At 38.8% G+C, this 72,089-nt stretch overlaps 2 protein-coding genes across 2 annotated transcripts; both read right to left on the reverse strand.

Annotated features, from left to right (window-relative positions):
* Positions 1-21,370: 21,370 nt before the first annotated feature.
* Positions 21,371-25,450, reverse strand: NUDT7 (nudix hydrolase 7). Its single transcript, XM_065641068.1, has 4 exons — positions 25,356-25,450; positions 24,901-25,054; positions 24,088-24,246; positions 21,371-22,202 (listed from the first exon to the last, which is right to left on the reverse strand). The coding sequence occupies exons 1-4, from the start codon at positions 25,388-25,390 to the stop codon at positions 21,819-21,821; spliced, it is 732 nt and encodes a 243-aa protein (XP_065497140.1). The 5' UTR covers positions 25,391-25,450; the 3' UTR covers positions 21,371-21,818.
* A 1,352-nt stretch (positions 25,451-26,802) lies between these two features.
* On the reverse strand, positions 26,803-34,990 carry LOC135992041 (hypoxanthine-guanine phosphoribosyltransferase-like). The gene is made up of 9 exons (XM_065640971.1): positions 34,973-34,990; positions 31,999-32,105; positions 31,338-31,521; positions 30,380-30,442; positions 29,836-29,853; positions 29,548-29,630; positions 28,484-28,530; positions 27,772-27,848; positions 26,803-26,850 (listed from the first exon to the last, which is right to left on the reverse strand). Exons 1-9 carry the CDS (start codon positions 34,988-34,990, stop codon positions 26,803-26,805), a joined length of 645 nt encoding a protein of 214 aa, XP_065497043.1.
* Positions 34,991-72,089: the final 37,099 nt, after the last annotated feature.

The following is a 72,089-nucleotide window of genomic DNA, read 5'->3' on the forward strand; positions in this document are numbered from 1 at the left end:
CAACTGAGCTCATCTTGAGAAGTTTCAGGACCTTTCTGACTCATGGTAGGGATTAGCACCACCATCTCTTTGGGCTGTGGATTTGTTGCAGTCAGAATTAATCAATATTCCTTAATTTCACAATATTCATTTATTTCATCTTGGGTTATGTATTCAGCTTATTGTATTTAGAGGAAGCAAAAAAACCCACCCCAAACAAACAAAAACAAACTTGGAAAAGTCTTAACTATAATGAGTAATGGAGTAAAACATTTTCATTCACATTAATGAGCAAAGTGAGATAGTGTAGGAATGGATAGTTTGCATGTATCTTTATACTTAGTATGAAACACTTCAAGGGTTTTTCTGTCTAGTCTTTGAAAAGTTTGCAGACAAGATGTTTTTTAAAGCCCATTTCTGAGAATTTGTCACCTAAGCCTGTCATAAATGAAGCAGTAAACAAATACGTTAGGAACTATGAAGGAGTACTAGCCACAGGGAAGCTTCACTAGCTTCATTATCTCAAGAAGTTCAAACAGATTTTATCAGAAGTGAGGTTTGATGCCTCAAAGACCTCTTAGACCGTCCTTAAGATATGTTTTGGACAAAGATTCAAAACCAGCTCATTAACACCATTGAGAATTTTCTATATGACGTATTAAAGTGATTCTATTCACTTTGTTCTAAATAACAGCTTGTGGAGGGATCCAACCATTTTAAAGGTCAGGAGGCTCTTTTTTCTTCCTTACTCCCCTGGCAATACCATGAATATTCCCTCCCCTGTTCCCTACACTTGGCTAATTCAGTGCTGTAATAGAGAATACAAAGTTCTGTCACTTTAGATCCAGACATTTGAATGCATGACCAGGCGGGCAGCAGTTGAATAAAGAATAACATGGATTTGACTCCAAATGATTCACTCAGCTGGCATCTTATTACAGTTCTAATTCAAATGGCAAAATGCAGAATGACTGGGGAAAGTAAAGCAGATAGCATATGTCAACTGAGTGATATCCAGTATAGTGAAGAAGCCGTGGGCTCACTCGCATCACTCCACTGGTCTGAAACATCCAAAGAAGTGAATCTGGACCTTCAGCCTGCATTGGTTTTGCATTGGTTTGTCTGCTACTGTAGTCCTGTTTTATGTTGATGACTTGGTAGTTTTCTAATTGACCCTACCCATAAAGATTTAAAGCTAGCTCTATTCTTCCTTGGTTCTGAACTAAGAGTAATTTATCCAAAGAGATTTAACCATGTACTTTTTGCATGTCACAATGATTGAAGGATGGCCATTTCATGGGAATAATGTCTTGCTTACAGCAGAACCACTGCTTGCACATGTCAGTTGTGGCAACAGGTAACACATGGGAGATATTTTGGCATGACCATGATTCCATTATTTTGATTTAATTCGCACCCCCTTCTTTAAGAATAGATGATGCAGTCCAGAAGCTTATGCTAGGATGTAAACCCAGGATTTATTCTGCGAGCTGACTGAAGTTTTACCACTCTGGGAATAAGCTGTGGGATGGTGACTCGTTTCTCTTAAGACTTAAATAAAAGCACAGTGAATTCTAATGGTGGCTTTCCACTGACTTCAGTGGCTGGTGGATGAGACCTGTAAAAGTGAAAAAATAGGACTTGATTTGATGAGTGGGGTCAAGTGGTGACGATATTAATGAACGTGATGTGAGAACCTGAACAAAAGGGAATTAAGTGTTCTTTGATCACCATCTTTGTCTGCTGGTGAAGTTAGTGCAATCTATTCAGCTGTTGTTCTTTGCAACAGTGATTTTTAAAAATACAATCTAGAAAATAAGGGAAAATGGAACGGTGTACTTGAGGATAGCTGCTGGCAGTTACAGTCAACATCCCTTCCAGATTTCGATCCTTTATTTTCAGAACATAGACATTTATTCAGCAAAATAACCTACGTCAGGGACAAAACAGTCATCTTCACAGGTATTGTTCTGAGGGTTTGAGCCTGAATTTCATGGAAGGGAGCAGCGATTCAGGATAAACCTAATCAGAGCATTACCATACTTTTGGACTAAGCTGAAGAAATAGAAGTTGTTACTGGAAACACAGACCATGTGGGACGTCAATCAAAAACTAAAGCAGATGAGTTAAATGCAAGATTTGGTTCTGTGTAGAGACAAAAAAACTAAACCAAACCAAGCAACCCTTGGACTTCCGTGGAAAATAACTATCCTATATTAGATACCTGTTATATACTTTGTATCAGGTTTTTTTGGAAGAAGAACAATGAGGTTTGTGTTCAAGAAGAACTTTGTGTCATTTTATCAGTTTCCCTTCTTATCAGGAGCATTTAAGACCCTGAATAATGGCTAATCACTTTGCTCAAAGGAACTAACACATAGAAGGCAAACCCAAACCCCCAGTTAGAATGGATAATACTGCATTCTTTATCTCAGTAGTTTCTTCTGGGACATAAATCACATTTTGTCTTAGAGAAACAAGTATTTAAACATTTTTAGGCTAAATGATGCATTCTTCTGATAGTTACAAATAACATTAGTAAAATCATATTGATATATATTCCAGCTGTTTTAATGCATAAACAGGGAAGGTTTTAATATGTTGTGTTCCAAAACATTGTTTTCTTTACAGTCTACTGCTATAAAATTCTGTTTAGTGCAGGGACTGAAAACAAATCCACAGGCATCTCTTAACTTTTCAGTCTTACTCAACATCTTCTCCCTATGGTTTTGTGTGCTATAAAGCATCTATATTGCTTGACAGAAGATGCATCTTACGTTTTATGTTTTGAGAGCATGTTTGGAGTACTTGTTTCAGCTGTTGTTATAACCTACAATCCATAATATCTCTTATCAATAGGAAAATGGTTTTAGTGACTGTTGCCTCCTGTATCCATGCATAGAATGTATTAACAAAGACAGACATTTTCAAAGGAATCTCTTAAGACCACAGGATGGTAGATTTATTTGTATTTTTTTAAAACAAAGGAAATATTTCCTTAGGTTAATTCACATTGAGATAATTGTTTTATGTTAGCCAGGGGCTTTCTCTTACCGGTGGAGCTGTGTATGAATCATAGAGGCGATGAAGCAATTCTCTGTTTATAGTCACTGAAAAGAACTGTACATTTCCCTTCAGTAGAGAGAAGGAGTTTAAAGCTCCTCAGAATCATCAGGAGTAATGAAAACGTGTTGCATTTTAAGTTAAAGAGGAAGGGAAATCAAAGTGTTCACACAGGATTTTGCAAGGCCAATATGACTTATACTGTTGACTGCTCAGTTATTGTATTCCTTCATTTGTCTTGTACAGAAATTGTGCTCAGATAATTCAGTGATGGGTACGATAGAAATTAGATAAATGGATCACCTTATTGTTGATCAAGAAATAATACAACTTAAGAAAATGTAAATAGTTTGTGAAATCTTTATATCACAGTGATGATAGTCATCAATAAAGATGGACAGACCAAAATAACTCCTTTTAACAAAGCTTCATTTATGTATTTGTTGTTAGAGCCATACTATCCATTTGTTTGGCTAACTGAATATGTGGTATACTGAAAAAAATTGCTGTTCACTTTCTTCGCCCACTGTCTTCGCCTGCTGTCTGTATGGTCCAACACTTCTGTTGTGTTTTCTGAAAGCTCCAAGTATTTTTTACACTTAAATAAATACTATTATATTATTTTTGATAGTAAAATTGAAGCTGTACAGTTCCTTTTTGGACTCAACTCTGAGAAATTAAGAAAGACTTATTTCCCTCTTTTTAAAGCTGAGGTGAATCATGTTTACCCCATATAAATAATAACTAATAGTGCACACTTACAGATCACTTGTAGTACTGTGCAAGCGCTAAGTACCCTTTGGCTTTTTTTTTTTGGATATTACAATGCCACCCCTGAATTCCAGCAGGTTCAAGACATTATTCACACCTTTTTCTTTAAAATAATTCACTGCAAAAGTTAAAAATTATTGCACATGTTAAATCTCCTGTTGAAAGTACTGTGGTCAGTAGCTGGACTGTTACATATCTGAGGATGCACACAGTGCTTTATGTGCTTATTCATTCTGTGTGACTCCAACACACTGAGAAAGAGTAATCCCACTTGGCATTTTGACTCAATTTGGTCTCAGTAATTATGGATCCAGAGTAACTTGCTAGAAGCTTGTGAAAAAATGTCTCTGAACTTCACAACAGAGCTGAAGTGTACAGAAGAATGAGAATCTAACCAATGCTGAGAATAAGTTTGAAAAGCATATCCAGTTTTTATACTGGATATATCCAGTTATTATTCTGGTTATATCCAGTTGTTATCCACTGTTACAATACAGTGCACAACATCACTGGGAGCATCTGCCTGGGAATGTTATCTTCCAGACTGATTACATCTGACAGTGCACTTAGCTTCTACAAATTACCAAGCTATTTTACCTTTTTGTGGCTCTTGTTTGTGGTGGGGTTTTTTGTTTGTTTGTTGGTTTGGTTTTTGTTTGTTTGGGGTTTTTTGTGCCTGTGGGGTTTTTTGTTTGTTTTTTGTTTTAATTTGTAAGTATAATACAGGTAGTTCCTGAATCGGCTCAAGGAAACGAAACTGAGTGTTTAGGTTTACTAAGCTGAGCTAAGTAAGGGCTAAGTGGGCTAAGTTGCAGCTCAAGAGCATGTGACACAGAGGCTGCTGCTCTGGAAGCAGCGATGCTTCTAGCTTGGATTTAAACTTGCAGGCATTATACTAATTTACAGCTTTTGTGAGGCTCTGTCACAAGAATTTCCATAGGGTTTACTATACAAAGAACTCTACTTTCCCCCTCAAACTCTTGATGAAGCTTTCGGTACCACCATGGTTGTGCCCTCTGCGATCAGCCTTTTGAAGGAAAGAACAGGATGCTCTTTAGCATAATTGTTTTCTGTGGAGTGTTTTAGCATACTCTATTAATGCTCTCTTTTCCTCAGTTCCATAGCTAGTTACTGCCTTCTAACTCATTGATTTTAATAAAGCGAGTGTGTCACTGTATTCTCTTCTACTCTCCCTCCAGAGAAAAAAAAATACCCATAACAAAAAACATAAACACCAGCTTATTAGGGGATCGATTTACTCTGAGCACCCTTAAGATGCTAATGGAACTGTTCATTACAAAGCTCCTAGGTCTGTTCGCTTGGGCTCGTAGAAACAGGGATTTTCACTGAATAAAAGCATGAGTTTGCTGGCAGGGTTTAGAACCTGTAGTGGTTTTTGCTGGGATGGAGATAATTTTCTTCACAGCAGCTTGTATGAGGCTCTGTTTTGAATCCATGGGCACAGCAGTGCTGATAACACAGCAGTGTTTTAGCTGTTGCTGAGCGGTGCTTACACAGCGTCACGGCCTCCTCTGCTTCTCATGCTGCCCCCGCAGCCACTGGGCTGGGGGTGCACAAGAATTTGGAGGGGACACGGCTGGGACAGCTGAGCCCAACTGGTGGAAAGGGAATCCTGTACCATATTATGACATCGTGCTGAGCAATAAAAGCTGGGGGAAAGCAGGAGGGAGGGGGGACATTCGGGGTTACAGCTGGGGCCCTGCTTTCCTGGAAATGGCTAAACATCTGCCTGCCTGGGAAGTAGTGAATAAATTCCTTATTTTGCTTTGCTTGCACACAAAGGTTTGCTTCACTTATTAATCTGTCTTTATCTCAACCCACGAGTTTTCTCAGTTTTGTCCTTCTGATTCTCCCGCCCATCCCACTGCAGGGGAGACAGCGAGCAGCTGTGTGTGGCTTATCTGCCTGTTGGAGTTAACCCACAACACAACCAAAAAGGCAGCTGGCTTCTTTTTACAGTAATTTTAACGGGGAAACAGAAAAATTAGGAAACAGGCCTGAAAAATCTTAATGCTTTTTCAACCTAGAGAAGTAGTTCCTTAGACTAAGTTAAGCACACCAGCAAAGTACTTCAGGTCAGCTTTTTCTGTTGGTAACGGCACTGGACCTGATATTTATAATAGCACTAGGATAAGTGTTCTAGTTTTATGACTTATTTATTGCTTCTGTAGCTGTATTTCACAGTACTGGAAGGCAACTGAAAAAAAAGTATTGTAGTCTGAAATGAGGCCCATTTGCTGACCCCATTGTTACTACAGAAGAGGACCAACTGTGCCATTCCGTTTCTTAGGGGCTTTGAAGAAGTATTGATTTAATTTCCAATGTGCTTTTCAATAATAACCAGCGAAATGTTAGATAAACCAAGACAAATGATTCTTCAGTGCTCCAGTCTTTTGAGAAATCAGATTTAGTCCACTAGATTCTACTTTTTATAAGTGTGTTTGGAAGTTCTGGGGGAAAAAAGTCAGGAGCCCAGAGAACATCTAGCTTTCTCATGGTTCTGGCACTGACACCAGGTCTGTGTGGTCAGAGAATCTTAGTGGCAGGGAAGGACGTGGTTGTAGACTCAAGGCAGACATCTCTTGTTGCATAAAGGAAGCATTCATGTTTTTCTCCTTCTAGAAACTGTGCAGATGGATTCCAGTTTTGGTAACTTGCAAATTATCAGGAACGAGTATTCAGAAAAAGTGTTTAAACGTGAATTGTAGAACTTGGCCACAGTTGACATTAGACTCTGAAGTCCCAACTAGAGGGTCAAAGTGGGGACTGCCGTGATGTAATCACATTGTGTGATGGTGGTCACTGTGCATCTCAAAATTTTCCGTCTTTCTGAGACGTTGTTAAAAGGCTTGGAAGTCTTGAAATGATCTTTTACATAGAAGTTTTAGATCATACCAGCTATCTCCTTGTGTGACCTAAGAAAATTAGATATCCATGTAAACAATCATTTGCTTGATCTTTTGTCCAGCGTAAGAAAACCTGCATAAATCTTTTTTCTTTCAGGGCAAAATAAAAGGGCCACAACTACTTCCTGAGCAGGCAGTTTGATTCCCCCTCACTTTGAGATGATTTTATCTCTAAAGTCTAGCTGATGGATATATCAGTTTATTTAAATTAAAATGGGAAAACATTTTACGCAAGAGTTTGGAATGCACCCAAGACTCACTTTGTGAAATCACAGTACAAGGTGAACTGCACAAGCGCTGGCATTTGCCTTGCTCTTTAAAGCAATAATTCAAACCAGTCTACATCTACAGTTAAAAAATAAGTCAGGAAGGGCTAACATGGAGAATGAAGTCAGGACAAAAGAAATTGAGATTTCTAGGGAAATTCGTATTTCGCACCCTGCAAATAGAAAAGCTTTTTTTTTTTTAATTGCATAAGAAAAATAAACAGAAACTTTTCTGCTTGATATTTTAACCATGAGGTAAGCAATGTCCTTTCACAGTAGGTAACCAGCCAGCATCCATCTTTAAATGTGGAGATGCTGACTAGATCTGCAATCTCAGGTAGAGAAGAGGGATTGTGTTACTAAATCAGATCCAAATACCAGTAGTATCTTGGTTAAGCTGCAACATCAGAATTATTTCTGCTGAATGTCGCCCAAGTTTCCTTGTGACCTTGAAATCAGAGGGATTGCTGGGCACGTGTATTCCCAAAAGACTATGAAAAAAGGAATTTTTCCAATAAGACACCAGACCTCTAGTCACCTTGGAGTCACCTCCTTAGTAGGAAGATGAAGAGGCCTAAACTGCTTTCAAGTCTTTAACTGAAGAGTTTAATTTCTTGAGTTTAGAAAAGATAAAGCTAATGTTAGATTAATAAAGTTAAAAGAAGAACAAGAACCTATCGACAATTATTAGCTAGGTTCAGAAAAAATGAGCAGTGCTCCAGAAAGTCAATACTGCAGGATTTTCCTCTTACTGCAGTAAATTTTAACAAGGTGGGGGGCAGAGGGGAGAGGTGTTGAACTTGCTGTATTTTGAGAGAGATGTGTGGGTGGAAACATGAAGGAATGAAGAGAGAAGGCAGTGCCCTACAGACACACCTGAGCAAAAAATCTGGTATCATTTCATGGGAAGCAAGTGCATCACAAGAGAAATCAGTGTGAAGCTGTTCAAAGAAGGTTCGTGAGTTACTTTTGAAAATGTGTGCCCTATCCAAATAAGATGTTTCTTTAAGACAGGCGAGAAATCTTTTCAATAGCAGGTTGGGTGTTCAGTGGTCTGAGACACTGCGGGCAAGAGCTATGAGGGACACAGGACAATTCTTCCTTTAGTGATGCTCCAACTTCACGGGTACGGATGCTGACCTCTGCAGGAGACTGCAGGAGTTATACAGAAACAGCTGAGCAGAACACCTACCAGCAGCTTCCTGGTTCACCGGGCAGCCGGGAAGTTTGTGACCAGAGCCCTCCTCAAATAACAATACAGAGCCAAGTCTTGTCAAATTTTGGAGGAAACTGCCAAGAATTTCAGCAAAGATTCTGATGGACAGTTACAGTGATCACAGCCTGTGCTTCTGGTGAGCAACATCAGAAATGTAGCAACTTGAGTTAAAAGGGAAGGGAGCATTTTATTAATTAGAATAAGAGGAAATTAAGAGGCCTTTAATTCAGAAACTGTGACATAGAGATGTCAGTGTCAAAACCAGTGACAGTACACTAGTCCTATCGTACAGAATTGCTGTGTGAGAGGCAGAATGGCCCCAGAAGGAAGAGTTTCCTGCCAGGCTCTGATTTTTCTGCTTGAGCACCTCAGCCAGGAACTGGGTTTCTTTGCCAGAATGGAGAACAGGAGATTCCATCATCAGGAAAAAGCCGTTTTGAGAGGGCTAGTCCTGCCCAGTAGCAGCATATCCTTATCCTGGACATATGTGCTCCTTGACAGAATTACAGGGTGTGCTTAATGATATCTCCTGATAGTAACTCCCCTTCATCATTCGAGTTGTGCCATCTAAAAAGGAAGTGCTTGTGCAGTAGATCTTGTAATACACCATCCAGTGTGTTCTTACCCCTGTGCCACTACCTGCTGCTAATCAGTGACAGAGCTTAAAACAGCCCGGAAGTCACAACTTCCAGCCCTCTCCTCATGGATTTATTCCTGTGATCGATATCACGCCTTGCTGAGTTACTTCCTGTCATCTGAGCTGCTGTAATGGATTTTGCACATCCACAGATCAACCCATCTGTGAGGTAACCCACTTTTTCAGCCAGTCCAACACATTGTATCTCTCAGATAGGTAGGAAGAAAGCACATTATTAGTCCACAAAAAGTTACGGAAGACTAGCTGTCAGGAACTAACTATAAGTCAAGCTACAACTCATGAAGTTTCCAGCAGTTTTGGGTATTCTCACCTGCCCCTTGCTCAGCTGCTCATTCCCACAACCTGCCGCAGGGTGTTGCCTCCTCAGCTGGGCTGGCCCAGCCGCTTGTGTGGTCACACTGTGGGACACACCAGGGAGCTGCTGCGGCTTCAAATGCCCCAGAGTGTCAAACACAGGAAAATAAATGTCCATGCAACAAGAACTTAGAGGAGGAGTTTCCATACTTTCTCACCCAATGATCTCTTTCCCAGTCCTTTCCATTTCCCATGCAGTAACACAGACCCTCTTCCCTAACATACCTGTCATCTTCTGTGCCAAGCTGAGGCCAGGCAAAGGCACAGGGTTCCTGCTGTTAACTGTGTCTCCGCTCTCTGCGGTTACAAAGGTTCCCTTTGCCCAGGACTGGGCCTGGTGCTGCAGCTTTTCCTCTGCCCTCCAGACACTTTTCCATCGTTCAGTACTGAGGTTTCAGACTCCAGGGGAGGAGCCTCAGCAAGGTGCACTCCCAAAGGCAAGGATACTCAGAAGTCAAATCACTGCCACAACTGGGGCCACTTTGTCTCTGAGCTTCGCAAGAGGAGGATCCGCACGAGCACCCATTTTTGTGTGCTTTCTAGCTCCTGACTAACTGCAGATGTGCCAGTTGTGCCAAGGAACGTGGATTTCTAGCTGTGAATACTTTCCAGATTGTGCTAGGACAGGGATATTCCAGTTGCACTGCGTTCAGTGGTAAGCTTTATCACAACAAATGCTAGCTTCCTATAGATGAAACAATATTCACTTCATATAGAAAATGATAGTATTTTATTTCTTGACTCAAATTTAAACTGCTCTATCATTTCTTTGGGTTGCAGTGTATTTACCATTGAGCAGTCAGTCATCTACATTATATACTCAGAGGCTTTTCTGAGCATCACCAGTCTCTTACGATTCTTTATTGGCTTATTTTGTAGGTTCTGAACAACTCTCTGTTGTTTCAAATTTGGGGGTTACAAGATGAAATGCCAGCTCTTCTGGATGAGCCACAAGAATGCTTCCAGCCTGAAGCTGAACTCACTAGAATTGAGCTGTGGTGACCTACTATTAACAAGTACGTTTTGTGGTTTGTTTTATTTTGCTTTTTCTGTTAAGGCTACATTCTTTAACACTCATTTTAAGTAGACCAAACAGAGTTTGCTGATTTCGTTGGGAAGTATAATGGCTTGTGTAGTCATCAGGTGTCAATGACAACCTATACACTGTGGCAGTTTAGATGAACTAGTTGCCATGACAACTCAATTAACTAAATAAACATGTCTATGTGCAGCTGCAGCTCATGTCCTCTTCATCATCTTTAGCTCAGCACAAAGCATTTTGAGTGTATGTGCAAATGAATCTGTTCCCCATCCCTTTGCAATTCTCCTCACCCCTCCCATGAAACGAGGTACATGCAGCACCACTCACTTCTCCTGAGCACCTTTGCTGGAATCGTTACAGGAGTGTAGCTGCTTCTGACAGTGCAGAAATCCAGGACAAGCCATTGGCATCTTCCTCTCCCTCTCACTCCTCTCCATTCTCCCCTTGAGGCGGGCTGATTAGGTCCTCTTTGCAGAATTGGCTTCTAGTCCTACTATATTAAAAGAAAAAAAGGACAGTTTGTGGGCAAATACTCTGTAAACTACCTGCCTGCCAATAAAATCTGTTTTTACATGAAGAACTAGCACAATCAAATAGGACTGCCAACCTGAGGTTGTCTTTAGACCAGCAGGTTTTGGTAATGCATACTCTTTTAGAAATACATAGCATAGCAACTTAAGTTACTTAGATGGCTCCACTCACCAAAGTTCTATGGGCTCTGGAATAATTGACATATCTAAGTGAATCCTTAGGTCATAACTTAAGTTTTAATTGCCTTCACTACAACAGGAATGTGATGTTGCTTCATAAAGGAATAACTGTTCCAATACCTCCCTCAAACCACAAAGCCCCAAGGAAAAGAATAGATAAAAAAGAAAGGTTCCTTATCAGAAAGTTGTTGAGGTTACTGCAGGCTGAGCCCTTAAATGCAATGTAAAGAACGGATAACATCCACCTGCAATCATCTAGCACCAATGGATTTTTTAATGTTTAGAACCATCTGTTTTCGTGTTCCATCTTTTACCTACTGTATATTTATCTGTCAGAAAATGTTATTGTGTAGGACTTAACGATAGCAATAAATAGAGCCCAGGTAATTAAGGCATAAACCAGAAGGAAGATGGACAAGAAATAACAAAACAAAGCACAAAGGTACATGCCATGGTCTTAACAGAGCATCCGATCTTAACTGTTAGCACCATCAGCATTATTTTCATCCCTGTCACATCCCGGCAGTGCCCAGACTGACTTTTGATCCTGAAAGAAACATCGGATCTATGACAAAGTCCTATTTAGCCCAGGGAAGTGTTCAGTGAAACCACATTTGAATTTTAAGAAGAGACCTAAGTGGCCCGTGTCTGGTTTGGATTATTCTGTGCAGAACAGTTTACACTGAGGTGAATTTTATCCAGTATCGAGCCTGATAGGATAGTGGAAATTTTAAAGAATATCATATAGGATCTCATTCAGGAAAGCATTTAACCCACTTACTTTTGTCCTTTTTGGCCTTGGTGTTTTTCTGATGGGATATAAGTTCATGCCTAGAATTAAACACCAAAATTTTTTAAGAGAGATGTTTTTTTCCCCCAAGTCCCTAGTGATTCAACTAGTTAAGTTTTAAACAGGCTTACTCTGTGAGTTTACATGGCATTGTTTTAATTATTATTTATAAAAAGTTAGAAAAAGGAAATAAATGTATCTTTAATATTTTTCCTGCTTTAAAAATACATGGATAGAGAATAAGTGCCAACTCCTTCCTCAAAATCCCAGCAACAATCATCACTAAAACCTCACATTAACCTTAAATGGTGTATTCTCAGAAGATAACTTTTTAGTATCACATTTCTGGGCTGTCAGATTCAAGCAGAGAATGATGGATGAACTAAGTCAGCATTTACTTAAGACACAACCCTCACTGTAGGAGAACAGCTATGCTTTATGACAAGTATTGAGGTGCATCATCCCTTGGTACTACTGGGAAAGCCTGAAGCCCAAGGATTCAGAGTCTGTTGTTCTCAGGCACATGTACCTGAAAATCAATAGAAAGTGTCACATTGAAGGAATTCAGTCCAGAGGAGGTTTAATTATATAGAGTGCAAAGAAAAGATCGATATATTCTGAAGAATTTCAGAAATGTTATGAGAAACTGTGAAAAGGATTCAGTTTGCTTCCTAGGCCGGTGTGACAGAACTGGGTGTTCCTCTGCTTTGCCTTGGCAAGGCAGCCCAGGACCCCGAGTCCCTGATGGCTGAAACACCCTGACTTGTGTGCCAGCGTAGGAGGACTCACGCCGACTGGACTGGGAGAAAACCTGGATTCCCAATTCAGTACGAGCTCTGGTCCTGTTATCTGGTCAGTCTCATTGAGAACGGGGAAAACTTCTTCAAGCTTTTGAACAAAGCGCATTTTTTGTACTGAATAAAGCTAGAGTTTACCATGCCTGCTTTTCTAATGAACAACTCCAGACAGCCGACAAATCATCAGTATCTCTGGAACTGTACTCGTTTCCACCAGCTGCAGATCTGACTCACAGCGCCTAAATGTGACTGAAATGTCTTTATATTCTGAGATCCACAATACATCTCCAGGAGCCATATGACTGCCCACCACAAAAAACTGTGAGCCATCTGTCTGTCCTGCTTAATAAGCCTTAATGTTTAATAAGTAAATGAAATATTTAATATTTACAGAAATCAAGCTGCAGGCTGCACAGTTGCCAAGTGCAAAATGGCCAACAGAACATACACAGCTGCATTTCTGCCTCTGTGGCTGTAGCTCGGGAACTCCTCTGATGCCAGACACTTTCTGAAATTAATGTTTCTTAAGAGCAAGTGTCGAGAGCAGGAAGTTCTTCTCTGTTTCTGTTCAGCAGGGCATCTGGACAGAATGTATGTATCAATTAATAGGATCAATAGTTCAAGCAACTAAGAAACTTTTTTCCCCACTTTTTGTTCCTATTCCCCATCTTCCATCCTCCCCTGCTTCCTTCTTTGAATTCTTAATTCACTTTTTCTTCATGTTACACTCAGAGCATGAACTGGTAAAAATGCTCACCTAAAACTTTTCAGCTTGGACATCCATGAATAGCCAGTTCAGACATAAAAGGCACAACTTGGAGGATGTCAAGAGCTTCCTTGCTGACAGTTAAGACTCGAGGATATATCTAAATGTGGCATATTAGCAATATTAGATACCAGCCCCCGTCTGGGCTTTCGGGGAAGAGTCTCACTAACAACACTATTCAATAGAGTTTCACAGGGGCATTTATTTTGACTGATGCTCTTAAATTCAGAGCAATGTTTTATGTCGCATGTAAATTAGTGTGGTAATTGGTTATCTTTACTCAAAGCTCGAGTAAACACCACAGCAAATTCTAATAATTAAAATCAGTATTATAGATTTAAATAATAGGAGTATATTTGGAAGACATTTCTCAAAGCAAAGTGATTTTTTCCTTCTGCTTGAGAGAAATTTTTGTCCTAGCAGAGTGCTCTTTCTTACTCATTTCTAGGGCTTAAGAAAACAAATTATCAATTTGCATGGCTTTGCTAAAGAGCCATATAATGGATTAGTGAGACAGAGTGAACAAGGCAGGCTATGGATATTTGAGATCTGCTATTCATTCAGTCTTGAAGAAAAGCGTGAATCCAGGCTTAGAGTGTGTCTTCATGTTGCCCTGCCATTGATGTGCAGTCAGAAGAACATCATTATTTCTAGCACATTAGAACAACTTCCGGAATTATTTAGTAAAGCCATCATTCCAGGTGTCATAATGTGAGCAAACCAGAAAGTTTTATGTGGTCAGTGATGTGATGCTGAAGAGATAAACAAATATAGTCCAGTTCTAAATAGCTATAAATCCTCTTGCTTGGGTAAGGCTGTAACTGGCTGTTCCATGGAACACAACAGCCACTGGAAGGTGCTTCTGAGTGGTGGCACCCGGGGGTGGCCAGAGCTCCAGGAGCTGAGCTGGGCTTGTGAGCCGCGCTTGTGAGCCGGGCTTGCTCTGCAGCACCAGCGGTGGCCGCCTGTCCCGGCGGCAGGCTGGGATGCCGGCTGCGCGTTCCTTTCTCCAGGCACACATCACTTCCCTGGCGTTAGGCACCTTTCCAATTCTTTGGTCTTTTCCCCTTCTTGGAAGGGAGATCTAACCACAGCGCCTGCTAGAGCAGCCCCTCACCAGACAGATGCTATTTCTTAATCACAGAACTCTTGGGCTTTTGCATCCAAATAATCTCATGTTTTCTCAGTTGTTTTTGTTTGTTTGTTTGTTTTCTTTCCTCCGGGCTTCTAGAATTCTGTCCAGGTTAAAAGGCTCTCACAGATACAAAGATCTCAATCAGATCTGCTGCCTTTTAGCTCTTTTCAGCCTGATGATTGTAGAGAATGTGCTCCATGCACTGCACACACCTTTTTTCTTTTCCTCAAGTAGGGAACAATTTGATGCCAGGTGTATAACCTCATCTTCTTTCTGTTAACAGTATTCCCAGTTTTCCAAGCATTGTTGAACCTTCATTTACGTCCGGTATTAATTCATCAGCTACTGGATTTCTAATTTAACAGTTAATAGCTGAACTCCACAAATAATGCATTCTGGATGACTTACATTTTTGTCAAGGAAACCTGGCAGTGAACTATAGCACTCCCATCTTATTCAGTTTGTTTCCCATAAATATCTGCAAATCAGTACTGCAGATGATCTAAAAAGATGCTGCCCTTAGATTTAGAGTTACACCCTACTATTTTAAAAGTAACTAACAATATATTCCAAACAATCTTAGGCTTCTGTAAAAGTACTGATTTATTAAGTAGAACCATTGATAGCACTTGTTGTATAAATGTTAAAAAAATAAATAATTAATTGAAAGAGTCAAGATAAAATATAATTAGAGATAATATACATTATCAGTTAAAGTAGGTATGCGGGATAAACTAAAGCCTCAGAGCATGTACTTTGTCACAATTGTGCTAAGGTCAATGAAATTACTGTGATTTATGGCAACTGCAGATCTGCAGCCATTAAATTGTTAGGAAAATAAAATAATTTCATTCATTTTCTTTAAAATTGAGAATTAAATAAACACTATTTAAATGTCCTGTTTGTCAAGCCCTTTTCTACAGGTGCTTGTTTGTATATACAAATCATCTGAATACAGATTTGCCTAACTATGTCCTTAATCCTTCAAACATAGAGCTTTTTGCCTGGAATTATTCATATTAATTTCAACAACTGGATATCTGACTCTTACTGGGGCTCTGGAGGAGCCTTGTCATCTACCACAGGGCTCAAAGACAAATTTAGCTTTCCTCTGAAGAACAATTCCCGTTTGTGGCCAGTAGTTCTGGATTTTACTACAGGCATAAAAGGGGATGCCAGCACCTCGTTAAGAACAGCTGTGCAAATATTTTAAAGCAGCTGTGCTGGTCAAGTACTGCAGAGCTGCAGGATGAATTGTAGGGGTATATCTTATATGTCCAATATATGTCCAAATGGAGTTTATCAAAGGGTGAAGAGCAAGACAGACATAGGTAAATAAATGGTCTTGACTGGACAGTCTGAAAGATTACAGAATTCAGGATGAGAAGAGGTAAGTGTGGCCAAAATTCTGAGTCTGTTGCTAGCCAGTGAACATCTTTCGTCTGCAGGAGGTTCTGACAAACAGGATGCTTATTCTTCATTAACGTTTCATTATTATTTGGATGTTTTCCTTCCTAGCACACATACTTTTCGTTTTGAAAAACAAACAAAACCTACCCTAAATCTGAAGTACTAAGTAACAGGCAACCATACAGTACAGTAAATTTAATTAATATCATAAAGCATAAATAAATTTATGTTGAAACTCAGAATCCCATACACGAAGTGAGCGTTCTGGCTACAGAATTATAGCTTCTGCAAGGAACCAGAAACAAGTGTGATTCCTTTTTCTGTCTTCCTTATTTCTTAGATTACAGTTTAGTTTAGGAAGAGATAAGGTTAGAGGGACAGAGGGATTATCTAATGACCCTTTTTACGATAACTTTTTTTTTTTTTAACAGGAGATGGTTTAACATGTACTGTTATGAAACCTGCATTGCTATGGAAACGTACTAAAAAAATGAATCACTGTAAGTACATCACATACATATTGACATGTAAGCACTCACATGAGGTTTTTCTTGAAAGCCAAACCACCCTCAGATTTTCTATTTTATATATATGATTTAGGCATAGTCTGAATATAAATAATCTTTCTTGAATATTTACATTCTCATCTAACTATAACTGTCTTAACCCTGCATGAACTTTAGCTGTGCAAGTGACATGCATTTCAATTGAGTGGCATACACTGAACTTGAAATGAACATTTAATGTTATTTCCCCACACACAAGTGCTGTGAACTAGTACATATACTATATCCTTTTAAAATAAATTTTTGGTTTTTTTTTCAATATGGTTATAATTCTTAAATACTAATTTACATGTCAAATACATACAAATGTCAAATGTTCATATAAATGTTAAATACCAAAAGCCTGATTATTCGAGCACTCAAAGAATATAGAGATGTTAAATGCTGAATCACTGCACGTTAACTAAAAGAATGACTAACAACTCACATTAAACTGAATGCCACTTATTTTTAGTTAATTTTATATCATTTTAGTAATTTTCTTGGTCTGATACAAGTCTTTGCACTCATTTTACTGTCATGCTAGCATTACTTGCCCCATAGCTAGAGAATGTAATCTGGAATATATTTTTAATGCCTTTTTTCAACTGAGCAATGGCCTTGGTGATTTTTTTGTAACAAAAAGTGCAGAGAGTGAATATATATGTATAAAACACCTTTTCAGATTGGAACCTGTACTAACATAGCATACTTAAAACAAGCAAGGCATAAATGCATTTGCAATAATTCATGGGAAAGGAGTCCTTTAAAATCAGTACCTTCAAACCAAAAGTAGATACAAATCTATTTTAATAATATTCAGGTACTACACGGGACCAGTAAGAGAGAACCCTGGGACACCCAGGCCTTGGTACGTGCTTTGTTACATGACTTTAAAGACAGATCTGAAATGGAACTGAGGACCCGTAACATTGCAGTGTCAAACTGCAAAGCACTTGCCCCACGGAACAAAAACCAGGCCTTTTTTAGATGCTGAAACTTTTGTATACAATGAAAGGGAGAGCTCATTTTCCTAGGCCATGAACCACTTTAAGGGCAGAATCCAACATTTTCCAACAGGAAACTCTCAGAACAGCACATTTGCTGGATCTTTTCCCTTTTGAGTTCACACAGCTTCCCTGCAGCCCGAGGCCCAGGGGGAGATTCATGTCCCTGGAGGATCCGCCTTTTTGTGAGTTTGATCTCAAACACAGCACAGTCACACTCTGCATTAAAAAATCAGTTTGCAGAGCAGCTGCAACTCCCTTTCAGTGCACTGTTTAACTACACAGGGCGCTTACCGGAGGAGTAACACGCTTCCAAGTCTCTCATACTTCACAGATAATACTCTGAAATACTCTGAATACTCTGCCTGTACCACTGGATTCACAATATTCTGGATTCACAATTCACAATATTCTGCTTGGGGCGCTCAGCACTCCCTACCTTGCGGCTATGAACACGCCATGGATCGGTTGGGAGCGCTGCCGAGGCTGGAGGGAGTCACATTCTAGTTTCTGTCTCAAGAAGAAGAATTTTATCTGAAGGTTGCCCAAGGAAACAATTTCTCATTGGTAAATGTGGGACTTGCAGAATTGCAGTTCTAGTAACAAGCGCTTAAATTTCTTTCTATTCTTTTTGTGCTCAAAGGGGTTTTTTTGGGCACTCAAATCCCAGATGGATACCTAAATAGAGAATGAGTTTTTTGAGTTAAGAAGGCATTTCCCAGATTTCAAAACTAATGTCAGTAAAATTATGTAGGATGCATTGTGTGAAGCATGAAGCCCCAGTGGTTTTACTACAAATCACTCAGGAGTTTTGGTTGGACCTCTATAAGTTTTGTTTTTCAACTAGTTCAAATGATTGATTTGATGCAAAAATCAACAAGATTTGCATTTGCTAAAAGGAGCAACAGCTGTTGTTGTCCTTACAGTTCCACACAATAATGTTTAAAAAAAGAGAAATGAAAACAAACTGAGGTTTGAATTTGTACAATTTGTACAATTTCTGTGCCAGATCTGGTTGGGAGACGAGGAAGAAAAAAACTCTGCTGGGAACAGAGGAAGATGACAAATTAGTAATTATGTCTCTTGGTACCTGTTTTGTTTACTAATCAAAGGCCTAATTGCTTTGCTCTATTTTAATTAACAATGTTCTTATTTTAATTAGTTACTTTTCCTGCATACATTAGCATTGGGAGAAACCACTGAGTATATTAATAATATGGTGAAGAGTTTAAAGTTAAGCTTCTAAAATGTTTTAACAATTCCATGAGTGTTTAATAATGAAAAATAAAGCCGTTCTTCATAAATGTGGCTACTACTTCTCCAAGGATTTCATCGTATTAAAAAAAAAAAGTCTTTTTTTCTTTTAACTGATATCAAATATAATTAACATAGGCACCAAAAGAGCTAATGCAGAAATATGAAAGGTTTGATAGTATTTAGATATGCTAAAATGTTCAAGCTGGTCAAATCTTTTGAAACATCCCAATGCAATAGCCATTCTCTTAAGAACCAGTGTCAATATTATTAGCAATTATCTTTGAAACTTGGGGAACTTTATCTTCTTCCCTAACAGAGGCTGGGAAAAGGCAAACCATGAAAGAACCAGAGAACTCATACAAATTATGCCACTTCCTGGGAATATACCAGAAAAAATAACCTTCACATAAGTACTTCAATTAACAAGGACATATGTAGCAACCGCTATATTTTTGCTATGAACTGTTTTTGACAAATGTGTTTGCTTTGTCTGTGGGGCAGGGAACAGGCTTGGTGTACAGGGAGAACTATAAATCCTGAGGTTTTGGATCTGGTGCTGCCTAATGCTCCTGTGTGCAGCCTAAGAAGGGTTGGTCTATATGAAATTAATAGTAGTAAGTTACACAGCTGCTTAGAACACTGCACAGAGTCGTTAGTAGTTCATTGTCAAAGTGGCAATTACCAACTGGGATTCCACAGAGGCCTATTCTGAGTGTGCTTACTCAAAGTCATAAATGGAACAGAAAACATATTCGTTAAACTTGAGGTTAACAGTAAAATGGAAATGTCTGAAAAACACTGTAGTAGATCATTACTTTTTTTTAAAGTATCAGGATGTAATTTAATAAGGACAAATACAAAGTGCTACATTTGGTAGGAATAATCACCTGTTCAGATACAGAATGCAATAAATATAAAAATAGGAACAACTGGCAGCTTTTTCAGAAAAGGATGAGGCAACTTTAGTGGAAGAAGTGGCATATGAGTCAATATTACCATGCAGCTTCACAAACAGCAGTCACAATGGGATATATAAAAAGGAGCTGTGAAATAATCCTGTCCTATCTGACCCAAATAAATGGTTAACTAGAATACTATGACCAGGTCTGATTATCACCTGTTTGATGGGAGGTGTGAAATGGGGAAGAAAGGTTCACTGAAGATTCTGGAAAGCAACAAAAATGACAAGAGATGTACAGAAAATGTGACTCAGAAAAAAAACCTGAGGGAATCTGATCATTAAGTCTCAAGATGCCTTAGGAAGACACAGTGATGTAGTTTTCAGGAGTGCAGAAGGTAACTAAGGAAACGAGCTATTCACCATTCTGCTACCTACAGGACAAGAAGTGTTCCTTGTTACAACTAATATCTGTCAAGTGAGACAAACTTTGTAAAGCATGGCTAAAGGACAGCAATGGATTGTTCACAGAAGCTAAACAAGAAATTAGATATTTATCAGAATATCATGTATCTGATTCTATCTTTAGGTGGAAAGAGATTAGGCTAATTCTTGACTTTTCCATCCCAGTGTTCTGATTGCCAATCCTGTACTTCTTTAATACCACAGCATAAAGAATATTTCAGGCAGAATACTGTAGTAGAACACCTACCACGAAATTATCTCTGGGATGAGACAAATAGTAAGTATTGCATAGTTGTAGCAGGAAGAGGAAGCCAAGGGAAGCTCTGTCCTAGGAAGATTTGCATTGACTTTAGCCTTGATTTGTTTTGGTACACTTCTGTCAGCTGAGCACAACTCCAGCATCTTTATTTTCTTCAGTAAAAGGTCATGCTGCAGTTACCAAGTTAACACAAGCTGGTATTCCGGTGCCTAAATGCTACTGTCCTAGCACCGCAGCCCAAGAACGCTATGGATGTAATTATGAGAAGCTAAAATATTATCTCAGAATTGGGTTTCCTAGAAAATCACAATTAGCTATTCAAGCCATACTTTGGAAACATTTAATTGTAAAGATAATGCATTTTGCTAACATCACAGCCAACTTCAAGTGTACTGCAGAAACTGCTTAATGCACAAATCTGACTTGTGCTCAATTACAGCACAGTTCATAGGAATTGCCAGCAACTTTATCACACTTGCATCCGTTAGTGAGCGGGGAGGACACAAAGTGCAAACATCCAGAGGAACAACTGAGTGTTTTTCTTACCTTATTCAACATTAGTACTAGGACACGTGATTTTGGGAAACACTGAATGCTTTCAACTCCCACTTGTTACTCAGAGAAGATCAGCTGCTTAAGGACTGGTGCCTCGTTTACTTGCAAACTACATCTCAAATCCAGCCTAAGTCAATTGTGCTTTTAAAGACGTAACCATTCGGCAATAAGATCATGACCACTATGAATAAGCTTCTAGTTCCCCAGGACTGAGGAAACAAGGAGTCACAGCACAAAACCCACCAGGTTGGATGGTAACAGTTCAACTACAGATTTTAATACTCATGAATACTCAACTCCACTTTTCTTTCCTTAAAATGACGCCCTCTAGGAGCTGAGTGAAGCAAACAAGATGCTGAGGAGCAAAGTTTACTAAGTTTTCCATATCCTACAGAATTTCTGTGTGAGAAATGTTAAACTGAACAGGAGTAAAAAAATTCATGAAACCTCCCTTTTCCCTCCACAAGCCCAACCAAAACAAGATTGTGAAAACACTTGCAACCTTTTATATTTTTATTGTGCAAGACTGTTATGTATTATGTTGTCCATAAGTAGTATAGCACACAGTAAGAGACAGACCCCCAAAAGTTTTCATATTCTAATCCAAACAGACAAGAAGTAGATAAAATAGTATTATCTTATTGCTTAGGTGGCAAACCACAGCAAGTGTCTTAGATCACACAAAACAAAGGCAGAAACCGAAAAATATTTTCCAAATCTGTATATTAAGTCCATCAAAAATACCATATGCTTTTGGCAGCTCTAAAAGAAATAAAAAACTATATTAGTTTGGGCTGTCAACTTAAAAATATTATTTTAAAATAAATTTTGATAAGTTTCCAATTCAGAAGAAATACAAGTGTGAAATTCAATCAAATAACACGTACAAAGGGAATAAACAAAAACCTTTTTCCTCCTTCAATATAAATTAATTGCCAGACCAGTTTGTCATAGATTACTCTTCTTTCTTTCATATAAGGATGCATATAAATTCATGAAGTTATTCTCAGCGGATGAAATTAAGTTGTCAAGATCATAATCAACTTCAAAGGTAGGTCTCTTTCCAAAAATTACAAGAGCAAGAAATACAGCAAAGTGTGCAGTAAGTCCCCATATCCTAAATGACATTTTATGTTCCTGGTCCTCGTATGTAAAGCAGTGCATCCTGCTTACGTAGCCAGATGAGGTCTTATATGGCAAGGTATTGTAATATAAGGGCTTGATAAAGTACTCCAGTGGCACGACAAAAACATCGCTCACTTCATCTGGATTAGGAGTGGCCTGGAATGTATCCTCTATAAATCCCACAACTGGTGTTACCAAGTGATTCATCTAAAAGGAAAAAGAAACAAAGAAAACCCAAACACTAAGTTTGTACCAAGTAAAGAATGTTATTTTAAAAAATATCAGATGTTACAAAATTAGTATAAGAAACTTCTGAAATACTCGTAACTGTAATACAATTCAGTCCCTCTAATGGCAAGATGCTTATATTTGATTTTAAATATGCTTTAATCAATTTTAAATTTTCTTTTTATATTTGTTAAACATGATTTTACTAATATTCTGTTCATCCTGTGCAATCATACAGCAGTTAAAAAGGTTTGTTAATGTGCTACAGAAATAAAAATCACACATGCTTTCTCACAAGTCTTCCTTATTTATTTTGGTGAGTTCTGATTTTAGTTCAAATTTTCCAAATCCCCTATGCTTTATATCTCTGTATTTATTTTCCTAGGATATAGAAATATTTTCCTATAGATACAGAAATATGATAAAAGTATATTTAGCTATAAAATACATACACTTTTTGGAACCACTCATTATATTACAGACATTTTTATTTTAGGTATAATCCCTTCTTCCACAGGGAGGCAAGATCTATTGAAACAGTAGCTTGCATAAAGAGGACACCAAAATTCTTTAGGATATGTTGCTATTTCTATTTATTTGCACCAACAAGGAAAAACGAAGAATCACTGTTCAATAGAAAGCAATAACAGCAAAACTCAACATTTGTGCTCTTTGATGCAAGTCTGGACAGACTCCATCCAAGTCAGAATCACTTGGAATGTACGTACAGAGAAAACAAAGTAGAGACTGACAGGTAAAATTTTTGTGGTCCAAAACCACGTGATCTTTTCTACTGACTGAGGCAATTTGCCGGAAAACACTGAAGAGAGTTACAAAAACTAACTTGATCCTTTTTATGTATATTCTCTGAACTATGTGGCTTTAATGTTATCTGTACAGAAATTATAATTTAAGAAGTTATAAATGCATTTTGCAATACAATTTTAAAACTAGTTCTTTTGGTTTTTAATGCGGGGACGATATTACTAACAGAAAGTGACTAACGTACAAAACCAAACAGTAGGCATATAATAAAAAGAAACTTCTCTGAAGAACAAAAGTCAAGTCTTTTGAAAAAATAACCCCTCTGCACAATGAGCAAACCGTTCCTATGTGGCACTGAATATTGGTTTTGAAATTGGCAGCCTGTTAATTTACAAACAGTGACTTATACTCCAAAGACACCTCTAGAAGCAAAGTCTCCTTGCTGGAGTTCCATACAGAACCACAGTCCGCATAACCTCTCCTTTCCACTTGAATTAACCCTGCTTTGATCAGGATATTGAACAAGAAAACTTCTGAGGTTACATCAGGCTGCTGAGGGACTTGTCTGGATGAGTTCTGCCTGTCTCCAAAGATGGAGATCATACAGCCTGTCAGGAAAATCTGTTCCAGTGTTTGGCTAACCTCACGGTGAAGAGTATTTTCCTTACATCTCATCAAAATCTCATTTGTTGCTGCTCGTGTCCATTGCCTCAAAAAGAGGCTCATATCACATTCTCTGTAACCACCCAGGAGGTACTAAAAGAGCACGACTACATGCCCTGCAAGCTCTCTCTTCTGCAGGCTGAGCAAACCCACTTCTCTCAGCCACTTCTTACGGCCCGTCTGCTCCAGCCCCTTCCTACCTTTGTGGCTCTCCGCTAAACTCGCCAGCGTGTCTGTAACTGACACAACGCACCAAACGCGGTATCACAAATACCCAGCACAGAGCAAGAATCTCTTCCCTCCGCTCTGCTGGCAACACAGGCTGTGAACTTCAACAAGCGGTGGTTATTTAAAGGTTTGAAAAGGTCATTATCAACCTTACAGAAGAAAAGAACCCAAGCTTATTTCCTAATGGTATGCTCAGTTTATTGCTTACTTTATCAATTCCAGGCACAAGCCTACAGATGACTTCCACCTTCTCTGGCTGGAGTCCCACTTCTTCTCTAGCTTCTCGGAGAGCAGTGTCAATTTCATCTTTATCAATTGCTTCGCTTTTACCTCCTGGAAAACACACTTCCCCTGGTGATCTTCTCAGCTGGAATTTAAAGGAGATTACTAGTAAATATAACAAGCTATACATTTCTTCTTGGATCCACACAGACACTTATATTGTGGAATCACTTTACATTTGATGCATTTTTCCAGTCAAATAAGCTGGAAATGGCCCTTAAGAGGTTTCTGCAGATCAGAAGAAATGTGCCTTATCAAGAGCTACACAAGAAAAAGTTCGGCCTACACCCAACTAATCCATAAACCCTCACTATCAGAAATACACATATCACTTGTGAAGCAGTGTGCAATTAATAACATACATTCCGCTTTAATACTCCAAACTTTGCATTTTTCATCATCTTGCATAAGAGACTGACAGATGAATCTAGACAGACAACCTGAATAGCGAGATTACTCAAGGTAAGAGCAAGAATTTCTGAAATACACATTTAAATAATGTCCCTTTAAGAACATTGTAGTTAGAGGCTTGTGCATCCAACATCAGTAAAAAGCCCATTTACAATCAGTTTATCAGCTACGTAACTGTAATTATTAGGGTCTTAAAATTCCTAAGCAAGTCCCCAAGAAACTTCAGTTTCATAATCTCTAAATACAGGCAGTTGATGGGGAGTGGGGGGGACAACAGGAGCCCGCGCAGCCCCGGGCCGGGCTGTGCGGGGCCGGCCCCGCCACCCACCTGCAGGGAGCGGACCGTGAGCAGCAGGTGCAGCGTCCCGCCGCGCACCAGCAGCGGCAGCAGCACGGAGGCTTTGGGCAGCGGCAAGCGCGAGAATTTGCCGCCGACATCGAACTCCCGCAGGCGCAGCCTGGCCCGCTCCTGTACGCGCGTCCTAGGAGCAAAGGGAAAGGAAGGAGCAAAGGGAAAGGCGCGCCGTGACGCCCGCAGGCAACGCGGCGGCGTTTTCGCCCAGCGCTGCACCGCTCACGGCGCCCGTGAGCTCGGCACGTGAGCACCCCCGGCCGGCAGGGGGCACTGCACACACCGCCGCCCCTACCGCAGGGCCCGGGGAGGTCTCTCCTCTCTGCCGCCTCCCTTCCGGGTTTTCCCCGCACCTGGCGGGGGCTGCGGGTGCCGCTGCGGGCGGGGCTGCAGCCACAAGCGGCGGAGGAAGGGCCGGGGCCGACGTTTACCTTTGCAGCTCGGCTTCCTGCTCCGCAGCCGCCATCCTGAGCACCCCCGGCCCGAGGGCGGATTTTCCCCGCCGCCCTCCCCCGTGACCGACGGCCGATGCGTCCAATCAACACGCGAGATCTCCCCGGGCTCCGCCTTCTGATTGGCGGCGGGCTGGCCACGCGGGGGGTGGGGGGGGCTGTCACGAGGCGGCTGCGCGCGGCGTTCCCGCTGCTGGGCACGTGTCTCGCGCTCCGGGGCGGGCGCTGAGGCGAAGGGCGGGGCGGGGCGGGGCGGGCCGCGGCAGCAGCCGCAGCAGCAGCAGCAGCAGCAGCAGCAGTAGGCACCCGGGGGAGGGCGGCACTCGCTGCCCACAGCCCTCCCTCCTTCCCTCCCTGCTGCCGGGAGAAGCAGCAACCCGCGGAGCGGTTTGCGGGCCGGGGCGGCGCTGGCTGCGGTGCGAGCCCGTCCCGCAGCGCTGGGTAAGGGCTCCCCTGGGCCGGGCACTGGCGGCCGCATCTCCCCGCTGTAAGGGGCGGCTGACGCGGCGGGGCGCAGCTCCTGAAAGCTGAAGGACATCGACAGAGCCCCCTGAACACAGGCCTAGCTCGGTGCTCTTAATGCACAACGGGAGAAAAATCCCCAAGGTCCCAGAGCTTTAGTCATATAGTACAGGTAGGAAGCCGAGGTGTCAGAGGCTGCCTCCGGCCTGCTGCCGTTCCTGGGCGGTAAAATCCAGCTTCCAGTTCTCTTCAGGGACGCTGAGGTAGCAGAAGTAATTTCCCGCTATAGTGGTTTATCATCCCATCTGAACAGCCGGTACTCTGTGGTACCTGCGTTTCACGTAGCATCACATTGCTGCAGTCAACACGTGAGCCCTCAAAAGGCAGGACACAACACCCCGAGTTACATGGAATGTGTAAGAACTACTCCGTGTAGTTACCTTCATGTTTACTTTTTATTTGTTTGGTTTTTTACATTGCGTTAAGCTAAAGAACCAAACGTGTTTTCCACGCAGTATGGACTTTGTACAGTTGACTTAATTAACCTCAAGTCCTTAAATGTTTCTTCAGCCTATTTGTATTGTAAAGTACATGTGTATGTATTTGCAAACACAAGCTCACCTGTAAAAATAAGTGCAGTTCATGTACAATGTGCATAATGTATTACTTCAAGTAATAAATTAAAACCAGAATGTAATTACGTACACATGTACATGTCTGAGCTGTGTCCCCTGCGATTCCAGCAGAATATAATACACATTTTGTGGCCAGTGTTCTGTTCAGGTTTCACTGAAGCTTGACACCTTTAAGCTGTTTTTCGTAATCTTTATCGGAAAACATATATTGAGTAGTAAATTTAGAAAATATTGTAGTTTTTCAGTGAAAAAAGCACAATTACTAGATTACTTATTGTTCATCCACACAGCTGTATGTGCCACTCAACTATTGTTCCAGAAGACTGTTGTCAGATCCTATATTTCTCTTTGGCTTTCTCTTTCAGAATGCAGATGTGCTAAAAAAAAAAAAAAAAAAAAGGTACAACTTTAGTCAATCTTTACCTTCAAAGAAAATGCAAAAAAAAAAATCAGTCTTAGTCCTAGCATTTTAAGGAAAACACACCAGAACAGTAGTCTTTGCGAGTTTGATTGCAAGTTTACTACATGCAGTAAAATTGAGATGTTAATATTGCTTCCAAGCTCATCTGTAATTTACAGATTTGTATATTCTGAAGAGGTCAGGTTTATTCAATTACTGTATCCTTCATATTGCTTTGCAACAGCATAAATCCAATATGTGTCTTTAACAGAACTTGTCTTATTAAAAAGACTTTCAAGTTAAAAACTTTCCCACTCAATCAGATTTAAGAAAGGACTTTTAAAAGCTAAGGAAGAAAAAAAAAAAGATCAGCTCATTCTATCAGGTTTGTTGTTTCCAAGTCTACTACTCAGTGCAGCCTAAGGAGACTGTAATGGAACAGAGGAAAAAAGATCTTGATGGAGATGTTATACAGTGTAGGAGAAACCTTCACATGCAGACATCCTAAAGAATTGGCTAGGAAAGAGCAACACAGGGTTTCACTAAGACAGACAAACATCAAAATAAAGCCAAATTACAAGTTACTTTATTGTCAGACAGGGCCAGCAGACTGTGTGCTGCCAGCCATCGTGGAGGATTCAGAATATCGTACAGCACGGCTGGGCCACCAGACTTGTGGAGCAGATTCATAAAAAGGTAAGGAATAAATGAATTCTTATGCATTTACATTGATTTATCAGCTTGACACATTAATAATGCTTTTGCCCTTTTAATGGAGGTTTTTAGTCAGATTTGAAGTTAATTGTTGAGAAGCTCCTCATGTAAGATAATATTCTTGGTGGTTACCTGTGGTAAGGGTCATATATGTAACAGTTGAGGTGCACATGTATGTACTTACGTTCAGATCTCTGAAGTATTCATTATAATCAAGAGCATATCCAACCACAAATTTATCTGGAATTTCAAAGCCTATATCTGTAACAAGATACGATTGTTTTTATACTTGGGGGCTGTAAATAGCTTTTAAGTACACCATTTGTATTCAACACATGCTTCAGCTCTTTGAGAGTAATACCTAACAAATACATCATCTTGCTTTCGAGGTACTTAGCATGCTGCTTAACAATCAGAGCTGCAAATTGATGACAATGGTTAGAATCTATACCATCCCCATCAGTTAGTAACACAATTAAAATAAGAGAATTATTTAAAACCTGCTTAGGAGGTAGTCCTGGGAGAGGGAGACAGGGAGTGAGATTTTACTTGTGTGAAAGTAGATGCACTGTAACTCAGTAGGGATTTTCAGTCTGAAAACAAGGCAAATTTAATGCAGAGTCAAAACAAATACCTTTTAGGGTTAAAGCCAAACAATACGAAGTTAAGGTTCGATTCTGTTTCTGGTATCTGGTAACAAATAGCCAAACCTGCACTCAGACTGGTGGTCTCGAGGTTTCAGCATGGTATAGCTGGTCATCAGCTTACATTTTTTAATGTATTTTCTCACCATTTCTCTTGGCCTTACTGAAATATACATGCCAGTTTTCAGACTTAGTACATGAAGTGAAGCTATGAGATCATATTTTGGACAACCAGAAAAGCTCAATACTTACAGTCTGGTCTGTAACCTGGACTTTGACCTGTCCTTTTAACAAGCAGGCTGTAAGGCAGAGCAGAGAAGGTTATGTTTTTTTGAAATATGTCTTGCTCTAAGCTGCATACTTCTCCTGCCCCTCCCCATAAGCTTCTACAATCATGCAGTTAAATTAAAACAAGGAGATTATTGTGACAGAAAGGAGCAGTGTTCAGCCTTATAATTGAAGAAGCAGCAAAGGCTCTGAACTGGGTTCATTCTGAAGGTCCAAATTATTTCACTGTTTTACATTTAGTTCTCTTCAGTCTGTATCCCAAATCATTATCTTTTCACGTAGCAATGTATCCACAAACTAGAACAGCGTGGACAAGTAAGCAAGTTCAAGTGTCGTGTAAAGATTTTAGCGGGGAGGGAGGGAGAAAAGGACGAGCTGTGCAATGGCACTACAATTTCTTCCACAAAGCGATATCCATTCTTGCTTTTCCTGTGCATTTCTGAAGAAACCAAGAAGCTCCTGGACAGTCACCAGGAGGAACATAACTGGTGTTTTCTTAAATCATCGTGATTACTTGACAGAGATAGGAATATTCCCCAAAAGACCATTTTACGGGCCAACAAAAAGCAGATCTAGAATGCCACTTGAAGTCATCTGTGCTGACAAACTGTTAGATTCTGAAAACCTGTATGACTCAGGATATTAAGAAAAATTTGGAGTGTTGTCATTCTAGTATTGAGGCAACTGAGAAGGTGTTAGGAAACCTATGGAAAGAGCTGAATTTCCTTCATACATAAGGAGGTAAGAAACAGGGAATCCAGACTTGATGGACTATGCAAAGAGAGCTAGGGAGCCTTTTTATTCATTTTAACAATGAAGGTGGTAGTGCATATGTAAGTTTCCCAGTTTAATAAATACTCAGTTTTTCACCAGCTGGATGAGGGTTGCTTCCTGCTTTTACTTCCTCTTCCCCAAAACTTCAAACCAAACAAAAACAAACACCCACCAGCATACACTGACTATTCACCTAAATGATTTTGCTATACCTTCTCATTACAATACATTAGTAAGTGGCCATATTGTTATACCTTACAACTTTTACCATCTTTGGTTCATTGTTGTTTAGTTTTGAAAGTAGCGCTTTCATTGTTCTACCAGTCTCAATAATGTCCTGAAAGAGATAATAAATTATCCTCTGAGTCTGAAAGAAAAAACAGACTGTCAGTGGATTAATTTAAAGTATAAAACCACCAGTCAGCAATCCTGGCAGCACAGTAAAATAATTAATCTTTTTATATGCAATGTGTATTAACTTGCAAAAGGGGGAGAAAAAAGTCCATGTTGTTCCCTCCCTCCACACTCCAATCTTTACTTACCTCTACTACTAACACATTCTGGAAAAGGTCATGTAGGGAGAAAAAGAAAAGAAAATATTTACATGGCAACGTTCAGTGAATTATACAGCCTGGAAAAGTTTGCACTACAAACATGAGTTACAAGTAAGTTGCAATTGATTTTCAAAGGAGCTTGTCACCTAACTACTTACATTATTTTAGTGCTTTCTGAAGAGTCCTTCTGTAAGAATTTATGGAAGCATAAAATACTGCGAGAAAGCCACATATGTCAGGTTTTATATATTATTCTATGTATAGGAATAGCATTCTAGAACCATACTGCATGAGTCAGTTTAAGATGGTTCATTTCTGGGGGCTGTGTGATAAAATGTGGAGTAGGATCTTTAGAAGCATTCCGTTTCCACTGAGATCAGTAGGAATTACTCACTGTTTCAAAGCATAGCATTTTAAATCAGTATGAAGTGGCTGTGAATATGTAGTATCAAAATCTTAATAAAGCTGGACTTCCTGGAAGATACATAAGAACTGTTCTTTCCCCTTAAAAGCTGAAGATGCTAATTCATACCTTCCCATTTAGTGTAGACAGTTCCTCACCAACAATACTGATTTTTTCTGTGGATGTATCGTTCTAGAATGAGAAAGAAGAGGGAAGTCACGTAAAACATGCTCAGAAGTGTTATCTTGTGTGTGTATGAATGGTGTGCTGCTTTTGCTTTTTGTCTGTCAAATGACACAATTTTACACAGCCCTCCTTCAATAAAATAGTTTTTAAGTAGCTGAAAGCAAGAGGAGAGAGTGAAGTAGCAGTGCAGACAGATGTTTGCATGGAACAAGAGTATATCCATATTCATGGAACAGACACCATTGCTTTCAGCTATTTTTGCTACTAGAGATTTGATTTAGAACTCCATTAAAAATTTATAGGATATTGTAAACTGTTGTATTTAGTATGGGGTAAATATTGATCAGTGCACAGAGCTCTAGCCTTCAAAGAGGGGAGAAGATGAAACAGAAAAATATAGCACAAGTAATTGCTTTACAGTATTTGTCTCAGGCCAACTATGATTGTTTCAGGCAAGAGATACCTGTTTCCCAACACATAGATTATGAAAAAAATCTCTCCAATATTATCTATAGGAATAAAACAAAATAATGTGGAGAGAGACAATGAGCAAGTCTCTGATGCTAAGCTCCTCTCCATACTCCCTCCCACCAAAGGGTGCCGTGGTAAAGACAGTAAAACCTGCGTGGAAGCTTTGGGCTAGAGAGGAGGACATTGGAGACTTGACCCTGGCTTTTTCAGGTGTCCTGCTATATGTTAATTTCAGTGAATATGCAATATCCATCTGATCATTGGGGCAGATTGGTAAATCAGTTGCTTTTCAGTATGTAATAAATTGAGTTGCTTTGAACAGGATATATGCATAAACTCAGTTTTTGTGGAGTTTTCATGTAAGCTGCCAGTATTCAAAATATCGATCTATGAGGAAAGTCAGTTTCCCAAAGAAAAGGAAGTTGCTTACGCAGCAGCTTTTTATCCTAACAAAATCCACAGTAATAGGCACAGATTTATCACCATTTTGATTTAGTGCTTTTATATGGTCCAGCAAATCAGCAAAGAATTTATAGCCTCCTTTAAGGACACAGAGTGCAACAATGTGGTGGCTTCCCATATCTTGCATGATATCTCTAGCCAAACGTTCTGTCCTGGAAAGAAAAAACAAACAAACAAAACAAAACAAACTACAAATGCTGTAAAGCGTTTTCTATATCATATTTGTTTTTCCACGTATTAAGCAATTTTCAAGTTAAAATTCTGGTCTTGCTGTTAGGTTTTTATAACCAGCAAATTATGAGCATATTAAGACATAGGAAAGTTAGATATTTGCAGTTCACAAGATGATGCCTACTCCACTTGACATACTGTTGATTTAATCTAGATATTTAAACAATGCAGGGTAGGAAAGTTTGAAGATATTTGAAATAGCATGGAAACTTAGCTGAGGTTGGGAGGAATCCTCTCCATAAATCTCGTCTTGTATAAAACTCCAGAACAGAAGTGTTACAGCTGCAGAGTTTCTATGTTTCTTATGGGCTAAGCGGGTTAGGGCCTCAGTCTTTTCATTTGGCGGGAAATGGTTAATTGGCATTACTATCACTGCTCTTTGTTGTTTACCCTCATACCTGTCCAGGATGAGTCCATGAGGAATGAAAACTCTTTCTAAATCTTCTTCATAATGCTTAGGAATACAAAATAGATTTTTGTTGTAGCCACTTTCTTCATCTCTTATCTGCAAGTGAAAGGGAAATAGCTCTAATAGTAAAGACAGAGCCATGCAGGAAAAAACCTTCCAGTCTCTGACAATGCAGAGAAAGACTCCTCTCCCCATCCCCCCAATAATGTGTCAAAATAAAAATATGTCTGAGAGTTTTTGAACTTTCCAATAGAAAATTCCATCTGTCTCATGATTCAGGAGCTAGTGTGCTTGTCAGAGATGCAAACGGATAGATAACTACTTTGCCCCAGTCATTATAAGAGAAATTTTCATCCATCAAGTCATTAAAAAACCCAAACCAACAACAAAACTCCTTCTTCTATTCTCCATTTCCCCTTCTGCAGAGCACAATACCTTGCTTGTATGGTAGACAAGCAAAAATTAAAATCGAAGGCAAGTAGATTGGGATCACGGCTTTATCTCCAGTCAGCAGGTGACTTCAGGGTGCTGCGCTACCTTGACCATTGTTTCCAAGACTGTTTGCCCTGCTAGCAGATTGCTCCAAACAGACCTGTGGTTTTGGATTCCACCACCGTTCAAGACTATAATGAATGCTTTGGTCTTTGTTCATTTATGAAGTGGTGGTACAAAAGAGTCAAGAAAAAAATATGAGGTAGAAGCAGTTGTGAATAAGAGGGCTAATATGTAAGTGTTAGAGATAAATTAAGGAAAAACTCCAATTAATTAGGTTTTGTAACATCTAATATTGCCCTTTTATTGTTAAAAAGTACAGAATTGATTGAAAGCCCAATTCAAGGCTGTCTTAAAGCCTCACTAGTGCAAAACAGGTTAACTGCACACTTGTCGTATTCAAGAGAACTCAATACAGTGGCTTGCTAATGGACAGCACAGAGCTATGAACTAGGCAGTGATAGCATAAAGTATTGCTAACAAACAAGTTAACACCTGCAAACTCTTTAGACAGATGAATTGTTTTTAATTCTCCTTTTTTGGTGTGGGAGAGATGAATACTTAGGAAAAAAGGAAAAACGCACTGTAGGAAACAGGAGTAGGTTATTACTTTCAAAACTCATAGCAGACAAAAAAAAAGAGAGATAACCAATTACTGCCGTTTATTTTAAATTTACCATAAATAGTCGACTTCATTTAAAGATAAAACTACAGAGACAGGTGTTAACAAGAATTTCAAATAACAGGTTATCATAGTATAAGGCGACATATATAGAATCTGATCCTGCCTGAACTGTATTCTGCAAGTACTCAAAATCGAGAGGCCTTGATGTTCCAAGTTAGACTTACAGAATAGCCTTGCAGTTGAGCACTGTTTATGGTGCCAGCACTACTATTTTGGCTGGTTCGGTTACTATTTTCTTTGTGGCTGAAGTCAGTGAAGTGAAAGCTTAGGTGAAGAATTGTTTTTAAATTCAGTTTGTTTGTGCTTTATTAATCTTGGCAGAGATACTGGGAGTTACCCTGGTATCAGCTGTAGATCAGGCTAGACAGTAGCATCCATGAGCAGATTGAATGCAGTGCAGAACTGCTTATTGTTGTTTGAGTGTTATATTAACTGAGTTGGCCAGTTTGAAATGGGCTCATTTCTGCCTGTGTGAGGTTGCTAGTGGTGACAGACAGAACACACATGCAGGGTATGGGATACTGTCAACAAGAAGCACTGACAATAGAGTATAATTAGAAGCATTGGTCAAATTCAAAAGAGTGTTTATTTGAGACTACTGGAACACAGAAGCTTGATTTTCATTTGGAGTACGGAAAAAGCACCTTTAAGGATAGTCACTGAAATGGTAAACAATTTTAAAAGTGCCTTTTTTAAAATCCAAATCCCCATCTCTATTGCACTCTGCATAACTGCAGCTTAAACACAATGACTACACTACCTGCAATTTGAGCAATTTTTCTTTTGCCCTATCGTGATAGTCATTGCCATATTTAATGGGCTTCAGCCTTAAAATTTGCTTTTGCAGTTATAAATTGGGCTTTCGTCAGCACAGCGAGTTCAAGTTCAGCCTTGCTGCCAATGAATTTACCTCCCTGCTGCATTTGATGGGAGGCATCACAACCGGTTCAGTGCGAGTGAGGGATATGCTTTGTCGGTGTTAGTGTAACTATTGAATCGAGCTAATCTTGAAGCATAAGGTGTTCATAGTGATTACTGCTTATAGCTACTGCAGCGGAGCAGTTTAGTACCTTCTATCTGGTTAACAACTATGCTCATTGAGACTTCTGTGCAAACAGCGCCTGCTACATTAATATCTTTTTTTGTTACTATGTGAGAAGCATTTTTTAAGGTCTGCTGAAAGGTTCATGAACACAACCTTAAGGATTGCATCAGTTTGAGCACCACATCACCATAGCAACATGCTGCATGTACCTTACAGGCTCATAAAAGCATTCGTATTGTGGCACATGCTAAATAATATAGCAGCATCCCATTATAATAAAGCAATCTACTAAACTATCACACAAAGTCATTAAATTTTTAAATCATGAGCTTATAACTTGAGGAATTATTTGTTTAATTTAGATTCAGTCTCATCTGTTGCTCATTTACTGATGTAGGTTTCTGAGTTTAAGGGGGAAAAAACAAGAAAATTAACTACGACAATTTTGTATAATAAAGAGATTCATAAATAAGTATCGTTTCATTAGCACAGAATGAAAGAATATTAATATAATTATATTAAAGTCAAATAAATCATGCCGTAAGTTTACAAAATATTGAGTCTATTAAGATGGCTCTGTTCTGAAAGCCAGTTTTTCTCCTGAGTAAATGTAAGAAACAAGGCCTTTCATTAGTCAGTATTTCTAATGTTCTACTATTTTTGCTGAAGCTAACCTCTTTCCCCACACCCAAAGCTCCCTTCAATTCTATAACCAAAGATAAGTGCATTGTGCTTTCTTACCTGCAGTCCGTAAGCCATAATCTTACTTTGAATTATGCTATCAGAGAATGAGTTGGTTATTACTGCAGTTTGTCTTGCTCTATTTTCATCTTGCAGTCAGATCATGACCTGCTTCTGAAAGGTCACAATTGCCATCCTTCCTACAGGAAGAATTACTTCCTTCTACTAATGCATTGACATCACAATCCCAGATTCTTACTTAATTGGATTAACCAGAAATAAAATAGACATGAGCCCTGCTGCAACCAATCAGAGTAAAGATACGGGGAACGAGGGAGATGCAAAAAGGAAGCTCATGAATCAAATTAGTGGGAAGGACTAGGTAGGGTAGTGGTTTTTTAATTGAAAACACCAATCAGATATTTGGTTGTAGCAGATGGTGATTCAGTGGTAGATGTGTAGAAGGTATTTTTATGTTTGCACATCCATCGTTGTGTTTTTAAAATTCTTGAGCTAATTTGATGTCAAAAAATCAGTATTTGAATAAACAAAGCCATATTTTTAGAGATAATTTGAAGCAGAGGTCTGCAGCTGTTGAGACATGGGGAACCTTGTCTGACATTCTTCGAGGTCATAAAATGAGGAGGTGATAGTTCCAGTAACATGCTTCATATCATTTCAAATCAAATCATGCTGACATTTGTTGTAATCTGATTACTTTAGTGTACCAAACTGCACTATTATCTGGGATTAACATGAAAATCTTAGATTTCCAAAAATTAATCCTACTAACGAAATGAGCTAAAGCCAGCCTGCATGCAACATGTTACAGAATGTTCTTACCAGCTTGGGTACATTTTAGTAATTCACCTAGTTCAGTGTTTTCTTGGAGAGAGAGCACATTAATGAAGGAAAGTTTTTCTCATTTCTTTGTAGACTTAGAGATGCTCTTCAGATCGTTGCTGATAACACTTGGGATAATGCAGAAATGCTCTTCCAAGTAGATTAATGGCATATCCATAACTTTCAGTGACAGGTTAAATAGCAGTACTATTTGGGAACTATTAATGCCTTGAGGCTACTTGGCCCCTATTTTATGCAGCTAACAGTACCTTCCTTTGATGAATTCCCTGTCATACCTTACATGTGTGTGCTCCCTATCTTGGGAAGAGCCTTGCTTTTCTAGTTCCTGGTGTAAATCACTCCTTTCTAGCTGGTAGTAACTTGTGTTCAAAAACCTGGAGAATTTCCTCCACAAAATCCTCCTTTGAAAGGAAGGATTAACAAATACTGTATATGTAAACGGTGATGACTATTGCTTGAGCAGAGATACTCTCCTTATTCTCAGGTTCCAAAATGAAGGTGGACAGCAGCACTGCTGAGGAGTTCATGCAAACCTATGTTGTCTTTATAAGCACTCGTGGAGAAAAGTGAGAGAAAGAGAAGGAGGAGAGTCCCAGACTAGTTTGTGTGTTTGCCCTCTCCTGAGCTTTTCAGCCCAGTGTGATGTATCTGCCTGGAGAGGATGTTGTTGCTCTAGAGAGCCCCAAGAGGATGATGCCATGAGAGAATGCTCAGTGCTGCATTATCGTTCATACCGATTGCCTGTGTATCACACCTTCAGCTTTATATGACTAGGTCTAGGATTTAAATATTTTTTTTTCTAATTATTTACAGGAGAAAAAGACATGTAAGTTTTGCATTTGTTTGCTCATTCTCCTGTAGTTTTCCACATCTAAACAGAATTTAGTGTAATTTAGCTAAAATCAACAGTATGGGTGAAATGACTTGCTTTAAACCTTTTTCTAATTAAGGGGCTGATTATTGTCACTATCTCAGTTTACAATTTCCAGTAGTATAACTGACCACAGTTACTGAAATTGCAGTGAAGAAATAAATATTATGTGCATATCTGATATGATCTCTAGCACTCAACTTAGCTCTGCCTTTTTTTAAAATGCTTTGTTCTCTATATTATGTAATTTTTTGCATGCTTAATCTTGATTAAGCTTGATGCGGATCACACATACTAGGAAGCCCTCTCTCTGAACAGGGCTTCTTAAAATATTCTCAAGTGCAATATGCATGCTTTGGTTCTGTCTATTAGAAGACCATCTCTGTTCCATAAATTACTTTTATAAATCCATGAAGTCTTTACATGAGTAAGGTTTGATTCCACATTACTCACATCTTTAAGAATTATACGCTGGACCTCGCAAATCTTTGTGTCTCGTTTAGGCACGATACTGTTTAATCTGATTTGAACTGGACCCACTTCTAAAGTCCTGTTTAATTCTGTTTCATAAAAGCATTGCAGAAAATCCCTCTCACTGACTTTATTTCTCAGTTTTTGCAGTGTTGGGAGTATTGTCTGAGCTACAAATGAGCGGTGACTTTTTGACTAGAGCCCGTGTTTAGAAAGAGCAGAAGAATTTCATTCATAAGGGGTGCATGCATATATATGCATGTATTATATAGTTGTATTATTATTAAATTTTCTTAACAAGTACTGATTTCTCTTTAGAGAAACTGACAACAAAAGAGACTGTTGTGACATTGCTTTGTGATGTGGGCGTCTGTTTGGGTGGAATGAGATTCCTCTATTTGAACTGGGGAAATAGGTGTATTCCACAAAAATCCTCAGTGGTGAAAATGGCAGTCAGGCTACCATATGGCCTCCAACATTTTAAGGAAAGGATTAATGAGAAATAGTCAGGTCAACAGCCCATGTGGGGAAAAAAGTACATTTTGGAATTCTGGGAGACTTGGAATAGAAAAGTTTAGTGTTGGGAAAAATATACACTGTCATTAAACTTTAAGCTGGTTCAGGAAGCCTCTGCTTACTCTATCTGAAACTCAGAAAATGACTTCCCAGATCATATTTGTTTGAATGAATTTAGGATTCCCAGTGAATTCCACAGAACCATAATACTCACCACATACCACTATCACCTGGCAAGTACTTGAAAATCCAATAAAGGTGTTAGTGGTCTCAATTAGTAGTGGGCTGAGATTTGCATTGTGGAAGTTACTGCGACAATGAATGTTTTTATTGTCAAATTCTGAAGAATGAAAAAATCACAGGTGAAAGGTTCATGCTAAGACAGCCCTTTGTCATTGCTGAATAAAGAAAATAGAATGTAGCCAGTTGGCATCTTTAGATGGTTTCTCGGTTGTAAATTGCACGATCATACTCCCATAGGAAAGAACAAAAAAGATTAAGTGTGTATATATTTGTTTGATATAGGAGCCCCAAGTTCTTCTTTTCAAAGTTAAATGTTTCGAGTAAACCAGTGCACCAAGCAAGTCGGGTGTCAATCGGTTGCCCTTGTCTAAATAACAGGAGACTGAAAGAGCCAGTACGTGTAACCCCTACAAACAGACCGGAGATTCATTAGCTCAGCACTGGTAGCTTGGTAGAACAGCAGCCAGTCAATACAGAACAACATGCTCTTTGTCCTTTTATCTATTCCCTCAACTGCTGCATCAGTAATTAGATTTTCAGGACATGATTTTGCTGTTTACATACCTGTTTACATACCTAAGTTTGTTAAACAGTTTTACATTGTATTATAGTTTGAAGTAGCTGGTCTTGAGACCGCTGCAATAATTTTAAAGGTCCTCAAGAAACATTGTATAGGTACTTATTAAGTCCTGTCAGGCATTTCTTTTTAATTATTTTGAGCCAGAATACAAATACATGATATTGGATGTTTCGTCCAACTTTTCCATTAAATTACTGAAAAATCTTACAAATGAAACGTCGGAGAAAGTGTCCACTAGAGGGAAGTCTCTACCATGGAAGAAAATACTGCCAAAGGGGAAGAAAAACCTACATTTTATTAAGCAAACTTTCTAGACTAAGGAGCTCTGTGTTCAATTAATAAGTATACCGATAACTCACCGAAATGCAAATACAACCAGGTAATTTAAAACAGGCATCTTAAATATTTAGGTCAGTTCTAAACTTGTATAATTGTGGATTCCAGGAAAACTGCTCTGATTTGCATCGCTGAAGAGTTCACCCATGGACTCCCCTATTCCAAGCGGCTGGTAAAGCTGTAAAAGAAAACTGAGCACTTGTATTCAGTGGCTGATGTGCTATTCGGAAACCTGATTAATACCCTTTGAAATGGCTCAATTTCAGTAATTTGAAGTCCATCCTAAGTCTATTATTTTGTTTGTCATTTTAAAGTGTCAGATAAGACCAGCTGTTTAATTGGTTTGCTAAAAAGCTGTTTGGAAAACCACACTGCACATCCCATGGTAGACAGTGCATGTTTACAATTAGAAATTAGAAACAATTGCACAATTTTAAGTCTTTATCATATCTACTCCTGTAGATCGTGTAGCTCTTTGACATGGAAGTTTTCATTAGTATGAACTTTCATACACATACCTTCCTTGGCTATTTTCTGTCTGTCTGAATATGAGATTTTTATTCTTTTACTGAAACAGAAAAGTGATCTAAGTCTTGACCAATAACGGATATTTAGAAATTCTATGCTTGAGAAGGTCTTCTGCTTTTATAACTCCTCTAATACCCCCAACATCTAGCAAACACAGACTGATTGATGGTAGAACTTGAAGAAAACACCCCTGTAAAAGGTGACTCAGATTTAAGTTTGAGTAATTCTTGAAAATACCCTGTCACGAACTCCTGAATAGACAAATGACAAATTCTGCAGACTAGAACATTCTGATTGCTGACCTGGAAGAAATGTACAATATTTATTAACAAAGTTGTTCTGGCCATAACATAAACGGTGGCGTGACTATGTGAAGGAAACTATTATATACCTTTTGCTACATTTGTTTTGTAGGTAGGAAAAATGTTTCAGTCTCCTGGTCTGTCTTTATTAGAAAGTCATTTTGAGAGAGTATCTGGTTAGGACTGGAGCAGTAGAGCAGAGAGACAAGGAGTCAGGACTTCTGGATTTTATTCACAGTTCTGACACACAGTTTATTTGCTGTACAACAGTGGCCAATTTATTTTCCTGACTGCCCCTGTTGTACCTCTGACCTTCCTACGCGCCTGCTTTCCTCCCGTTGCCTCCTGTAACCAGCTGACCTTAGTTTTCTGAGCCCTCTCTCCTGTGGGCTACTCATGTCATTGTTACTTTTGGGAAGATGCCATTTAAGAAACACTGTTGCTGTCATTAGCTAGTGGTCGAATTAATGATTTGAAAAAAGATTGCGGTCTGTTTACTTGAATGTTAAAATAGTGTTGTTAAGGTTTAATATGTCAGTGAGCAAACACAAGTTGCTCCATAACTGCCATAGTGTTCAGTGTGTCTGATCAAGCTCCCCCCAGCCCCAGCCCCCGGATGAATTGTTGTACCTAGGGAGCGATGGGTGGTCCAGGAAGCACTCTGCTCGCTCTTGGGGAGCTGGACTCATCTCCACTGCAGAGATGTTTAATAAAAATATTTGTTGAACAATGGCTTTATCTGAGTATGTGATCACAGCTGTTTTATTTTAGCAGTGTAACAGCAATAACAATTAAATCCATATTCCTCCCTGGATATTTATTTTCCTGAATTCATTCTTAGTGCAGTGAAAGAATTTGATGTGAATTGCTGAGTTAAAATAGAACTGCATGTAGTGGATTTCAGATTGCTTGTATTACCTTTGTAAGATTTTTCTATTACTTGAGACCTTAAAACAATATAAAAATGCATGCCACAGCAAGCCCATATTTTAAAATATTCTGAAATTCTTCCGTCTAGTTTTTTCTAACCACTGTTTTTAATTGTGACAATGTTCTGTTCTGCAAAGCCATGTTTTACTATTCGAAAAGCTAAGTGCCATCTTCCCATAATAGCATGTAAGAAATATGGACTATGCATTTTGGTAAAGTAAAAAAATGCTTTTTTAACATACCATGCAATTACTGCATTCAAATAACGATAGCTCATCTCTAAATCTCAGTTTTATAAAGCCAACTATTTCAGTGTTGCCAATGCCTTTTGTTGAGATGTTGAATAATGAAGATGACACTTTTGTATGAGCTCACTTAGAAAGATTTTATTGCTGTTACTTGAGTTTACTTATAGGCAATTCCAGTGGCTGGCAGCTTGCAGTGAAAACCACTGCTAGAGTGTGTTAGTTGTGCAGGCTTGCCCGCAATCTAAAAAGGAAATTCAGTGCTGGTCAGTACAGTTTGATAAGACAATGGAAGGAAAAAAGAGAAAGCTTCTCTTACTGGTTCTCAGGTTTTCAGTTCCTTCCTCAGATCGCCATCAAAGTACTCCAGTTACTGCCTGTTGAATCTGATGGCATAGATGACTCTTTGGAATCTGTTTACATAGCTAAGCATCTGAATTCCACAGGGGGCCTGCACCATTGTAAAGTCAGTAAATTCTAGTAAAGATGTTCATAGAATCATAGAACAGCCCAGGTTGCAAGGGACCTCAGAAGGTCATCTGGTGCATCCTTTCGTGGGAAAGGGAGCCCAGATGACATAATCTAGCACCCCATCCAATTGCATCTTGAAAACCTCCAGTGATGGGGACTTCACTAAGTCACTGGGAAAGATTATTCTAGTGATTGATTTTTCTCAATGCAAAAAATTTATTTTTTAGATCAGGATGAAACCTCTCCCAGTGCAACTTGTATTTGTTGCCCCTTGTCTTCTCCATGTGGCACTTTGTGAAGACGGAGCCGCTGTCCTCTCTGGAACTGCCCTTAAGTATTAGAATACTGTGAATGAGATTCCCCCGAGCCTTCTCTTGTGCAGGGAGAAAAGACCTTGACTCCTTAAGTCTGTCTTCACAGGGCAAATTCTCCAGCCCTTTGATCATCTTCATGGCCCTCCTTTGAACCCTCTCCACTATGTTATGATAGACCTGTCTCATACTGCTGAAAACGTGGTCTTTTTCCACTTCCAGCACTCAGATTTCATGCCTTCACTCTCCTTGCAAGTTTCTTTCCTCTTATTCTAGTAATGAACTTCCCTTGTCCTAATATCCTGTCACCTTATTTACTGAACTCGTTTCCACCTAGTTCTTGCATATCACAAGTGGTACTATTATGGCTTTTTCCATTGTAAAAGCATAATCTCATTCTTTTCATCAGCTACCTTCTTTCTATTCTCCCATCACACATCACCTCCAATTTCCCTCCGTTCACTGAGTTACCTTCATGGGAAATGTTAGGGCTCTCTTCTTAAGTGTGTGCTCATGGCAGCTTTTGACCGGTTAATGTCTTCCTCCTTGAACACTTGTCCTTATTTTGCCTTTGATTTCATTATCTCCTTCCACTCAACAATTTCCAATCTCTTCTAACATATTTTATTTTCTCTCACATTTTCTTTTATGAGGGAAAGCTATAACACAAAAATAAGCAAGATCTACTTTCAATATAATTCACTTTTATTGCCATTAGAGATAATAAAAATCCTTCTTTAATTGAAATGAATGGATTATGCCCTCAGTGCACATCACACAGTGTTTATATAATTTAATATATTACTTTTAATTTTTTTTTTATTTGGTGCTGTGATGGATGGTGTGAATTATTGGATTGTTTTGCTTATTGTATTCACTTATTTCTATTGGAGGCCTCTGCAGCAAAAGCCTCCAGAGATTCAGAGTAGTTCACCACTTTTCTGTCCTAATTCAGGTAATTGCTTTTTCTTCAGTCTTATACAGCCTATATCCCCAGTGAGCAGATTTTATGTATATTTAATACATGTATTTTGCCAGCCTAAAAACTAAACATCACTTGTTCATGACACTTGACAGCTGTTACTGAAACAAGACAGGAAGCTGGAAAGATGTTATGCTGGAGGCTTCTTATGTTTAGTTTTGAATTATTCTCAAGTAAATCCTTCAGTGTTAATAAAGTAATTTTGATTTCTTCTGAAGCCTCCTTAGGGAATTTTTTTTAAAAGCAGTAATTCTGAAAAAAGATGAGTTGTCAGCACTGATATTTCTCAAACTGAATTATTTCACTTTCAAAAATCTTTTGCTACTGTTTAGAAAGGGTGCAAGAAAATAATCACCATTGTAAGAAGTGTCTTCAGCTCTGTTTTCCTTTGATCTCGTCATTCTAACCTAGTGCAAGGCCAAGTCTTGTTTATGTAAATTGTATAAAGTGTTACAGATTAAATCTTCTGTCATACAAAGTCATATATAAAATATTGATTTATTCTATGCAAAACCATGCATTTTACATAGGACCAAATCTGGAATATTTGCTAGAAGCCATCTCATTGGAATCAGATAGGTTTTTAAGATATTTAAGCAAATTAGATATATGTAACTCTCAGCATTTGTGAAGATACTGGCCTTCCACTGACAGGCAGTTTCTGTTCCCAAGTCATTATGCCTCAAATTTTCAGGCCTAGGCATTCGAGTTACTTGTATGTCACCCTCACTCTGACCAGAATTTGGAAATTGAATATGTAGCTTAGTGACTTGACAGAAATTAGTGGGATGTATAAACGATTTTTGATGACACACATTGTTTCATGGTTTCCTTATGCTATTATAATGGCTTTGATCTGTGAGAAAAGTAATAAAACCAGAATCTAAATTGTTGAAAATGAATGCATATCTACTGTAGTTAATCTACATCTACTTTAAGAGGTGCATTCACTGATAGTTAAACCTATGCCATAGTCTGTTTAAAAAGTGGAATTTATGTTATCTAAATTTTAACCCTCAAATAATACTAATATTTAAAATGTAATAGTTAAGGCTTGTGCTTATTTATGTCAAATTGTTTTGTTTGAAAGAGATTGATAAAATCCAAATCTTTCATTTATAAATAGTCTTGTTTAATATAAAGCTGTTTAACCAGTTTTGACATATTGCTGGATTGACACTGCTCTTATGTACCCCCAACTCCATGAAATTAATTTCCTATTCATTCTCATAATGACATTGAGTGTGTTACTCAGTAAGAACAAGTTAGATTTGTTTTCGACTCTCCTATAAGCACCTTGGCTTGGAGCAGGAAGCTTGTATGTCATCAAAAGGATCTTCCAAGCCTATCAATAAGGAAAAGCCGTGCAAGTTTTTATGGCACGGTGGACACAGCAACTGGTTTTTGCTTCATTCAGCTGTTCACAAGAGTATGTCATAATGAAGCTAAAAAACATGGCTGAATATTACCAAAGGCAAACAGCATACGTTCTTCACTCCTTAGCTAGTGTTTTTATTTTATTTGAGTGTATGCCAAAACTGACATAAAACTGTTAACTAAGAGGGAGCCATCCTATGTAACATTGTGTGTCGCCCTCATGTGATGTGGCAACTTATTCTTCTTTTTGCTTTGTTGCTGTTAACATGTATTTGAGAAAGTGCCAGCCAGCACTGGCTGAAAAAAAAAAAAAGATGACTTTGTAAAAGATAATGATGCAGTGGTAATCAAGAAAAAACAGAATGTAAGAGTGTGGGCTCAGATGCTGGCCGAAGATCACTCAGTCTAGCCACAAATCTAAACATGCACCACTGTATGGTAAAGCTGGAAAATCTCTAACATCTTGGCTTTTACTAACAGAAAAGAAGAAAGTTAAACTCATGGAAGACAGCTGTGATAATTTTGGTCATTTCCAGACATGTTAAATTTTCATTATAGCAATTATTCTTTTAATTATCTTCTTAAACAGCTTCCATTTTAAAACATCATCTACCGTGACTGGCTTTTCAAAAATTCATTTTTTTCAGTAGGGGTCCAATTTAGGGAAATGCTAAAGTTTGCATTAAGGACTATTCCTATTGAAGGCAATAGCTAAAACCATTCTTAACTTCAGGCATGTACTAAGGCCTCAGTCTGGCTTCAGTCACGGAACTAAAGAAGTTAAAACGATTCAGGCATGGAGTAAACTGGAACTGAAAGAATCTCATATGCAGCTTAGCAGCCTCTCATCTTCCAGGAGAATGTCTATGACAGCTGCACTGTGGAGTGACAGAAGGGAGGGTTGTCTGGGTGTCGTAGGTAGAAACTGAGGCATTGAGATCTTCATATTTTCAGTTCAAAAAATTCCACAAATACGCTATCGGTAAGAGGCTGTAATAGCAAAGTTTTTCTATGGATAATATGGTACATATAGTGAGTCTACCCAGGAAAAACAAGACAAGCTTTTAAAAGAAAAAGAAGTTTTGGACAGCTAGGGGGTATAATAGTACTCTCACACAACTGTGTCAATGGGCTCAAAGCAAAGGCTTCTGCATTGAGTTAAAATACACAGTATGTTGTTATGCTTAAGTATGTTTTTAAAAAAATCCATAATCCCAAGCTGTGTTTTCTATCTGGAAGCTAGAAAAGGTTGAGGGATAGGCTGCCAGGGAGCAGCCTAAAGGAGAAGGAGCCAGGCATGGGAACATAGCAGGCAGGGCTCAGTCCCTCAGTACCTGATGGAGGTGAACAGAACAGACCTGGGGATGGGACTGGGGTCAACCAGGAGGCTGGATCACCAGAAAAGGTCGTGGTGATGCAGCAGATCCAAGGTGAAGCTGAGAAGTCAATCTACAAGTCAGGTCCAGGGATCACCGAGGAAGTCCACAACAACAAACCGGATCCAACTGAGCTGGAGACAGGTACACACATGATACAGCTCTGGCAAGGACTGAAAACCCAGTCCTGAGCTTAAATGGAGCTGCTGAGCCCATGGCCAGAGGATGCTGATAGAGGCCCCAGGTGAGATTTGCCGTGGCCAGCAAGGCCCACTGGTGCACACAGGGCCCTGACACAGGCCACATGCCAGGGGAACCTGAACCGCAGGAGGTGTTCTCATTAAAGAAGCGCAGAAAAGTCATGCTTGGAGTTAACAAAAGAAAAAAGAACAAATAAGACCCACCTTTGATAGTTTTTTACATACTACCTGTGCATGTTTGAAACAGATATCTGAAATACTGGAAAAGAAGAGCAAAAAGAAGTTTTATTTACTCTAGCAAGAGAGTTATGAGATCACACGATAGCTGTTCAAACCATAGAGGAAACAGTAATTTCAGAAAACTCACATATGACATTAAGCCATTCAGGTTTAGCACTAGGCTTTGAATTGGTTGACAAGAATCTAATTTGTTTCCATCATATGCTTCCACAGCTATGCATCTTCTGAGGAAGTGAGAAGAAAAATAGCATGATGTAGAACAAGGCAGCTGGCTTGGATCTTGTCCCCATATCTGCTGAAAGAGCACTAGAACAATTATTCTTACTGTAGGCACGTTCAGACAGCCCATCATCATAAAGTTAACAGAAAGCATATATATCTCTCAAGTATCTAGTGACCTACATACCTCCCAAGCATTGTCAGAGATGTCATTTATATTCCTATCCCGATTTTTTTTTATCATTATTCAGAAAGAATATGAAGAAGTCCAACTTAATCTTTCATTAACATGGATTTTTCCCTGCTGTGGACTGTGAACTTGGGGTACAAAAGAGTCTTTATATGAATTCTTGTATCCTGCATCTGTGTACAACAACCTTTGAGAAAAATTTGGGGGAAATTACTTACCTTTCCAGTTTTATTTGTGTGATGGAGTAATCTGTCATATATGTGCAATCAGGTGTATTATTCAGGATAATGGGGACCTGGGATAGGTCAGGTAATGGAAAACAGACATCATGCAGGTATTGTGAAATGTGAGATCTCAGTGCAGAGATTCCCCAAGAATCCCCTTTTGGGGATTCTCCCCACCGTGTGAGGATTCTTACTACCTCAGACCCAGAGTACAGAAACATACAAAAAATCCTTTTCCATTTGTTGTGCTGCCAGCCCAGAGACACAGCCATATAAGAAAAATGCATAATTACAGACATAATTTCAGCAGGGCGCTGGGAGATAGGCAGGTTTCCAGTGGCTCCTGTGACTTACCAGACCAGTGCAAACTTCAAAATTGGAATAGTCCTATAGGAGAAACTTTGCATAGCACCTTCTGAGAGATGTGAGATAATATATGCAGAAGAGAATTTCAAAATTGGTGTGTAAAGAACAGGAACAAAAAAGAATATCCAACAAATAATTTATATGGTGACCATTTTTTCTGTCTGTTCTAAGCTATCCAAAGAGAAGACTCTGAGTACCACAGATTGTCTCTGACAAACCTGTACAGGGACTGACCTAATCCCTCTTAGTCATAGTTAGTGATAACTTTGGGCCACATTCTAATACATTTATTTAACTGTCACTACAGATAGCCACAGTTTTCTTAATATATCTACTATTTGGATAAGGAGTTAATCTGCCTGTGCAACAATGTGTATACATGGACTCCATGTCTGGCCTTATAACGCAGATTGAAAATCCTATCTGAGGAACAATCTATGACTGCAGTATTGAGATGTTACTGTGCTAGATACGTGCCAAAGGCAGATCAGGTTCTTCTCTTATTCTACAAGCAAAAGGAAGCAAGTGGTTTTTTATCAGCTTCTGAATGTTTGCATTTCCTTATGGGTGCAGCTACCTCAGCTTTTCAGCATACAGTGGAATTTCTATTCCTTTTCCAGTTTGTTCTGTTCCTTCTCTATATACCTAGACAGTACTCCCTGTATTGCTCAGGATGCAGACACAAATTTAGAACCAACTTAATGTTGCCAGGCAGGAACTCAATGTGTTATTTTCTTTCCTCTTGTACTGCTTCAGAAAGGCCAGCAGCAAGCTAACACAATGAAATCAAAATAAGTAACTACCAGCTAATACCCAATATGAACAGATACAGAAGTGATCTCAACTAAATCTAGGGAGACTAAGCTGATGGCTTTTGGGTCAACTGGTACAAAAGTGACATTTCTCAATTTATCTTCTCATGTGCACTGTGGAAGTTGGGCCTGCTAGTTCAAGGTTAAGTTCTTCAAGGTACGCGTGTGTGCCAGGCTCTCTGATTTCCTATGACTACCTCTGAAAATTTTGTCTTTATTTGTTTTATGGGAAGTTTCTTTTCCCTCCTCTCAGATGATAGTGAACTTCTCAGGATGGGGACTGTCTTTAGCTAGTGAGTAGATGATCTTAATGTAAGGTGATCTTACGTCATAATGCAAACAACTAATGACAAAAGTACTGCATTGGATACAACTCAAAAGCAAGAAACTAATTGCTAGTATCAGGAAAAAAGTATGGAAGATCCTTTGTGCATAAGTTTTTTTTTTTGTTGCTGTTCGCAATGCTTAGAGAAGAAGAAAATTAAGCAATATAAATTAGGCAGTATTTTATAGTTGTATGACTGTGAATGCAGTTAATTAGCACAGGGAAAAAATTATCCTAAAAATAATGTTGGAAATGAAGTGTGGTTAAATAGATGATAGTGCTTTTGCTGGCTGTGTGACAAGCCCCAGTACAAGATGTCTAGTCTGTAGATTCCACCACTGAGTAACTCATTGCCATAATTCATGTAAAACAATACATTTTTATCATTCTTCCAATAAAATTAACTGCAAACTGGGCTTGTAGTGCAGCATTTATACTGGCCTCTATTCTCCAAAGGTCATTGTATTGTCTGCATAAAATGTTCGAGTCATACTTGAAAGAAGAGTAATGGGATAAAAATGTCTTTGTTGGAAGTGTTTGCTTCCCTGGAGTGTAGCAGCTCTCGAGTACTTAACCATAGTTCTCTAGCAGATGGTGAGCAGCCAAGGCACTATAATGGGACGAGAACCTCTAATGTCAACGTTGGCTTCAGGCATGAAAAACACACATTTTTTTATAGAGAGAGGTCTTACTTTCATATGCAGTGTAACAGTAAGTGTTCAACTGCATTATAACTAAATGTTTTTATTTCCTGCAGCAGCTAAAGTGTCTTAGGGTAATAAGAGCTACCATCATTATGCATAAAAATCTGGTTCTGCTGAAATCAGTGGCAAGACTGCTTCACCAGTCCATTAAATGTCAAATCACAATAGCAGGCATTTGTGCTTTGAGCAGTATCAGTAGCATTATGGATATTCAGTGTATTAGCACTGACAGCATCAAAATTAAATGTTATTGTGAACGACAGTGTATCGACATTCGCTATATGGTTATCTTTGTGCCTAATGACTCAGTCTAAAAGTGGCTCATAGCAGTTCTATGACACAAATCATTCTTAAGCCTGAATCTATGCAGATAGTATGGGAGCAGAATCTTTTTTTTTTCCCAGAATAAACAATGGTAGAGGAGACAAACTTATGCTGAGTCTTCATTCTACCATTTAGAGAAGAAACACAAAGTGGAATTCATGCAAAAGTATCACAGAAGTGGAGACAAACTCAACTGCAGGCTGGTCTTGCTCCCTGCCAACACAAACAGGGAGCACTGGCATCCCTTCAGGACCGAGTTCACTCCCAGCGTGCTGACTCAGCTGGGAGCAGGGCATCCACTGTCCTCCTCAGCAACACTGCACACCCGGGCTTCGGCTGTGCGAGCTGTGTACTTTGTGTAGAAGTGTTTTCTGAACACTTCAGCTCTGCAAATAACAGAATTTACCTGCTATCCAGCTTAGACAGGGCATGTGGTATGTGTAACTATGGTCTCCCACTGGGAAAATATTCTGCCACTAATTACTACTACTTTGCTCTTTGCCTATCAGCTGGAGTTGCTGTTTTCAGACTATGATAAAATGCTTTGTTCCAGTTTTGTGGCAGAAATACCTGCATTCCCACATCTCGTTGCACACTCACATATGCACAGACACTTTCACTGCTGCCTCTTTAGTTTAAGTCAGGGAACGAAGCATTCTAAGATCAATATGCTCATAACAACCAAGAAGTTATTATCAATAATAAGAAGATAATTCTCTCTGTGCAAAGGTTTTGTGTGTGTGTATGTGTATTAACCAGCAAAATCAAATCTTACTTTAGTTTCTGAGATGATGAGGAAAAGAATTATGCTTGCTGGATGAAATGTAAAATGGTTTCACTCTGAACCAGCTGGCAGTCAAAGGACTGGAATGACTGGGTCAGGAGACCAGAGACCATTCTGGTTTGGCATGAAAGAAGAAAGAGAGAGAAATGAGGGACATGGAAAACATCCAGATGTCTGAATAAATGAAAGGGCTAGACCTCAGCTGGAGTAAATCTGAGAAGATGCAATGAATTCAGTAAAATCTACTCCAGTTTACTCTAGGCCCACAGACTTTCCAGGGCTTGACTGATCTAAATCATATAGTGATTCTTTTAAAGTTTACCCCATCACTAATTATTTGGTGTATCTAAGGGTCTGACATTCACTTTGTGAGGCTTTTTAAGAACTGATTTTACCAAGAAACCACAGGGTTCAGGGTAACATTTTTTAGACTGTTTGGTGTCAGTGGTGATTTTTACTCTTTGAGGTTTGCTTTGTTCCACAGCTGTGGCTTTGTTGGGAAAAGTCTTCACTGAGCATCTGTTTTTTCATTGCCTGTTCCTGGTGATGTTTTCTGGAAAACAGCACAGCATTTCCAAGTTGCAAGTGAAAAGTGTGTGCCCTGTCAGGAACCTTCTCCCAACCTTGTGAGAGAGCATGTATGCTACCCGAATCATACTCAGAGCTCTGATTTTATAAATAGTGGCCAAAGTACAAAAGACAAAACCTAAACAAACCTGGACATAAGTCTAAAAGCTATAAACCCAAACAGTCCATAAATCAAATTATAAGATTCCACAAGATGAGGAATTCATGAATAACAAGCATGTAAGTTCACTTGGTAGCATGTTGGAAATGTGCCATCTCCTGCAGTTGGTAATCAAATCCACCTGAACTAGTGGTTTATGACTTAAATAATGTGAAATATTTTCCATCTACTGTATTAGAAGCTAGATTAGAGAAATCAAAAAGAAAGGTTTAACTACTCAAGAAAAATAAGAAGAGAAAGTTGTGTTTTCACAGACATTTCCTTTGCAGTAAATCAATGTTTGCCTCCTTTTAGTGTCCTCTTCGCTGAAGAGGGAGGAGGTTACCTTTCATTTATCAGAGGCAGCAGGATATTTCTCCTCTTGGAAATGTTACCATGAACTAGATGCGTCTCAAATTGAGTCTAATTTCTCATTACCTTTCTAACCTTTTAGCTTTTGCTGATTCCAAAATGAGGAATTTTGAAATGTAAGTTCAGAGGCAGACTTCATCCTTTCAACAGTCCTCTCTGTTTAGTCAGCTATGAACATCTGTGCAATTTTAAGGGAAACCTTCCAAAGTGTTAGTGATCCACTGATTTTTTTTTTCACTTGGCAACTGACATAAATAAACCCAAGTCTGGACCCAAATGCATGTTTTCTTGAGACTTCATTTTTTCTTCAGTTTCTAAATTTTTGCTTGTTGGTGAGAGATAAAAACCTGTCTGTAGAGGAATACATCTTATGGCTTAACTTTATCATCATGCGAAACTAGATGAAGTGCCCCTGACATAATGTGAATGATATGCTGAGCACAACTCATTCATAAAATTTGTAAGTCTCTAAAAGAAACCTGCAATGTTATTCTTAAAATTCATTGCTCTTTCAAGTCGATTAGTTAATCCTCTGAATGAATGGAATTGCTAGCACCGTATATTGTGTGCCATATTCAAGACCAGAATTGAAGCCATAATAAAATCTCCCATCATGATAGTGAAATTTAAGGATTTGCTGCTGTGAGTGCCAAACCACGTCAGCCTCTGAGAACTGGAAACTGCCAGTGGTTGTCTCAGATAACCATAAGAAAACATGTGGTATCATGCGTATGATTGTATGGTAGCCATTGTTTATTGCTGATTTTTTGCTTTTAACTAGTACATATTACTTCGCTATTTATTCAGATAGTTTGATTTAAGCAAACCCTTTAATTAGATTCAATTCTGAATTAGGTTTAATTGCCTCACATTTCCAGATGTTAGTTTTCCAGTGAACTGAATAAAAATATTAAATGGTGTGCCTTGAGTGAGATAGAGGCACAGGGTGGAATCTTGCTCAGGATCCTTCAAAACAGCAAAAAGCATTGTTCCCGATGTGTAAAGAACCGACTATAAAATGTATTATTTTGAAAATGTGAGAAAAATAATTTTAAAAAATCCTCTTGCAAATCTTCCAAAGAAGAAAAAGTAGTAACATACCACAAACTGTTTTAAGTGATGTTGCTTGGTGTTTTCTTAGACCTCTTAGAAGATTCAGTAGGAGGAGATGAGAAGGAACAAGTTGGCTGAAAACAGTTACAGTAACCCCAGATATGAATTAGTATATAAATTGAGTAAAAGATCTATAACATGTAGCCTGTTTTAGCATTACATGGGTCAGTGACTATCAGCTGTCTTTGGAAAGGGATGTGATATAAAGGATGGTGTAACACAAAGTAAATCTCTATGTTATTTTCTAGTAAAAACCCTACATCAAAGCAAACCTCATAGCAGTGAAAACTGGTGTAATCTTTGCCATGCCAAACCCAAACTATTGTTTCACTTTGTTGGGTCCTGGAAACATATTTCTCAACCATTAATTTATAACATTAAGTACTGAATACCATATAAAAACAGAACACGAACTTGTACTATTTAACTGAGACATGGTATCACTTTCCCATGCAATTTTTATTTTAATTTCATGGCTTTTTCATGATTTTCTGGAAGAGTGCTGCTGAGCATTGGGGGAAGCATCAGAGGAATGGCATAAATCAAGACTGTTCCTATATTCCTTTAATTCCAAACATCAGGTTTTTTTAAAAAAAAGAAAAAGAAAAAAAGAAAGAAAAAGCAAAGCAAGCTCCTTTCCTTATGTGTGTGGTGGTGTGGTGGGCTCAGCTTGGGTCAGACCAAAAGCCCACTATGCTTCATTTGCTCTTGCCCTCTATAGGACTAAATTAGAATTATAGAAGTCCAAGCTGACTTAATTTCTAAACCACTCTGCTGGGAAGGGGTCTGCCAGGTAGCATCTCTTCCCAGGCCCGCACATCATCTCAGTGAACTTAAAATGATGGCAGCAACTTCAGGAACTGGAGACCCAGAAATATCTTTGAGTTGAACAAACCTGGACCAAGCCCTTCAATGGCTGTCCTGTGCTTTTAGCCTCCCAATTAACTTTTTTTTTTTTTTTCATTCTCACAAGATCTCTTCAACTCATAGTGAAAGGATCACAGCTATAATGAGCATTTTCACATCTAAATTTTTTTTACTCATGGTTTCAAAGAAAAACAGCACCAACTGAAAGATAATAGGTTCTGGTAGATGCTGAAGAACAGAACAAGTGTAGTGATACAATCTTATATTCAGGTACTTTCTGAGCCGGAGGATCACCTTTGTGTTTAGAAGCCTTTATTTGATGTTTCTTCAATGAATTTTTCAATCCCTTGCAAGCCTTTGTGATCTTCCAGAATTCATAACATCCTGTGGCAAGAAATTCTGTGAGGCAGTCTGTTAGTCTGATGATTGTGCTGCTATTGTTCTTCTACAATGCGTGGAAATTAACAACTCTGGTATATTTTCCTGCCCATTATCTTAACACAGGAAATCACTCAGATATTGCTCCAAGACTAAGTTAGGTTCTTGACTGGTATGAATTGAAATCAATGGAACTAGGCTAATTTATGAAATGGTATGATGGTATTGCTGTGCAAGAGCAGTCTTGAGTTTGAGATTAAGGTCAAATTTTTCCATCTGTCCACACAATTTACCTACAGAAATTCCTATTAGATTGGCTTTGTGAGGACCCTGCTGGTACCCCCTGAGTGAGTCCTTTACTGTAGAGAGTGCGGACCTGCTGTCAGGACTGTGCCTTGCCTGTTGACCTGGTCTATCCTGTCTGGATTTGCAGTGCTTTCAAATGGCAAATATACAGGACCTAAGGTGACACAATGTTATTCTTAAAAAGACCCCAGGATTTTTCACCCTCAGGACATATGACATCTGTAGAAAGTGTGCATTCTGGTTGCTTGACAGTGTGAAAAAGAACATGTGGAGCTGAGTCCTGGGAGCATTTTAGGCTGCAGTATTCTTGGTATCTCTCAGATCTTACGGGTAAGTATAGAAATACATCCCATCGCACAGAACTCCTCCTTTCTACTCTGGATCTTTTAGGATGGAACTTCCGGTTCATCCTCATTACATATATTTAGAATGTAGCTTTATATGCAGGAATCTTAAAGCCTTGAAGGTACTTCGTCAGGGCAGACTTTGTGAGAAACTTCTGGAGGGCTCTCTTAGAAAGAACTTACGCAGGAGACCAATGCACATAGCCTTTGTAAATGGAGTTAGAAGTGGGAAGAGTGGATCAGAATGGGCATCTTTTGAACAGCCCATACTGAAAGGGTTTCCTGCAGGACTGCGTAAGTTATGGATACCTCACTGCCAGTAGTACTTTGGCTGCAGCAGCCATATGTTCAATGCTGGCTAACTGCCCAAGGATGTAGCCTTTTTTCTGGGCAAGTTTTGCAGCCTGGAACCATGTCTTGAAGCAGCCATTGACTTGGATCTTAGCTGATTGAAAACTTAGCTCAGCACATACCTTTTAGCCTGGAGGTTCTGCCTTCTTTCTTCCAGAAACTCTGCACATATGTGCCACCTATCTTGCCTCCTCCCAGTTTTAATTGCTTCTGAGTATAAGATCATCTTTTCCCCATATTTTCTCAGCAGACAGTTATTCTTGGAAAAAAAATGTTCCTGATGTCTGGCTGTGGGGTGGATCGGATTCCAAATACAAAGGGTGACCTAGTTTCTGTATGTGATGTGGCAGTTTTCTTCAACTCTGACTGTATTTCAGTAGCACTTAGCACCCTCACCTAACTCTTGCCCACAAACTGTTTCCCACTACAGGACTGTTCATTTTCAGTGTAAAAATATCCCTAACAAAATGACAGATTACCCACATAACTGCTTTTTAATAAAGCAAACTCTTTAATATAAAATAATCAGTGTGGTTTTCGGTTTGGCTCAGAGATAGCTTACAATAAAATATGGAGTAGTAAAATGGTAGGTCAAAGTAATGCTAGAGTAATACCAAATTGTGCATGCCTGTCACATTTTATTCCTGTACTTGAAGGACTGTTCTGCTTTTAGTTATAGCAGGGCCTGTTTACCCCATTGGGACATGTCCATTCCATGTTCTATCTGTGCTGATTTTCAGAGGACTGAAATTATGGCTTGACTCTCATTTGTTTTCAGAACTTGTATTTTTAGTTAAGCGTGGGCAGCTCATATGCTCAACTCTGGACACCTTTGGTACTTCCTCCTGCGGCAGACAGGGTGGAGGCTGTCATGCCGCTGTGGATGCCCTCGCTAACAGAGTGCTCAGTGACAGTCCTTTGAGAACACGTGTAAATGATGGAACGCCAGTGGCTGCTTACTTGTGCTTATGAATGCCAGCTACAGGGATTTCACAGCACTTGTCTCTCTTGAACAATCAAATTGCTCTTCTAGAACCCACTAAAACATTCACGTAGGAGATGCAGTTACAGGGCTTGTCATACAGGCCCTGAAAAGTCATGGCCAACTGTCTAAACTGTTTCTGACTTAAAAACCTATTCTACTTCTTGGAAAAAGGCTGGATCAGTAGTTTCATGTCCAGCCCTCAAAAGTAGAGTACTTTTAGTTAGTATCTAAGATCCCTTCTTTTTTCTGTCTGCATGCTAATGCAGTTCAAACTGCTCAGAAATATGCAAGACCAAGTCTTAAATGATAGCCTACCCTCATCAATTAGTAGCCGTTGGCAATGTCTTCAGGGTGAGTGTACATCTTTTGAAGTTGGCACCAGGTCTATGTATTACTTAAGGTCTTCATAAGCCCTCTGTTTTTCACTTGGTTGCTACCACCGTTGGAACAACAAGAAGTTGTGTTGTTCTCATTTCACAAAGCCATTAACAGGGAATCTTCTGTTGGTGCTTACATTTTAAATTCTTCTAACTTCACTGACCTGGCCTAGATTAGTTGTAATGATAATGAGAAGCATATTTTGCTTGTTATGAGCTGGTAATTTAGCTATTATTTAATTTACACAACAGCTGCAAAAGCAACTACTTGGATATATTGAATGGTTGTATCTAATGAAGGTGGATTTCTAATGATAGCTACATTCTGAAGTTCTTACCCATAGAGCAATAACCAGAGCTTTGAAAATTTAGGATGGGTTTAGAGGAACCATCTTGTGAAAGTTGTCTGAAAGAGTAAATAATGTTCAGATTCATTCACTGGGAACCACTCTATTTTTTTGCTGCTTCTTCAGATATATGTGCATTGTTAAGTGGAGGAAGGACAAAAATTAGATTAAATTATTGTCTGTCTGGAGAGTAACATATTATGCACATTGCTGAATGATGCAAATGCAAGAGAGATAGTACAATTTCATTTATTCAGATGTGAAGAAAGCAAAATGGTTGAAGGAAAGTATTTGCATTATAACAAAGGAGCTAAAATATGGATACTTGGTGATTTGCAGAACAATCCTCATGTTGTCAAAAGGTACAGGGCATGGCCTCAAACATTAATAAGCGTTTCGTATCCTTGCTCCATACCAGTGGACACGCAGGCTGCCTTGCTGCTTCTTTCTCTGATGTTCAGTAGGATTATATCACCGTAAAATATAAGACCTTTGTGTCTTGCTGAGAGTCACACAGATGGGAAGGATGGCTGAATAGAACACTGTACGCTTTCTGGACTCAGTTCTTGGAGGCGTGATTGGGGTATCAAGTCAATAAGGTACAAAAGAATTGGGTTAGGGGAGCCGTCTTGGGAATTAGAGTGAGAAAATATCTCTGGCAAGTGGAGAAAGGGGAGATGAATGTGGACTTGAACTGTGAATGGACTAGACCATTTGGGTAAGGTGGGAGAGGAGGTAATAAGAAATAAAAGGACATTTTTAGGTAGATCCAGTATATATTTATTTTGTTGTAACCCTGGAACTTGAGGTCTTCCATCTCTTATCTCTCTTTTTATTTTTTTTCTATAAATAAATAACTCATAGGCTGCCAAACACTGCGGTGTGCCTACCTGCAAAATCTTCCCATTAACTTCAGTGGAAGCAGAATTATCTGTGCATATTTTTATAAGTTTATAAGCACTGCAGAGCTACAATGATTTAAATAGTTTAATGTCCAGGCTGTCTGACAAGGAGCCATTTCATCCTGTTCTGTGTTCATTGTACAGGGTGGATGATTAACTGGACTCTCCACTGCTTTTCAGACTGTTTAATTGAAACCGTCACACTACAGAATGCATGTTTTTGAAAATGCACTACCTTAGGTGGGATTTATCTCAACAGCTTTAAATGCCAAAAAATTCATTGGGGAGGGATTGACTTCAAATGCCTTTCTGTAAGCTTCTGAAAGTTAACCATCTAAGTCTTAACTAGACACAGTAACTTAGGTCTGTACTCTAAGTTTGTAAGAGAAGAATAGGCACCAGCAAGAGATAGGAGGGACTGCAGTGGTACCATGGTTTTCAAAGGATGCAAGTTCAGACTTGAGCAGTTAGCTTTTAGACATCGAAAGGTGAGACAAATCCAACCTTTTGCCTGCTTGTCTTTCACTGTCCTCCTGAGCATTGTCTGTTGCCATCCTTGCCAACAGCCACAGTGTTAGCTGGTTGCACTTACGATACGTTTCTGATGCTTACCTGAACGGGGGGCCCTAAATGGTCCTGTACTAATTGTCAAGAGGGCCTCATTTCTCAAATGTTTTTGACACAAATGATTATTTGAGCATCAGGTACCTCTGCTGAAACTTCAGTCATCCAAACTGTGAACAGCCTGAGTCAGCCGACACTTTTGCCATCTCTATGATGTTTTCTCTTCTCCTCATTCTCTAAAACCTGAAAGACACCACACAGTCTGTCCCTGATGTCAGTTTATTTGTTGTGAGAATTACGTCCATATCTGTATGAGCCCTGGTCATTTGGGCAGTTAACCTGGGTACGTAATTCTGTAGGTTTTGTGATTTCATTATACTGCCCTTATTAGATGCTTATTATTCACTTACACAAGGGGAAAATTCATTTCCTATATTAATGTTCATGTTTGGAAAGATGTATAATTCTAAAAATAAAGATTAATAGGTTTTGTTTGAGGGTTTTGGTGCATATCCAATCTAGATGCTAATAAAGCACAGTAAGCTATGATGGCTGCAGTGTACTTCTCTTTCTGTGGATGATGATTTTCTAAGACAGCATATTTCAAATAGCTATTAAAATGCTATGTTTGTAACTTAAATAGTATATACCATGAACTCATTAAAATCTCTTTCATCATCGTACTCATGAATTATCTTTAAAGGTCAAGCCCTGTTATCTTGATACAGTGACATCAATGAGAGCATTACATGGTTGAGGCAAACAACATTTGACTCTAAATCATCCCAACTATCAGGATAGATTGGTGTAAGAGCTGTTGAAAAAATATCCTCCTAGGTTTATTACGCTGTGAGTTCAAGCTCGTATTACTTGACTTAAGCTGATGCTTATACAAAGTCCAATGAATTTCATGGAGAGGCTTCCAATTTGGGCCGTTGGGCATTTTTGGATTCCAAATAATGGAGAAGAATTCAGTGGCTAAAGTGAGCTTTGAGCGTGCAAAATGTATACCTTGAAACCTGTTGGCATACAGTTCTATTTCACTGCATTTCATGTAAGCATCTTTTCAAATTATAGACAGCAGATTTCCTTCTGTAGTCAAAAACTTTTAAGAAATATCCGACTCCAAGTTCCTTTTTCTTACAACAGCAAAGTGTTTGTTGTGTGAAAAAGACTACAGTGCACGTGTTTTGTGAGGTGAGTAGCGTATATTCCGTCTGAATGATTATGTATTTGTTCTGTAAAGAATGTTTTCTGTAGATTCAGCCTAATGAAACATATGCTTCCTATTATATCAAATACATTTTTTACAATAACCATTTCAACATTATGAAAACGTTTAGATGTTTGCTTTATAATTTATATCCTTCTTTCAAATGTCACCTCTTAAAACTCATAATCATTTTATGCAAAAATATTTCAACTCTTTTAACAATTATTGCATTCAGAAAACAAAGGAAAGCCAGTCATATGTATTCCATCCCAAACTGTGTTTGACCTCATTCAGAACTAACAGGATATTTTATATAAGATTAAAAAAAAAATAATGACATTCATCTACCACTCAATTCCATTATTCTTCCTTAATTGTCTCCTGCAGTTGCTCTGTGTCTGCCATTCTGGCTTTCTCTTCCTGTAAAATACTCTAGGAGCCCATTATGCTTAAGCGGAATGAAGCACATGAAGACTGAAGTATGCTCTGGCTTGCTTTTTCTGCACAGTGCTTTACCAGTGACTTCTGCAGAACAGGAGTGAAGCACATGATGGAGCAGTGTGTGAAAACCTGGACTTTTTGCTTTGCTTTTAGGAAGAACAATATAGAGGTAAAGTGTGCTTTAGGAATTATGAGTGTCTCTTTGCTGGAATGCAGCCTCCGAATTTCAGATAGGAGGTCCAGGAATATACATTTTGGGCTTCCCCCCCACATCCTTTATTTCTTTAGTCTTGTAGGGCTTGATTCCCACTTTCTTCAAAGGACAGTGGGTCAGGATTTTACAATTTCCTGTCTACTTTGAGTTTTGTGTTCACTAAAGTTGACTGCAAAACAATTTTCAAGGGAGAGTTTTTTTGAATGAATAAGTTTAAAATATTTTTTTAGTTGTGCCACTTTTTTCCCCTGGTTTGTCCCCTATTTTCTGGCACTTTAAAATGCTAAAATACTCTCCCAGCTGTAAATCACATATCTTTCATTTACTTTCTTACTGTATCAGACTAGTGGTATGTCCATAGGCTTTGAAAAAGACACAAACTACTGAAATGAATTGCTGTATTGTGGGCGTGCGTTGTCTGTCTATGAGATGGTGACGAAGAATGATGAGAAGTAGTCATGTCATGTAAAACAGTGGGGCATACTTTAGAGTGTGTTAGGGAGAGGAATAAGATTTTTCTCTTGTTAAGCAATATGTTTATTTACAAGCATATTGATCACAATGTATCTACTCATGCAGTTTGTTAATATTCCTTATGTCAAAGGCTAGTCCTAACTTTGAAGAATAAAAAAATACCTTTATACTTCTGATTTCTCTGAGACCCTTCTGATTTCCTTGAGATAGATTAACACATGAAGTATGCCTGCAGATGTAGATGCAGGACAGAGGGCACTGGTCAGCACACCATAGGTGTGCAAGCGAACTGAGACAGAATGTAAATTAAAGCCCACTTTGAGTAGAGAAATCTCACCAATATAAACAAAGGTGCAACGGCCGTAGGCCTGCTTGGCAATGCCAAACCTGTTAAGCTGGTAAAGAAATAACTTAGTTGGCTAATAGATATTTCAGTAGGACTGTTTATATACTGCAGAGTGATTATCTGAGCAGAGAGTTCAGGATAAGGTATATTAATTTTTCCTTTGCTGAATAACAGAAATAGAAGCTTATCTGAAATGAATTTTAACTCGGCTCTCTCTACCCAGGCTTCTCTATGCTTATCTGTACTCAGTGACTGCAACTGTAAAACATTTAGTATGAATATAGCATTAAAACAGCCTCACGCTATAAAATGCTACTGGTTTGCGGTTGATCCTCAGTTCTGCTGTTACTCTACGCTGAAACGTTCACTCTGTATTTGTCCAGCTAGATGGGACTAACATTTTCATTTAGAGTAGGAGCCTGTGTCCAAGTAGGGACAGCTACAGACATTTTAAGATGTAGACAGTAAATTTTTTTGAGTGTGCCTATTCTCAATTTTAATTATACATTCAACCTACTAACATGCATTTGAAAATCACATTTGGTTTCCACTCGCCTCCCCAAGTGCCTAACCACTGTCGAAAATTATCTTCAGAACATATTTGAAAATGGGACATAGAATGTGTTTGAATGTTCACAACCAATCAAGTTACCAAAAGTTAATGAGTTTCTAAGCCAAAATGATTTAAGCTATTAAATTTTACTTTACCACTGGGGATGACTAGGAGTACACACAGTCTGTTTGTGGAACTCAGTTGATGGGTAGAGTCTTATTCCAAGCACTTGCAATCATCACTACACCACAAAAGTGGTATTTCAGGCTCACACACATGCTGTGACAGAGCTACATCTAAAACACAACATTTTTTTCACCTCTGCAATTGCAACCAAATGATGAGAAAATGGAAGAAACCCACCCCCTCCCCATTCTAGTCTTCAAAGTTGAAAAAATAGACCAAACCCCTGAATTATGAGCTTTAGTGGTTAGAAGATGCTATCACAGCAGTCAAGCCTTTTTCAGTTTGCTATGCATGAAAACTGTAGAATGGGATCGTACCCAGTTTTCACATTCATAAATATTGATAGACTAAAAAAGAATTTTAATTTCCAGATACCTAGTTATGATAATGTTTGGAATTCAATCACTTCAATAATTTTCCTGCCTAGCACAAAAGTACACCATGGCTGTCCTACACCTCTTCTAGGTATGACATGTGATACTAATATGTATTGCAGATTTTCAAAGTCTTTGAGAGCCAAAGTGTTACAAAGCCCATATATATTTTCTTTCTTTTTCTGTTTTTAATTCCCAGACTTCAAAGCACTTTTCAGCTTTTTTTATTTACTTCGCAAAATGTGTGTTTGGTTGGTACTGGCCACTTCAGTTCTAATGGGGGGACGCTGATATACAAAGTGAAGTGACTTGCTATTAGGGATACGTATTTAGTGGCGTGGTGAGAACATGAATGTAGGAAGAGTGAGCCGAAGGAATTTCCTGAATTAAGTCCCTTTATCTGTTAATACAAATAGTGACAATGTAGTTTTCTGTCTGTAACTTTTTCAAGTGTTGCGGTTTTCTGTCATTTTTTGGTTGGTTGATTGGTTGTTTTTTTCTTAACCAGTTAACCCATTTACCCACAGATGCCGTAGGAAAGCTCCTGCCTAACTAATCCAGAATATTATCACTAAAGGTACCTAGAATAAGGTTCAGCTTTCAGATCAGTGTCCGTTCTCACAGTGGGCAGTAGCAGGCATTAAGCAACAGCTATATGCTTGATTCTTAGGATAAATCTGTGCTCTCCCTGGGCCTAGTGATGCTCAGAACAGCTGAAGGAGTTTGCACAAGATGTTTAATGAACTCTGTGCTAATGAGAGGTAGTTTTAGCTTTAAAACTAGTATCTCCCTTCTCAAAATTTGTCCTTTTTCTCTTCTGCAAGTTTTGGCTATGCCATCTTTATTCCAGGAGGGAGATTACTTTTATATGAACTCTTTAGTGCCCATTTTCGGCTCTGAATGGGACTAATTTCTGAAGCTGTCTCTGAGAGATGTAATTGCCTTTTACAACAACAAACATCAAGAGCTCAAGAATAACAAGGGCATTTTAGAAAAAGCAAACACTTTTAAATGTCAGCCTAATTTAATGGTGAAATAGAAGAGAGCTGACAACTTTTGGCGTGAGCTTTTCTATATTATGTGGATTTACACAGAAAGCAAAGAGGACAGGAGGTTTCCTCTTCCCCTTTTTGAAATTTCCATAGTTCTGCCTCCTCCAAACATTTCATCCTGTGTCTGTTCTTGAATTATTTTCAACTTAAGAGTCCCCAAATGTTTTACCCCAAGGCAATATTATGAGGAATTCCTACATGCCAAATCACCTATATTTTGATAGACATATGGCTTTGTCACTGTACAGTAAATGTATGATATATCTTTACTTATGTCATATTTGAAGAGTTTCTTTTTTCTTTGCCACCTCAGTTAGGTCAAAAGCCCCTGGAACTCATGATGATAATAGCAGAACTTGCATGCGTCTAAGCAAGAAAGTTCAAGACTGCAGTTTGGTCTGAATTACTCAAATTCATAAGTGAAATTTAAGTGCATCTTGGAAGTCAGTAACAGAAACTGGCTTCCAAGCCCTTGGTTATAAGGAGTTTGATTCACCTTGCAAAAAAGGTGTTTATGTTTTTAGTAAATGTTTATGCAATTTATGCTACTGTCTGCATGAGTTATTATGGAATATGTGATGATATCTGAAAGAGCATTCTAATCCTTCTGTGCATTTGTGGACTAGGATAGTGCTAGGGGCTGCATTTTACAGTACTTGAAAATACATACATTCCCTGAGGAGTTAAAAAAAAATCATCCTTGAACAAAGTTCAATAACTATGTGGTGTGGCTGAGTCCTATGTATTGCAAAATAGATAATTATACAGAAGAAATCTTAGGAAGGTGATAAAAAAAAATTGTGTGGTCCTACATAATGAATTCCAATATTGTTCATTATCTTGAGTCTGGATAATGCAAATGTGTGAGTGAGATATAGCATTTGAAAAATAATTCCTAGCACTTTCTAAGTATACCTGTTTGACACTTCTGGATAGGAGAGAGGAAGAGAATTTCAGTTATTTATTGAAGTTACAGAGTAAGACATAGAGAGAGTAGGAAAAAAAAAAAGGGATAAAAAAATGGCCCTCCTTTCCTCTCCCTTTTTGCTACTAATTGTGGTGGCTACAAATAATTTAGAGTTTCTGGATACTGCAAGAGGTCTGTGCATTTCTGTTTTCACCTGGGCTATTGTAAATAGATAGAATGGTTAAGAAATGGTTGAAAGCAAGATAGCTTTTTTGTGTGTTAATTGTAAACACATACAACATGGTGAACTGACTTTACTGTTACAGCAATTAGGAAACATGATCAGAATGTCCTGTGAGTCTAGTACAAGTGCACTGCTTTGGTATTTCGTGCTCTTGCAGCATGGGCGTGCCAGCAATCCACTTTCCTTTGCATCTTAGTACATTTGGGATTTTGGGGGAAAAATTTTCTGATGAGTGTTAATGCAATGCCAGGGTAAAATTTTAACCATTCAGCAAATACGTGTATACATAACAGCAGGCTCAAAATCACACAAGGGAAGATTGCCCGTTGATTTTTAATTTCAAACTTATAAAGCAATCAGAAAAATACGACGGTCTGCATTTATAGGTGCCGTTACAATTTGTGCATATTTACCATATCAGTGTTTCTGCAACTTCACCAGTCCATTATAACAATTTAATACAGGTGAAACCCATTCTATTATAACAATTTGTCACTGCTATGAATGTTAAATTAGTGTGAAACTTGACAGCAATAGAATTAGCCCGGTGAAAAAATGGTAAATCAGACTCAGGGTAAACCAGTGCATTCTATGCCTTACATATTCCCTGTGCAAGCTGGTATGAAAAGTAATAAAAAATAATATGGAATTTCATTTCACCTTTCACTGAAAGACTGACATGTTTGGCAAATATTAAGAATGATTCTGAAGAGTTTTTGAAAAGGGCAGCACTCGTAGACACCCATCATAAGCAAAGTAAAAAGAAGTTGAGACATTTCCAAGCTTGCTCAAATCATCATCTGGAATCTTGAGACCAGATTTGTCCTCCGTTTGAATTACATCAGAATAAATTTAGCTTTCAGTTTGTTTTTGGTTTTGACACAAGACTCTGAAAATCTTGAATTGCTGGAAATGTTTTCAAGTCTGAGACTCAGTAATCACTTCTCTAATAATTAACACAATTGAGTGAGTTCTGTATAAAGTCACTTACAATTCTTGCATAGATTAAACTTACATAGACTCAGTCCCAAACAAAGCAAGCTGTTAAATTATCAGTTAAGTATGACAATGTCAATTCCTGTGTGTAGACAATATACTTGCTAATATCTGCTCTGATGGGCTTTGATAGATCATATAATTTGGTTACATGACGACCGGAAAATCAATCCACATAAAGGCAATTTCTTCAACAATCTGTTCCTAACATGATCTTCATTTGTGAAGTTCCATAGCAGCACAAGAAAACAAGTCTTAGATATTTCCTTGTATACATCCTATAGGAAGGATTGTATTGCTGTAGAGGATAAAAATTGCATCAAAAGACAATGTTACACAGCCAAACCGTTCATTATCTATGGCCTAGCATCTAACATTTGATGAATGAATTTACAGCAAAATAAGATTACTGGAGCTTGTTCAATTGTTTCATGTGGTTAGGACAGCTGTAGGCAATCTGTATAGGCTCTTCTGCCATTAGAAACCTATACATGTTTAGGCACTATATATTTCATTTATGATCTGCCAGAAAATATATTAAAACTGAAGATCAGTGTATGAATATTCCTCTATGAACGCTTACAGCATAAGAGGAATTTCCCAAGACTGAAAGTAACCACAGTAATTTCATTTGAACCTCTCGAGTAAATGAAGTCCGTCTGCCTTGAACGTCTCTTCTATATGTAGACTTTAGAACAAGTGAGGTTGCTTGATATAGATTGTGTCAGTCAGTCTGACCTGCTCTTAAATTCCTAAAAAAGTCTTTACATAGCTTGTGTCCACATGTGTAAAATGGCTGGTTTTCTTAAAGCATTGACTCAAGGCTTTGAATTTTAGCCTTTTAACAAACCAAGAGTATTCAGCCAGAAGCAAATATTACAGTTTTGGCACTCCATATGATGTTAAATGGAAATAAAAGTAGTCTGAGGTCAAATCATATAACAATCAAATACATGTGAAACTCAGTCCCAGGAATCACACTCTATCTCTTTTGCCCATCCTCCTCCAACTCCCCATTAGATGTTTTCCAGACATATGCTGAGTCTTTCAGTTCTACCTCTCTCTAACTTTGCATCTGTTGTCAATTATTTAGTCTTTGCCAGCTGTTCAAACAGAATCTAAAAATACACTGAAACATCCACTTGAAAACCTTTCTGCCCAGAAGGAGCCAGGAGGTTTTTGACAAAGATTAGCTCATCATTTATTCCAAAGCAGGGAATGAACTTCCATCTTCCTTTCCTGTCCAGGAATCCTTATAAGTAAAAACATAATCTGACAGACAGCTTGTAAGGTTTGAAGTGCGTGAGAGTACAGAGGGCTTCTGACTTACCTGGATATACACAGGCGGAACAGTTGATTTTAAGAAACACAGGCTTCCTTACAGATAAAGATTTCGCCAAGTTGAACTTTCTTGGAATTTTAAGGATTTGCTAAGGACAGAAAAAAGTTATTTTGACCCTTTTTGTTGAGCTTCTAATTGGAAGAGAACATCGTACTTCTGTCCTAAAAACACTATTTATAAATTGTTACCTATCACATGACTTGCAAGAAAGAATTTACACATCCAGAGAGTTCAGGATACTGAAAAAACCTCATTAAGCCATGTCATCTTGAGGAGTGGTGCTGCAGTTTTAAAAACAATCCACAAGATGGTACAGAAATAAAAAGCTGCAGTCAGTGTGCTTAAGCTGCCCATAGAGCTTGCTTTGCTTGCCTGGGGAGTTGAATGCTTATTGCATTTCCTCATGCCTATTTGTTCTGCACTGACAGTTAAATGAGTGTATTCTATATGTTTATATTTAGTTCTTAGTGGTATATAGCAGATGTGTTTCTATAAAGATGGCAATTACAAAATCATACTGCTACTGTTGTGCACTCACTTTAAAATTTTGTGACGATTTCTTCTGTTGTGCAAAATAAGCATAGTTATATACTCCCTTCTTCGTAAATAAAACTAGGATTCACCTGACAAATGAAACCTCACTGCAGCACACACTTAAGCTTCGAAATCCATGAAACTACTCATTTGCTTACAATTAAGTATACATTCAAATATACTGGGGACTTTGAATGGCTGGGCGATGCTTGGCCTTGGTTAACTCTAATTCACTGCTCCCAGTGTTGCTGTAGAAGTTTTCAACTGGAATACTATTGAAATAAATAAACAAGAATCCTTGTGGCATCTTAGGAATAATTAGCAGGAATGTCATAACCACTCTAAGGTTAAAGATATTTGTTTTCTTAAGTCCCACAACCTGGGCGAGGTTGCCATATTTCACCACCCCTCTTGGTTTGAAATGTGGGGCAATTCCAGCAGCATCTCAGAGTACAACCTCCCTCTCTATGGGTAATACTTGTTATTGATCAACTGGACCAGCAGAGAAGGTGAAAGTAAGGTACCGGAGTGTAAAGCAAAACAGGGATACATTAGATAAATTATGTGGAAATGTTAGCTGAAGTGCTTTGATTTCTTGTGTTCATAGACTATGTTGATGCTGCATATTTAGACTGGGCAGGTCAGGAGCACTCACTGCTATGCACCAGTCTCAGCTGAAGCATGTAACTGTGTTTATACTGAGTTAGTGTCTGGGTAGGTACTGTGGGGGAAAGAGTTTCATGTGTGCAGGCTGTATTAGATTTTTAAAATTTTTTTGTATTAGCTAGGGTTTTTTTTCACTTTCACTTTTTTATTTTACTTTGAACTTATGTACAATATTTCAAAATTTTCAGTAGATTCCACTTCAAAATGGATGTTAAGTTGCCATGCACTGAATATCTCTAAGATTATATATGCTTCAAGACAGAGTTTGAAGGATCAAGTACTCTTCAGATCACAGCGATGATCTTATCTAAACCTGAGTCCAATGGAAATCAAGTGGAAACCCGCATGAAGCTGGACTCCCTAATGGTACCAGCTTTTAGAGATTACTTAAGTCTTGCTAAGTTGAAAAAAAGACATTCAATTGGTACAGGAGTTCAGACCAAATACAGACTGTTATCATTTGCAGTCATCTGGAAAGGAAAATGCTCTTAATGCAATGCCAGTAAAGGATATTCCCTTGAGTTTTCTTGCTCCGAGCTACTGTAGCTTGTTTACATTCCCCAGAGAAACTGTGTGAAATATTTCACACACAAAGTCAAACCTTCAGAGAAGTTTAAAATAGGACTTAGATTGTTAGAATATTTTGATGTATTTCTCTAAAACTTAATGTTTTAACTGTAAGAACTCTCGGATCCTGCTTCCCTTTTATTTTCTTCCATGTACTAATCACTGCAAGAAGCATTAGACTTCTAAGGCATTTATGCTGTGGAAGTCAAAAGAAAACTATCCGGCAGGTCACCGTGTGGAAAATAATAACAAACACCTGCTGCTTCTACATATGGATAGATTTTTCAAGTAAGTGGAAATCACTTAGCTGGAAATCAAAGCACTGGTGGAAAGCGTATCAAAGCAGCAAAAACCAGAAAAGCTCATAGAAGTGTTTTATGAGAAAGCATGTAGCTTAAAGTGTTGAACTTTCACAGATAAATGTGCAGAATTAGTTAGCTATTTTGTCTCTTTCATTTGCTAATCAATTTTCCCCACTACCAGCCTATGACAACTAGTAGGCCTGCACATTTGTTTCATATGGTCAAAGAATGTTTAACCCCCTACTGACCCTCTAGTGTTTGCTCTCCTTCCCTCAAGGCACGGAAGACTTTAAAGTAGAAAACTGATGAATGAAAAGAATTAATCTCTTGGGGGCTTTTGTCGTGAAAGCCTAAAAGGGGATCAGACCAGTCTGGCATGTTGACAGCTGAAGTCAAGAGGAAAATTATGATATAATACAGCAAGTCAAAGACGTTATGTGCCATCATATCCAAAAGGCAAACAAAGTATACGTATTGCCTTCTTTCTTTTTTGACTGCTCTTGCTACTGGTAACAACAGTAACTTCTATACTGGAATCCCTTGTAAGAGATGAAGGGTGTCATGGCTGCTTTTAAAGAACAAGCCGTTGAGCTCCTCAAAGATGGCTGTGACATGTAAATGAGCTTCTTCTGACCCTTGTGTCTTCTCCACTTTACAGTCTATGATGGATCTCTGGTTGCCGTTACTGTTCTGGGCGGTTTTTGTTCATGCTTTGTCTTTTTCTAACTAGCTTACTTTGTTTGGAAGTTGTGAGGCTTCAGCTTGATAGATTTAATTTTTTCTCCGAGAATACAGCGTTAGCCAGTTCCCTATGCCAACAATGTCATTGTATTAACTTTTTTTTTAAAATATAGTCTTGCTCAGATACCTTTTCAGCTATTTTTGTATTAATTTGAATTAGTGATTTGCCTAGCAATTCTAAAAGTTACCAAGACCAGAGTGGCTTTCTAACTTAAATGACAAGGAGAAGGTTTGTGTACATTTGCGTCCAAGGATGACAGCTATATTCTTTCCTGTTGTCTTCATTCTAAGTGCTTGGGGAAGTCATTACGCCCGTCAGAAAGGTATTGATAAACTACAGCAAAAAGAACACGTTTTCAGTCCTCCTGTGCTTACTCCTTTTCATTCTGCTCGGTGTGGAGAGCCAGGCATGGCCATAGCTCAACAGCTACTGGACAGTGACCCCAAACCCAGATATATTTTCACAGCGGTATTTTAGATCTGTGGCTGACTTTCTGGTTAGCAGAATTTTAAGAGTCTCCTGAGCTCCCGATGAGCTTTGCCAGCAGGGGCAAACTGAGAGGTATTGCTTTGAGTTCCCAAATTATATTACAGTGAGCCAAAAAGGATTTTTGCTTATGATTCTCTTAGAGGATTTTCAGTTTGCAGTAGGAGGTGTGAGAACAGAACCTGTCTGTTGCATGGTGAAGTGTGGACTCAACAGCTTCACGACTGCGCTGTGACCAGAGCCACCCATGCCAGAACAGATGGAGGCAACTGTGCAACAGTGCATGCTCTATGTGTGCGTGAGTGACTTGGAGGGAGTTTATAGACCTGTTCGTTCCTCCTTCAAATCCACTCCTTGGCTGACATTATTGCACATTACTACAGGCCTTCTGGAAATGAAAGAGTTATCAGTAGTAATCAGTGGTAGCATTGTGATTGCAAGGCAAGGCTTGAGCTATTACGTGCTGAGCAACCGAGGGAAGCGCTGTCCTTTCCGGTTGGAAAAGGCGCAGAACTCGGTGAATTTTTGGCCCCCCTGGAGCACGGCGGTGCGTTGGGCCCGGGGCAGCGGCCGCGGTGCCGCGCGCTGTCCGGCAGGTGTCGCCCCCGGGCCCCGCAGGGCGCGCCGCTGCCCGCACTGTCCCCCGGCACCCGCCCCGCTGTCCTGCCAGGCTGAGCGGGGCTACAAATGGCTCACAAAGGGGAGTCCCTTGGAAGTGGGAACAACGGAGGGTGGACAGTGAAGCTCCCAATCTAACACTAAGCTGAATTTGAAGACTAAAACATCCTTGGATATGTATATACAGACATATACTGTAGGGAAAAACTGAAATAGAGCAAAATGGGATAAGCTTTTCCGTTTTTGTTTTTCGCCTGAAAAGAGTCCAGAGTTCATAAACTGAAATCAGATCTTTGCATTTTCTGGATGGAAATGAAAAATTTTTACCTCCTAGAAACTACTGAAGAGATGATACATACCTGCTTTTAACATGCAATTTAACAACAATTTAATAATTTGACACTTTTTTTGAGAAGAAAACCACGTGGACCCAGATTGTAACCCCATAATCATTATGAAGAAAGGGATAGCAAATATCTCTATTGCCTTACAAAGCCCAGTACACACTCCAACCACATAGCATAGAGTCTAATCACCTTCCCTAATCACAGGGTGCAATGATGTAGGTAGCTCATATGCTGGTTTAGAACCTCAGTTTTCTGTGTGGATGCAGAGCACACTTGCAACCAAGCTGTTAGATGTTTACAAACAAAATTAACTCAATTTTTCAGAGTTACTAAAGTGAAACACTGGTTTCCTCTGTGTGTCTGAGGAAAATGTCTCCAGAAATGGAGCAGGTAATATTAGCAAACTGGAGTTTGCTAAAATGAATCCAAAAACTTCCGGACTTTCATGATTTTCAACATTGTGTGATTGTTGACAAATGTGATATTCCCATGTTTGAGGTGGTGGCAGGTAAATGTGAATACTGGACTGAAGAACAAACCAAAAAAGACCATCGCATTTTGTAGAAGACTAAGAAAGCAAAATCAAAACGATAACGTTTTAAAGAGTAGAAAAAAAATCTCCCTGTTAGGTGCTAAATGTGAAAAGACTTGTTAGATGTATGGCAGTTTATATAAACGTCCAGTACACCAGACAGCATTTGCAGGAATAGTAGTAAAATTGTTTGTGTGGCTGTGTGGGCACAAGTCATGGGACCATCTGGCTGATGTGAAGGGAGCCCTGAGCCCCAAACCTGGTTCTGTGAGAGCCATTAGAGCCATTTCATTCTGAGGGCTGCAGAGCATGCAACAAGAGAGCCTCTCTGTTCTGGTCAGTGTACCAAAGTGCTCTTGCTGTCTGACCTACAGAGTTCAACCACATGTAGCATTTTTTGGAAGTCAGGTTAAAACTGGCAAGTTTGAAAGGAAGATGAACAGTAACTCCCGTTCAGCCCATCCAGTGAAGGCTGGCGGATTGAATGTACTTCTCAATCTATTAAAAGAGCAGTTTTATGCTGAAAAGTAGATGTGTTAAATACACACACAAAGGTTAATCAGTCATTCTTGACTCAAATACCTCCTCGGTCCATGATTCTAAGGCTTTTTGAGATCCTTGCAACTCCTTTTGTTTCAGCTGAGAGCTAAGCTGTTTTCATCAAGAAGATGGTAACTTTAGCTTCTTTTACCAATTTTTCAGAGCACGGCTGCATGCTCATTTGGGTTCTATCCTATCTGTGGAAATTCCACGGAGTTTAGTGAAAATAGCTCACAAAGAGGGGCTGCAGGATAAAAGCGCCTGAAAGTTGGATGGAGCTGAAGTTAAAAAATTGGAAACTTAATGTCCACAAAACGTTGGTGGGTTCTGTTTACGTATCCATAGTTACTCACTACAGATCATTCCAATGTCATGTGTTCTAAGTGTAACAAGCAGTAAGAGGAAAAAAGTTACTTTATCTGAATCTTTGCTGCTTGAGGATACAAAGTTCTTTTGAGAATATTCCGAAGACTAATATAGTCTGATGTTTATTATTAATACAAGTATTTTGTTCATATCCCATTTATTCAACGAGACGCTTCAGTAGATCTTTACAATGAGAAGTCCTAAAGTTTGAAGTGTAGTAATAAGATACAAAGAGCCAATTCTGTTCTACACTGTTGCTTTTAGCTTTACCTAAGTATTGTAAGTATTTCAAGTTTTATCTGGGCTGTAATGCTGCCTAAAATAGTTTCAAAACAAGTGTTTAACTATGAAAAGCAACTACTCAGTGAAAAAAAATATATATAAAAATAAGCATAATCATATGATTAAAGTTGATCCTTTGGACATATCCAGTTCTTAATTAAATTAATATCAGTCTTCCACTGAATTTAATGGGAATTGTACAGAGTGTGGAATTCTGAGTTCTCATATAGCAACAATATAGAAAATACTAACCTGAGGTTTTTAAAAACTTGCTTTAAAATACATTTAAAAATTAAATCTAGATGTGCTGACTTCAGAAATGAATACGGGTGCCTTGAATTTCTTCCTTTCAGCTTCAGATAGTATTGAGTTACAAAGTCATAGTATTTTCACTGAATCGATTTCAATGAAAAAGATTACAGTAGAACT

This window comes from Caloenas nicobarica, chromosome 9 (assembly GCF_036013445.1).
Source record: "Caloenas nicobarica isolate bCalNic1 chromosome 9, bCalNic1.hap1, whole genome shotgun sequence".
In the NCBI taxonomy this organism is placed as follows: domain Eukaryota; kingdom Metazoa; phylum Chordata; class Aves; order Columbiformes; family Columbidae; genus Caloenas; species Caloenas nicobarica.

Excerpts from the sequence above, each read along its gene's own strand:
- NUDT7 (XM_065641068.1), bottom strand. The coding sequence starts at position 25,390 with ATGGCGGCTGCGGAGCAGGAAGCCGAGCTGCAAAG. Across the intron at positions 25,055-25,355 it reads CAGGAAGCCGAGCTGCAAAG|GACGCGCGTACAGGAGCGGG; the intron begins GTAAACGTCGGC and ends CTTTGCTCCTAG. Across the intron at positions 24,247-24,900 it reads TCACGGTCCGCTCCCTGCAG|CTGAGAAGATCACCAGGGGA; the intron begins GTGGGTGGCGGG and ends TTTAAATTCCAG.
- LOC135992041 (XM_065640971.1), bottom strand. Across the intron at positions 30,443-31,337 it reads TTAGGATAAAAAGCTGCTGC|AACGATACATCCACAGAAAA; the intron begins GTAAGCAACTTC and ends TTCTCATTCTAG. Across the intron at positions 28,531-29,547 it reads AAGATGGTAAAAGTTGTAAG|CCTGCTTGTTAAAAGGACAG; the intron begins GTATAACAATAT and ends TCTGCCTTACAG.